General features: G+C 39.3%; 1 pseudogene; it reads right to left on the bottom strand.

The window, feature by feature from the left end:
• Window positions 1-22,538: 22,538 nt before the first annotated feature.
• On the bottom strand, window positions 22,539-48,827 carry LOC112868186 (cleavage and polyadenylation specificity factor subunit 5-like; annotated as a pseudogene).
• Window positions 48,828-72,089: the final 23,262 nt, after the last annotated feature.

Genomic DNA, 72,089 nt, shown 5'->3' with positions numbered 1-72,089 from the left:
TGCTTAACATTTCTTTGACTTCTAATTTTGTTTCTGCTTCTATTTTTCAAGTTTTTATTTATTTATTTTGAGATAGAGGCGGGGGGGGGGCAGGGGAAGAGGAACAGAGAGAGAGAGAGAGAGAGAGAGAGAGAGAGAGAGAGAGATTGAGAATCCCAAGCAGGCTCCACACTCAGCCCAGAGCCTGATGTGGGGCTCTATCTCACAACTACGAGATTATGACCTGAGCCAATATCAAGAGTCAGATGCTTAACCTACTGAGCCACCCTAGCACCTCTTTTTTTGCTTCTATTTTTAAGAACTACTTTTGAAAACATAGATTGGTTATTTTTTAAAGTTTGCTTATTTATTTTGAGAGAGAGAGAGAGAGAGAGCATGAGAAGGGGAGGGGCAGAAAGAGAGGGAGAGAGAGAAACCCAAGCAGGCTCCATGCTGTCAGTGATGAACCAGATTCTGGGCTCCATCTCGTGAACCATTAGATCATGACCTGAACCAAAATCAAGAGTTGGATGCTTAACCAACTGAGCCACCCAGATGCCCCTGGTTGGCCAGACTTCTAAACCACAGGTGTTGTGTTTGTTCTGTTAAGGTTCTGTTCAATCTTGTCTCTATTCACGTGCTGTCTCTTTAAGGAAAGGAACACATACCTTAAGTTCCCTTCTGCATTTCTTAGCAGAATTTAACACAGAGTAGGTATACAATTAATGCTTGCTGAAAAGGTATTAAATTTATGTGAGCCTGTGCTTTTCTTGGGGACCATCCAAAGTCAACCGTAGTTCAAATCATTAAATAAGGCAGCTCATTTTGAGTTGCCTTCTTTATTTTTTTTCTCCTCAGTAATTCGGCTACTTGTTCTCCTCAAGTTCTAATCTGACTCTATTAGGACTCACCTTTATGCTACCTTTATATTTGCTTTCCCTAGGCAGCACCCATGACTTCAGACTACTCTTTTCAGGCATGGACTGTATGTCCCATCTCTTCAGGGTCCTGCTATGTCAATGCAGTAATGACTGCTATTGGATTCATGTGAAGCCTTCCTAGAAGTAGTAACATTATACTGGTGTTTTCTGAAGACGAAATGCTTTATATTTTAGTGGTTTTGGAACAATTTTCTAATGGTGAGAACTTTTGACACCATGATAGGCAAATGATAGAGAGGTTTCAAGGCACAAAAGTACTTTTTTAGTTCTCATATATTACACATCACAGGCATTTGCCAAAGTATGAACGCAGCACTACCATCATTCCTGCCTTTTAAAGAAAAATAGGAGGATGTAGAAGAAGAGATTCCCTGTAGCCAAGTTTACCATAGGAAATGTGGCTTTTATATCCAATTGGAATCCTCTATGGAGAAAGACTGCTTCTTTTACTAGGTTGGCTGGAATGTGGGGAGGAGAGTCTTTCTCAGGAGGCAGTAAGAGGGAGTAAGAGGAGATAAGCTTGAGAGCCTGGGGTCTGGCTGTATGACTCTGGATCACTGTTTTGCCCACGTTCTCACAGTTGTAAAGTACACTGTCTTTTTAAGGCTTTTAAGAGTCCCTGTCATTAACATTTTACCTAATCCTTCTAAGGAAATCTTCCCTCAGCTTGGTCCCAGGAGGGGTAGGATTGCTGACCTTTAAGACCTCTTTCAACAATAAACTTATATGTATTTGAAGACGGTTATTAATTGCCTTTCTACTTTCCCTGCCTTTATCATTTGGGGATTAATTGTACAGATTAAAAAAATTTTCTTCGTTTCTTTCTTTAAAATATTTATGAAAATATTTCTAACTGGGTACTTTTCAAGCTATTAATTACTAAACTAAAGATGAAATATTTAGGCCTCTCAAACTTGACAATGTCTCTTTAAATTGCTTTTTCCTCCTGCACAGCTAGATCCACATCTGTAAATGTCTGAGTTGTATTGCCAGCCAATCTTGCCTACAGCTACTTGATTCTGGGAGAGCCTTCCATAAAACTGATTATAGCATTTCCCTGCCACACAGTGAAAAAACAATGTAGTGTGATATGATAAAGCAAGGATTGAATACGGGGAATATGAAAGTGTCTGTCATCAGATTGGAAGGGGCAACAAGAGTGGCTTTCTTCTTTCTCTGGGGTGAGGTGGGGAGGAGGTTTGCATAGATATTCATTGAGATAAACTCCCTGGTCTTTCCTGAGAAATCACTCTGTTATCAGAGCTTTGCCCCCTCTCAGCTATCAGTGGATATTGTCAGCTTCCTAGAAGTGTGTGTGTGTGTGTGTGTGTGTGTGTGTGTGTGTGTGTGTGTATGTGTCTGTGTGTGTGTTATGATAGGGAAGACAAAAAATGAAAGAGGATTAGTGTTTGCTAAGTATTAATTTACTGATTATTTCTGTATATGCTAATTGAGAGCCTAGAGTTTTGGTAAGTGTCTGGCATCTAGTAGGTACTCGATTAAGTTATTTATTGAATGAATAAAAACAGGTTTTTAATTCAATGAGACAAAATTGAAAACAAAAGGAATGTTTCCTTTTCGGGTGAAATGACAATGCAGTGTCTGGGATTGAGTTTCTGTGAATGGAAGGAGAAAGGGGCCTGGTCATTTTCCTCAGGGAGATTACAATCCAATTATATAAAGGGGTTTGTATAAGGTTTAATAACAGTTTGAAAAAATAATTTAAATGACAATGAAAAAGCTGTTTTAAGACAATGAATTGTACATGTTGACTGGGTGGACGTGGCAGGTGGGAATTCAGAGTAGTGGGCTGTTCCTGGAAGGGCAGGGTGGGTGGATGCAGGACTATACACCCAAAGGGGGATATATTTACATAAAAATGTTTATTGATTTTGTAGCTACTAGAGGCCAAGCACTCTGTTAGTTGCTGGGCACACAATAATTAAATTTAGGTCATGGAAAAACTCAGAATTTGGTGATTCTGAAACTTTCACGGACTTAAAATTCATTTGGGATACCTGTGACAATGCAGGCTTCCAGAACCCATCCAAAGAGAAGCATATTCAGGAAGTCCAGAGTGCAACTTTGAAAGTTGCATTTTGATGGTCCTTTAACATGACTGTGTATAGATTATCTGGGAACTGTGCTTTGGGAAACACGGATATAGGACAGTCAGTACTCAAGGCATGGTCCCCAGACCAGTAACAACACCTGAGGATTTGTTAGAAATGCAGATTCTCAGGATTCACCTTAGACCTAGTGAATCAGAATCTACAAGGTGGGCCCAGCAATTTGTGATGTGATGCTTACTGAAGTATGTGAACTAGATCTAGGGGCTGTATTAGGATTGGGGATGAATTCTGCCTCCTTCATTTAAGTCCTCTGGGCACATCAGTGAATAATGTTTATCCCTTGAATACATGTTTGTATTATTCAATTCAATCCAAAAGCACAGTGTGGTGTCAAAAATCCAACAAGTCTGCATGAGATTAAAATATAAAAAAAACTGGCCTAGATTAAAAAAATAAGCTTAACTGAAAAGAACTTCATAATACCAAGTATGTGTTCATCTGTTGGTAAGTAGCAGATCAGATGTTGATTAAAGCACAGGAGAGCTCAGTCAGCAAGGACATTTTCCCCTCAACTGCCTTCCACGTTTGTACTTTTCCTCATGTTGGTATGATTTTCCCCTCACCCCTACCATCAGAGGGAAAGTATGATGGGGGGTGAGCACAGGACTTGAGAGAGAATGCCTGAAGTCCATTGCCTTTACTAGCTCTGTCACCCTTTACAACTAACATAATTTTTCTCCACCCCAGTTTTCTCTTTAATGTATAAATAATGTGTGCCTTATCTATCTCACAGGGTGATTGTAAAGATGATAGTAGGAATTGCTAACATTTACTGAGGGCTTACTCTGTGCCAGACACTGTGCTAAGTACTTTACATGAATTATCTCTTTTAATCTTCCCAAGAACCCGATTATCATTGTTGTACAAATGAGGAAATTGAGGCTTGGCAAGATTAAGCAAATTGCCTGAGGTCGCACAGCTGGAAAGTGGTAGAGCCGGGATTTAAATTTAGACTGTGGCTCAGAGCTCAAGCATATAACAGCCAAACTGGACTATAAAGTTCCAAATGAGATAATATATATAAATTGTAAAGTACAGTTCACACTGAGGAAGAAGAAAGTGTCCATGCACTTTACTCTATTTTTTTCATAATGTCATCCAAAATATTATGCACATAACAGGATCTCAATAAAAAAACAGTTGATAGATCATAATTTTGTGTTCTTTAACTTTTTTTTCCTAACCAGAAGGTCTTATCTGATTGCTTTCAGTGTTATGTAACAGGCTATAATTAGGAATGAAACAGAAAAATCTTAGAACAGTAACATAGGCATGGAGAATGTTCTTTGAAGTTTCTGCCCGGCTCTTGGGTTTTATCTTCAATACATGTCTGGGGCAGAATGGGACATATGTGGTATGGTTCTACCTCCTTATAATAATTAGAGCTTTGTGGGTTAATCATTAGCATCTAGACTTTTATACTTGTTGAATAATTGTCAGTAAATCTGTTAAGCAACACTGAAAGTTTCCATATACCCAGACCTATGCTAAGCCCCATGGGATATGAAAGAAGTTTATGTCTTGGAACTAGGAACTACCCTAGGACTTTATAATCTATTGGGCAGATGAGGTAGAGGATAAGGCATGTAAAATGGAGCTATAATGAATAATGTAGTTTATAATGGTATCTTATAGTGAGAGAATAAAGAGCTAGGGAAACAGTTACCAGAGGCACTGAAAACAATTCTAAGAAAGAGTCTACTTAATAGGAGCTTGATAAATGCTTGCTGAATGAATAAACAGATGGACATCTAAGAATTAGATCTGAACTCTAGTTATGGTTCTTATTGTTATTGGTATCATTTAGAAGTTACTTTGAGGCCTTAGTTTTCTCATTTGCAAAATAGTAAAATGATACCAATCCTAGCTAGCATCTTTTACAAAGTATACGATGATAATTAAATAATATGCAGCAATACTTTGTAACTGGAGAATGAAATACAATTTTCAATTCTTGTTTACAATTTTAAATGTTTATATAAACATTGAAAAATATTTTAGGGGCGCCTGGGTGGCGCAGTCGGTTAAGCGTCCGACTTCAGCCAGGTCATGATCTTGCGGTCCGTGAGTTCGAGCCCCGCGTCAGGCTCTGGGCTGATGGCTCGGAGCCTGGAGCCTGTTTCCGATTCTGTGTCTCCCTCTCTCTCTGCCCCTCCCCCGTTCATGCTCTGTCTCTCTCTGTCCCAAAAATAAATAAAAAACGTTTGAAAAAAAAAAAAATTAAAAAAAAAAAAAAAAGAAAAATATTTTAGATCACTGTTTTAAAATGTGCTACATGTGAAATAATGATAAACAAAAAAATATAAAAATAAAATGAGGTAGAGCTCTGTGATAAATTCAAGCCAATGAGCTTCTTGGTTGAGGATGGGCATAAAGTAGCAGCAATGGTTCCTTGCATAGAACCTCACTTCTGTTGCCTTGCTGCCAATTCAGGGAACCAAGGCTTAGACATGTATCTGTATCAAAACCTAGGAACCATTCTGATATAATCTCAGCATCAGGAGTCCATTATCTTTTGTCCAAAAACTGTTCTTAAAAAGTCACCTTCCAATGCAAAGTAGACAGAAACAATAATCATCTGTCTGATTTCAACTCCTTGTTTTAACTTTAGGAATTTAAAAAAGATAGAAGGTAACATTGATTTCTCTTTTTTCTTTATAAATAATTATATAAGTGGTTTATGAATTTTAATTCTTCTTTTCAAAGAGAAAAATGAGAATGGTAAGATAAAGCTTCTTTGTCCACCATTTTCAATTCTGGTCCTTTGTCCCCCTTACCATTTGGAATCAGTATTGTGAGTGTGATGTGTGTATCTTCAGTTCATTTTAAAAAGAACTTGTTGGTCTGTCTTTAACATCCACATAAATAGCAAACAGTACATATTGTTCTATAATTTTTGTTTCACTCACTGATTTGTTTTTGAATTCTAGTTAGTGGAAATAAAAATAGTTAGCTTATTTTCCTTAACTAGATAATGACCTATTAAAAGTTCATTTTAAAACCATGTCTGATTTCTGTCCCCCACCCTCACCAGCCCAGCCTCCAAACAGGCTCATTGCATTTAAGAAAACACATTTAGCAGAGCTCCAGGACATACTGCATCCCATTTCCAATAGGACAGGCAGAGCCTGACCAAAAAGGTGAAGAACTACTAAGGATGATTCTTAATCAATATCATGAAACAGAATTCAAACAATGGCCTGCTTCTGAGAGCCCCTGTTCAGCTGACCTGAAAATAATCTCTCTGCCACTCCATGCCTGTGTTCTGTTCTCTGCCCCACCATCCCCTCCCCAGAGACTTTGTGTGCTGAATCCAAATGAGTTGAGTTTGAGCTCTAACTGCCCTCTCAAGAGTATTATTATTTTTCCCCCTTTAAACTTAAGGGTGCTAATTAATGTTGGAAAAGTTACATGCCAAGCTTGCTTTGCCTGTGGTTTCCTTAGATTAAAGGCTACTGGCAACTCCAGCTCTGTCAGAAGGGCCAGTGCTGTATTCTTATCCCCTGAAGGAGGCTTCAGCTCTGCTGACTCAAGAAGACTTCAGCTTTTGATTTGGAGTTATTGGATATTGACCCATCACTCACAGCAGAGTTATGGGCCTGCTGCCCTGGATCCAGGGAACTGGGCTCTGGCTTTGCCTACAGCATCCTCCACCCCTCCCTTTTCAGTTTCTGTTGAACCTAAGCCTGCAAATGTCAATTTCATTTTGTAAAGGCCAGGCAGTTGTCAGTTCTTCCAGGGGATTCAGGGAGAAGGAGCTCAGGATGATGCCCTCAGCAACATTTTACAGTGTTTTACAGCAGCTACCAACTACTGCCTCTCTCTTTCTCCTTCCTTCCCTGCCGTAGCCTCACCCAACCCACCACCATATTCCCTCACCTTGGAGACCATTAGTGAACCAGCTTTTCATTTGGCCTGACTGCAGATATAACCAGTTTCAAACTACTCTAATGTGTGGCAAATCTGTTGTGATACAATTTCAACACAAAGCAGGTTTTAATACAAAGAAAACTAAGTTGTTTAGAGACACCTTCTTCCTTGTAAGAGACCACTTTTGATTAAAAAAAAAAAAAAAAAAAAAAAGTCCTAGTTGACCAGACATTGACCAGACAATGAGATTCACCAAGAACGGTAATTCTGATAATCTCAAATAAAAGAAAATCCTTTTAAATTAAACTTTAGCTTCACAACCAATCCACAGCTATTTCTCTTCAATTCTAACTGTGGTAAGATTCCAGCTCAAGATGAGATCCCTACGTGTCTAATGCTTATCAAACAACTAGATTTGAGAATATTCTACCATGAATTTTGTGAAAGCTAAGTGGTCTCTTAGTAGAAAATTGATGTTAGGGGATGAAGAAACCAGGCATTAAAATTTTAACCCATTGGCAAAGCCTTGTGTTTTGAATGATGCTGAGGGTCACAAATAAAAGACAGAAAATGGGGTTCCACCTAAATCTCTGTAACACAGATGGTACAAATCCCCACTAACAGACTTTGACACAGAATGAAATAGAAGTCAGGAAGCCTTATTTCTCTTTCTAGTCCCATTATTTCTTTTTTTTAAAAAATTTTAAAAATGTTTGTTTATTTTTGAGAGAGAGAGAGTGTGTGTGCAAGTGGGGGAGGGGCAGAGAGACAGGGAGACCCAGAATCCGAAGCAGGCTCAAGGCTCTGAGCTGTCAGCACAGAGCCCGACACAGGGCTCAACCTCAGGAGCTGTGAGATCGTGACCCAAGCCAAAGTCAGATGCTTAACCGACTGAGCCACCCAGACGCCCCTATCCCCTTATTTCTATCACCCCCGGGTATCTTGGCTCTTTAATCCATGTACTAGTAAAGGTACTTGGTAGGAAGTGCAGGCAATAGAAGGACAGCTGTAGAGACAATGATCTCTGAACTGTGGCACAGCCTTGTGGAAGGTACTTCTTAGACTTGTCCAAAAGGTACAACAAGGTGAGAACTATAGCAGCAGTGATGGAACCTTCCAGGCAAAGTTGCCTCAGTGCCTAATGGATGTGGTGAGACTCTGCAGAAGGGCTATGTCTTCTAGTGCGGATAGGGAGGCATAGCAGAAGTAGCAGCATTGCCCAGTGTATGCAGATACCAGAGTGAACCAAGTATCAAACCTTATGTGCAATTGTCTACTATGGCACGCAAAGCATGGGAAATGGCCATACCGTTGGCATGGCCTAATAGTGTTGTTTAGGCTATGGGTAGCTCAGTGGAAGACATCACCTAATGGGGCTGGAACAAGAGTGTAGGCCAATGCTGATGACCACCCTCCCATGTGAAGTGGATGCTTTTGGAGCATACAGCTCACAGTATCCTGCTATTCCCCAAATTTTGGTCAATAGTGAGCAGCACATGAACTAGGCCAGACTAGTTAGTCTTCGTTATCTGTGAATTTGCAGTTGGGCTCCAATTGGTGTATTCTTTCCTGATAGCTAGATCTGTGTATTTCACTCTCCAAGGCTGTCAGTTTTCAGGTGGACTGAGGAAGCAAAGGGGCCCACTACAGAAAAACCAAGCAATGAGAAAGAGACATGGATGGAGAGAAGCTCAGCATAATTCAAGCCTTGGATTCTGTGAGGCAATCCTGTGTTCTAGTGTATTCTTCTAATTTTTATTTCATAAGGTAGATTGAGTTGGCTTTTGTTATTTGCAAACAGAAGAATCTTAAATCCTGGAAGATTTGAGGTCAAGTAGGGAGTAGAAAGGTGTCCTGTGAATGGAGATGAAAGCTCCCAGGACATCAGTGAGGAAGGGGCCAAGAACCAAGAACAAGGCAGAATCCCCCAGAACTTTATCTAACTAAGTATCTAGATACTTTAGATACTCCTAAAATATCTAGGAGACTGGGAATTTATGCCCAAGGAAGGCTAGCAGAAGGTTGAGTGTGCAACTAGAAGTGCTTGGTTACTACCTTTCTCAAGTCCAGATGGTTCTGGGAACTAGGGGCAGGAATGGCAGAGTGTATGGAAAGGAAGGGTGGAGAAGGTCAAGAGGCCAGCATTGAAGTGAGGAGGAAGGCCAAGACTGACTGGCAAACCATGAATAGTTGAAATCTGACAGTTAGTGAGTGTCTGTGTTTCACATGTTTACATGCAAGGCTTTCACCTACCTACCTACAATACAGTAAAATTTCCAAGTCCTTATTCATCTTATGTATAGACCAAGCCACCAGGAATCTTTTTTCCCAGCTCTGAAAGCAAACCTATTCTCAAGACACAAGATTATGCCAGCCTTCCCACCATCAGAGCATTGTGGCCTGTATCTATATGTGATTAAAACACATCGTATTTTTAGATGGGTCTAATTAATTGTGGATAATATTTTAAAATGTATAATTTCACGAATTTAGAGATAATAAGAGTAAGCATCAGCATAATAACACCTTATTTCTTGGCAACACTTCTTTTTACATTGTAGAAATTTCTGTTTTAATGAATATTTCATTTAATCCTTATAATAATCTTGCAGGGAAGGCAGCATAGAGGTTTTTCTCTTCCTCATTTTGGAGATGAACTCACAGAGAATTTGAATGACTTGCCACAAGTTTCTTAGCAAGTTAGTGTTAGAGGCAGACTAGATTGTAATCCCCTGAGTGAAGGGAGACATGATCCAACTTCTGTCCTCTATGGAGCACACATCTACATGTGACTTTACTTGGTTCCTACAATAGTGCTGTAAGGCAAGATTTATTATTCCTTTTTGTAGGTGAGGAAACTGTCAATGAGAAAAACAATTTATGATTACTCAACTATTTAGGGTGAAAAGATGAGTTAAATCTATGGGGCACTTGGGTGGTTCAGTCAGTTGAACATCCAACTCTTGGTTTCTGCTCAGGTCATGATCTCATGGTTTATGAGTTTGAGTCCCACACTGGGCTCCATGCTAACAGAGTGGATCCTACTTAGGATTCTCTCTCTCCCTCTCTTTTTGCCCCTCCTCCGCCCCCTCTCTAGCTCTCAAAATAAATAAACTTAAAAAAAAAAAGAGAAGTTAAATCTATGTTGATCTTTCTAGCTTGAAAGCTGCCCTCTTTTTCCTGTCCCAGAATTTCTCTGTTCTCTTGGTTTTCAGCTGTCCCCAATGTGGAGTGAGGAAACATTCATGTATTATAGCTCTAACACTGTAGAGGATTCCCTTGAAGGGTCTCAGATGCTGGTGAAGCAGAACTGGAAATCAGTGGAGCAGAGCTGTCTATAAAAAATACCAATAGATTTTAAGTTTGTAGGGGAAGCTGGCAGGAGCAGGGATGTAAAGCATGGTTTGTGAACAAATTTAGGAGCTGAGGGGATGTGGGGGCACCCCTGAGATGGTGACCTCAGACCATGCCTGGATGGGGACAGAAGGGTTGTTAGCACTAAGCACTTACCCAGTTGCACAATTCAGAGCCTGGAAAAGTTCCCTACTGATCTAGGATCGGCTTAAGCCCCGAAGCATGAAATGTGAATACCTTTTGCTCAGCATCCATTAAATAAATGTTATTCTTCTTCCTGGCAGAAAACACAAATTTCTCTGTTCAGAGCCACGGTGTAGCAGAAGGAACAGAATTTACAATATCCCTCTTTACGATAATGGCTCTCACCTTCCAAGGAAATGAGCTTGGAGGAAAGGAGCACCATTGAGTGCCCAGTGACAAGCTGGCTGGGCTTGCTGCTGCTGCTAATTATCTGGCAGGGAGGAAAGGCTGTGTCCCTGGAATACGGAGAAGGGTCTGTGAACTTTGGAGAATGGGCAAGGTACTTTGGTGTCTGTGTCATGCGAACTGGAGAATGGCCCCCACAGGGTCGTGTCTGACCTTTACCTCTGTTTCACTACTGAGCAGACATTTTTGCCAATTATGATCCCAAACACACTGAAAAGTACCCTTGGCCACTGACAGTTTGCAAGGGAGAAGCAATGCCTCTAGAATAATACCATGCCCAGGACAAAGAGGAAGGGTAAACAAAGCATTACTTTGTGTTGCAAATAGATGGCTTTGTTAAATACTGGAGAAATCCCCTCGGTGTCCACCTTATATGGCTCTGATAAAAATGCATTTGCAATACGCTCAGTGTCAAGAAATCACATCTTACTGGGCCAGGGAGGTTAAGAGCATCTCCCCATCTACAGAATAAAACTCATTAAAAGAGTCTTTCCAGCAGGAGAAGGCCCAGTTTGCTGCCTTCTCTATACCCTCCGCTTTTTTCTTTTCAACTAATGTATTGCAGAAATAGATACATGATCAAAATAGTATAATCCACATTTGTATTAAAAATAATAAGCTTGATAACAATGGGAAAAATAATGGTAAACAGCATCAGAAAACACAGCAGATTCAGAAGTTAACTTAACAGAACATACTTGACCGGCAGGTAACACATTAAAATGCTATTTCGGCAGCAGAATTGATAGCAGACTAGCTGAAAGAAAATCCGCTTGGAAAAGTCGACAAATACAATCCTAATCCCCTTTTTTTTCCTGCCACATGCTGCAGATGAGTGAAACCCAGAGGGGGAATTCTTATTACGGCAAATAGGTGTGAGTCCAGAGGAAAAATTAAGTCAAGTTGACAATTTACAAATTTCCTTTCAAGCATGAAGGGGAACTGAAAACGACGGTATTTATTTATTTTTTTAAATCCCAAGCCCAGTGTTTGGTACCTGTTAATATGGCTGCTGAGAATAGGGGCATAGGAATCTCTCATAAATAAAGCCAGAATGAAATAACCTTTGTTAGACAAGTGATATTAGAAAATCTAATGTTGGGAAGAGACATTTTTCTGCTGCCTGGTGGGTATTGACATACTGGCTGCTTGGGTTTAGTTAAGGCACCACTTATGGGAATCAGAGGGGCAAAGCACAGAGTCTCTGGATAGGACTGTCAGAGTCATGCAACAACCTCAAGAACATTTGTCTTCAGGTGGGGATGTTCCTAACGATCTGGGTATGGTTTCTGATATTCACATGGGCTTCTGTTGATCCTGCATAGCAGATATCTTTGCTTATGCAAAGGAAAGTCACCTTCAACTGTTAGTGAATTTTCTGAGTCAATAGAATGTTACAGATGTGATGGAGTCTGAGTCCCAAAATGGGCCAGCTAGAAAATGGAGATAGGAAAAAGTAGAAGAGAAAGGTACATATTCCTAGCTTGTTTCTGAGAAATAAGGGTGAACATGGACTCAAAGTGAAATGAATTTGAATCACACAGGCTGTGACATGGGTCAATGAAAAAGTCTGGAAGCTGAAGTTCTAGTCCCATTCTTTGATATTTCTAATCTCTGTCTCTAAAATATTAACTTTATTTGTGATGTAGACAATTCCTTTGAATAGGATGAACATATTCTTGTATGTGCTGGTTTCTGCCTAATGTAACTATTAAGGATCCCCCTTTTACTCTCATTTTGGATGAAAATTATATGATCACTCTACTTATAAGCTGTTTGGGGCTTGGTTACCATATTTGAAAATAAAGATATTCTAGAAAATTCTACCTTCACACATACACAGGCATTGCTTGTGTTCCACTGTTTATGTATGCTCTTAATCAGTACAGTTGACCAGGGTCGACAAAGAAGCTGCCGTGGATTAGGATAATGGCCCAATGAAGGATATTTACCTTTTAATAGGGGACCTTTTGAAAATAAAGTTCTTATAACTCAAAATACTGAATCTTTTAAAAAAATTTTTTAACGTTTATTTTTGAGAGACAGAGACAGAGCATGAAAGGGGGAGGGGCAGAGAGAGAGGGAGACACAGAATCCAAAGCAGGCTCCAGGCTTTGAGCTGTCAGCACAGAGCCTGACGTGGGGCTCAAACTCGTGAACCATGAGATCATGACCTGAGCTGAAGTCAGACGCTTAACCAACTGAGCTACCAAGGCACCCCAAAATACTGAATCTTTAATGGTGAAATTACAGGCAAACTCAGCTCATCATATTAGCTCTTTTGTCTTCTTTGAGAATCACAAAACACTGAGCTGCTGATTGGTGGATGGTTTAGGAGATCCAAAAACCAGTCCTGGGCAGGCTGTATCTAAATACCCTGGTTGTAAAACCAGGTTATAAAAACATGTTCGTGGGCCCTAACCTTTTAGCAAAGCCCCCAGTTTGGATTTTTAAAAGCTCCCTAGGTATTTCAGGTGCACAGCTGACTTTGGGGACATAATTCTATCTTCATTTTATAGATTGAGGGACTGACACCCAGAAGGCAGAGCAACAACAATGGCTATTTGTTTGGTTTCTTTTGTTTATCAAGTGCATCAGTGAACAGTATTTCACTTAATCCTTATGGGGTTTGAAATATTAGCCCCATTTTATAAGGAACAAAATAAAAGCATGTGCTCAAAGTCACACAGCTAGTTAGTGGCAGAATCAGAATTAGTGCTCATATTTCCTGATTCCTATTCTGGATATATTTCTATTATCCCATAGCAACTCAGGTAGTTTAGGAAAAGCTTGCCTCTCCTTGACTAAAGTGCTCAGTTTACTTTCTTTCTTTTCTTGTTTTCCAGAGAGATGCACAATTAGGAGGTTGTTATTTTCTTCCTGGTCTTTTTTCCTTTATTTTTTTTTTTTCTGTTTTGTTTTTGGATGAACATTTAATTCTGCTCTCCCCTCTCTCTGTGTGTATAGTGGGCTTCCTGGCAGAGATGGCAGGAGATGTTTTCATGTGCAATCAAGGGCATAGATGCATTGGCTGCCAGCCTCAGGCAGGGACACAGACTTGTCTCCCACCAGCAGAGCGATGATGCGTTTCCCCAAAATGTTCCAAGAATGGCCTGGAATGTGACTAGACAAGGTCCATGCGGCCCCATGAATGGCTTCACACTGCACCAGCTAGAAAACAAACACAACAGTAATTCTTGGATTAGCATGAAAACACTTCCAAAGGGGGCTAAAAGACAGCCTTTTGTCCCTTTCATAAAAGAGAAGAGATGAGGTGTGACAAATGGTCTGTTGGATGGCTTTCTGTGCCAGGCAGAGGTCATCTTGGAAGGGCACCACAGACACAATCGGTTTAATAGAGAAGAAACGGACGCACAGATAAAGGACAAAGAACATTTCAGAAGAGACAAGGTGGCGTCTACAGAAGACAGTTTAAATTAAAATAGGAAAAGGAGATAGCATGGCTCACATTTTTTTTTTTTTTAATTTTTTTTTCAACGTTTATTTATTTTTGGGACAGAGAGAGACAGAGCATGAACGGGGGAGGGGCAGAGAGAGAGGGAGACACAGAATCGGAAACAGGCTCCAGGCTCCGAGCCATCAGCCCAGAGCCTGCCGCGGGGCTCGAACTCACGGACCGCGAGATCGTGACCTGGCTGAAGTCGGACGCTTAACCGACTGCGCCACCCAGGCGCCCGACACATTTTTTTTTTTTTTAACCCACTGTCTTTTGACACGTGCACTGAGACAGCACATATAGCGCCAGCAACATGGGAGCTTGTCATCAGGAGATGTAGGTATTCCAACCTTAGTCTAGGTGGCTAAGATACTCTGAAGTTCTGGACTTCAGTTTTCGCATCTGTATAGTAAGGCTAATATTATGTACATTGCCTGGTCGCTGTAAGGATGACATAAGATTGGCGGTAGGAAGTCAGGAGGATGTGGCTTGCTGACAAGATGGATGCTGGGACACGGATGACTTAGGCTGGGAACCTTGTTTTGCAGGGACTATGTCATACAGGTCGGGTCCAGTCAATCATTTTGTCTGAATGGCTCTCAGATATTTCAAAGGTTTTTTTGGTGTGTCTTTGGAACCAGAATTTCACATGTTGATTCTTAAGTAAAATCCCAACACATTAAAACAGATGCGTGGAGCTGCCTGTTTGAAGCACTGGTGGGTTGGTCGAGTCCTCTCCACACCCAGTCTTCTTCTCTCTCTTCCTGTGACAATGCCTGAAACAGCTCTTCCATTTCCCTGCTCTAGGAATTGGCTGCTGCAGGCCTCTGCTGCCTTTCTGGATCTTTCCAGCATGAATTGGGAAGTAATTCAAAGCCTCTCACTAAATCTTCTGAAACTTCAGTGGAGTGGCCAAATTTCCTCATCACTGATGATTGTAAAAACAAATGGAAAAAGCAGATTCAGGTAAATGAATAGCTAGATGGCAGAGTTAACTGCCTCTGATTGACTTAGCACTGCTTCTCAGAACACAGGATTTAAAAAGCGCCTCCAGATTCACAGACACAAGATCATTGTCATTGTCCAAAATGCTTATTTATTTATTTTTAGTAGAAAGAGGAGTAAGAATCTGAGTGTAAATATCATAGCTAAGGAATCACTTTGAATGTCAGAGGACCTAAATGGCTGTGTAAACAATGAATCCCAATCTGAAGTCAATAGTGCCATGTAGAAACTAAATGCAGTTTTCAGCCTTTCATTTTCATAGCCTGGTCTGTCACATGTTGCCCTTCTGTTATTTTACACTGATGTGTGCATGTGCATGCATGTGTTTGCATGCTCACACATGCACATACACACCCACTGCAGTAGCAAGCCCTCTATCAGGATCAGGGGCACCAAGCCAGAGTTTCATGAAATTTGAATGAACCTGTCAGAAGTTCTCACAACAACATCACGTCACTTCAAAAGCATCTTCTTTGTGTCTGTCTTTAGGATTTATCTATGTCTTTATGGAGATTAGATAAACCTTCAAAGCTTTGAAGACAGAGAAGGAGAATTATATATTTGGAGCCATTACAAGAAAAATAAAGGGCCCCTAGTCTTTGCATCATATTAAATAAATGTCTTAATCCTATGTCATGAGCCCTGGTTCTACCATTCTTTTACTGTGTATGTAATACTGGGTAATCATTTTGAACCCGTGGCTCAGTTTTCTCATCTATAAAATGGGGACAAACGATGCCTTGTGAGGATAAATGAGACAATATGTATTAGGATTTTAAAAAAAAAATTTAATTGAAGTGTAGTTGGCCTACAATATTAGTGTCAGGTGTACAACATAGTGATTCAGTGTTTATGTACATTGGGAAGGGATCAACATGGTAAATTTGCTGCCATGTGCCACTATACAAAGTTATTAAAATAGCACTTACTGTATTCCCAATGCTGTACATTACATCCCCATGTTTTATTTTAAAACTTGAAGTTTGTACCTTTTAATCTCTTTCCCCTATTTCACCCATTCCCTCTTTCCCCTCCCTTTTCTTGCAACCATCAGATTGTTCTCCGTATCTATAAGTCTATTTGTTTTGTTTTGTTTGTTCATTTGTTTTGTTTTTTAGATTCCACATATAAGTGAAGTCACATGGTATTTGTCTTTCTCCGTTATGCTAGGTTTTGAAAAGTATAAAACTGCTATTCAAGTATGATCTTTAAGTTAAAAATATAAAATATTGTTATTACTTGGGTAATATTTTTTTTAAGTAAAGATATGAAGGGAGACCTGTTCTTCCTTCTGATAATAACTTGAGCAGCATAAACTCATAACTAGTAATAAACGGAGTCATTGATTTTCAGCACATGTGGGATTTCATTTAAGATTAGGGTGTTTACCCCAAGTGGTTTGGAATGTAAGCACAATGTTCTGTTGTGGTTTGGCAGAGTTCTCTGAGACCTCTCTCGTTATTTCCCAGTTGGATCCAGGGGACTTTGAATTAGTCAGCTGGAGTTATGTCCTGCAGCGGTGCCCTGTGATGTCTGGTGGGAAGTCTTGGGCCTCTCTAGTCATGAGCTCTCCCAAGCCTCTTGGGCGATAAAATGATAGCCACTTCTTAGTGTCAGCTTCAAACAAACAAACAAAAAGGTGTATATTTGGGATTACTAGTTCCAATCTTACCTTCAGTGTGCCTCTCTTCTCGATGATCCTATTTCTTTTCACTGGGAGGAGAGCAATCTGATAAATTTATTTACTGTGCAGGGTTTGTAGCTAAATGTGAATCTAAAAGGAGGATGCATAGAGCTGACAGCAAGTCCAAATCCACCCAAACCACATGGTTGAGAATAGGAGACACAGTGATGTCTCAAAGGGAATCAGGGTGGTACTAGGAGGCAGAGTGGTTGCTGGGCAGCTTCATAAAACCAAACACCATCTCTGATTTGTTTCATTATGAGAACTTGAGAACTCCCATTTTCTTTTCTTTTTTTGGCTTTGGGGTTTCTGGTGCCAGTGTAAGCTGGGTTTTCTGTCACTGCTCCTGAAAAGGAGAATGACTGTCATAGAGCATTCCACTGAGTCGGGAGGCAGGGACTCTGGTTCTCACTGGTCACTGATGAGCCAAATGACCTTGAGCAGTGTTATTTCACCTCTCTGGCTCTGGCTTTCCCTTTTTGTAAAATGAGTTTGGAAATAGAGATGTTTCAAGGTGCCTTCTGCTCTAAATACTGTAATTACTTTATTTTCTATCTACTGAGTTCTGTAGATGGTGTGCAGCTTAATTGTGATATGTAGGTTACTACCTACAGTAATGGGGACAGGAGAAGTGTTGCCATGGAAGTTGACCACTGTGTGAGTGTCCTTCATCTGTTTTCTTTCACCCCAAACACAGGAGGGCAGGAGTGATATATTCTGTGTGCTGCACAGATGAATATATAGCATCTGATTCTTGATTGTTTTAAGTGATGTTCAGGTCAGGAGCACTAAGGGGAGCACAGGATATAACTGGGAGAGGAACGTTATTGCTCTGGGATCTATCTTCAGTCTTTTTAATTGTGTGAAATGAGAAAACAACTCTACTCTGGAAATGTAAATGGAGGGAGTTGACTCCTTTCCTTCTTAAATGGCTTAGGTGGCAGCCTCAAGCAGAGGATGGAAGGGTTGACCTCTGGGAGTCCTGTCTTAGTCCTTCCATTCTCCAAAATGCTGGCCCTGAAGGAAAAGTGTCACACATCCTCTCACATGTCCTGTCTCACACTGAGTAATGTTGCCCCTCTGCCCCCAGCGGAGCGTTTTAATGATAACGGCTGTCTTCAGGGACAGATTGTGACTTGTCTTTTAAAGGAAGATGAAATCTATTAAGACAGTGAGGACAGAAAGGAAAAGCGATGTCCCTGAGAGGAGAGCTCTAAAGGAGAGCACAGTTGGTTCCTTTCTTGCCCCCTCCCTCCATCTCTTTCTCTCTTTGTTAGAGTGTACCCTTCAACTGCTCTGTTTTGTGTCTGGATTATTGTGGTTGTTGGTGTATAAAATTGCTGCTGGTGTGTATAATTTATAAGCTCTAAAAAATGATAAATAGTCTCAAGTAAGAAGAGTGATTTGTGTTAAAGTCCTCAGGGTACTTTTGTAAAGGAATTTAATTTCTTGGGGGAAATTGTCTATAACTTCATGTGGAATGTTAGTTAACTGGTTCATAGCTGGGATTTATTTTCTGTCATCCTTTTTCTTTTTTTCCCTTCTCATTATTGGTTTGGATAGGTTTACCTGGGCAAATGAGATTATATAGCAAAGTCTTGATGCACTGGGAAGCTTAGGGAAATAGAGAGGCTAGTTCATTTATTTTCTTACTTTTTTTTTTTTTTTTTTTCAAACCTATTGTTAAATCCTTCTGAGTTTTTTGTGTTGTGGTCAAGTGCTTCTCAGCCAGGGGCGATTTGCCAACCAGAGGGTATTTGGAACTATCTGGAGACATTTTTGGGTTTCACAACTAGTGGCATAAAGTAGGTAGAGACCATGGATGCTGCTATACATCCTCTAATGCACAGAACAGCCACTCAACCCAGCCCCAACAAAGAATTATTAGGCCCAAAATGCTAACAGTGTCAAGGTAGAGGAATTCTGATGTTGTCAGTAGGCTCTAGGGAACAGAATTCAGTATTCTGTCACCAAGGAATTTCTACAGAATCCCACTGTTTTTTTTTTTTTTTTCTTGACTGGGATTCTCATCACCAAGGATGGAGATAGGTAACAAGATGCTGGACCTGGGCCAAATGTAATGAGTCCCACAGTATATAGAGTCCAGGGCTTTTTCTTTTTTTAAAGAAACATATGACTACATAAAGTATACTATTATTGTTCTGCATTTCCTTAATATTTAAGTTCAATTGCTTGATTGCAATGAAAAAAATAATGGCCAATTGATGTAACCAGTGAAATGGATTTCAGTTACTTGAAGTATTACCATGATAGACTTCTTGCAAATACTTGTCAACAAAAAAATGGTCAATCATTGTGACCTGTGACCTTAACCTTGCAGTGCATGTGTACAAATATGGTGATTCAGATCAAAGGTTGGGCAAGGGGTGTTTGATAATGGGGTAGGACCTCAGGTGGAAAGATCACAAGGCCAAACACCTTTGGTAATTGGCCCAGTGTTAAGCCTAGTGGTTCTTGTTGAGATTAATGGATTGACTTAAAAAGCTATGTACCACTTATATGTTAGTATCAACTATGCAAATATGAATAGTCTTAAATTCCTTAGGCTGATATTCAAGACTCTTTACCATCTGATCTCCGCTTACTTTTTTTTTGTTTTTAAGTAGGCTTCATGTCCAATGTGGAGTCTAACGTGGAGCTTGAACTCATGATCCTGAGATCAAGACCTTGAGATCAAGACCTGATCTGAGATCAAGAGTTGGACACTTAACCAACAGAGCCACCCAGGTGCCCCTGATCTCCACTTACTTCTTACTAACGTTCCTACTTAAGTCTCCTGCACTAGTTATATTTTTGTACCCAATGCCTCATAAACTCAACTTGCATATCCATAGATGATCATATACCCACACTGTTGCTTATACCAATTCCTTCTCCTAATGGTCATTAACATTTCAGCTATCTTTCAAGAGTGAGATAAAATTCTATATCCTTTGTGAACCAACAGGCCAGAAATACTATTCCCTCCTTCCATGAAAAAATAACACTTATTGTTGGTGATTGGTGCAAGTTTTGTTTTGTTTTTCATTTTTCTGTACTAAAAAAAAAGTGTGCAGTGAGTTAGGGAACCCCCAGTTCCAAACTCACACTGACAAAACTTGTGTAACCCATAACAAATCACTTAACCTCTATGACACTCGAGGTTTTTTTTTTATTTATAAAATAGAATAGTATTTATTCTACTTTTCCTGCAAGGTAGTTTTGGATAAAATGAGATAAGGAACACAAAAAGCCCTTTGAAAAATAAAAAGAACTACATGAATGCAACACATATTATTGTCATCAATATACAAAACCACAATGAAACCCACAAAGTGCTAATGCTGTATACATTCTGCAAAGCACTTAGCTATAGTCTGCACTTAATAAATGAGAACTCACACAAGTGAATTGTTCCACAGTTAAGACAGACTGGCAGGAATAGCAGTTAGAGACAAGAGGCTGGTTAAGAGGTTACTACCTGTATTGATAGAGAAGCTATTAAAAGCAGAATGTGATTTTTAACATCTCCAGGACCATGATAGAAATGAATAAAATTTTGTGCGCTTTATCATTTGTGACCCAGAAAAGAGAACCCTGAAGGCATGAAAAGTCTTAAAATAAATTATTTGTGTGCAAAAGGAGGCAACATATTCCACTGATTTGACAATTTCAGTTTCTCCATTAAGGGTACAAATGGGAGATGAGGTCACTTAAGCAAAATGCTCCCTGATTTGTTAAAGCCTTTCCTGCCTGCAAATTAATAAGCCTGAATTCATTTTTGTGGCTTACAGCTGGCTCAGTGTCTGAACTTTCCCTCTTGATTGGTGGGGGAGGGCAAAATTTGCCTGGATGGGTCTGGGAGTGTGGTCTGGGAAGTGGCCAGAGCTGGTCTTCAACGCTCATCATGGAGCCAAGGGAAGAAATTCAGAGACAGTGGAAGGTCCATGGTGGCAAGTATAGAGACAGGAGTAGGGGAAAAAGAATAGATGATGGCTAGTGGGTAGTGAGCTACCTAGAGGTCTGGCAATTTAACTAGTAGACATGCCCTGAGGCCAAGTAGGGAGTACTTCTATAAATCGCCTATATCTCACCCTTTCCCAATAGTTGGGAGAGAGCTCTTAAGGATTTCCAGTTGTAAGGACACCAAATGAATAACAGATTAATCTACTGCCTTAGAACCAAATGTGGTTATGTTTTTGCTAAGTAGAGTAAGAAAAAGTAGGACAGTGAATGTGAAGAGTTTAGACTGTAAGCTAGAGTGTTTGTGTTCAGTTCCTATCTCTGTCATGGATTAGCTAGTTGATGTGACCTTGAACAAGTTATTCAGCTTCTCCAAGCCTCAGTTTTCTCATCTGTAAAACAGAAATAATAATTCCTACTTCACAGGGTCATTGTAAAGCCTAAATGAAATAATGAATTCAGTGCAAACTGCACAATGCTTGGCAAAAAAAGAGAGTCTTCAGGAATTGTTAACCATAATTATTGGATGGTCAGCAAATAGAAGCAGGCAGACTCCTCTTGTATTTCTTGCCTCCCCAGCTATGTCCAGCTATTGAAAGAAATGCTTAGAATTGAAGCATTATAAGGGTTTTTTTTTTTTTAATTCTTCTGGTTTTATTGAGATAAAATTGATGTGTAACATTATGTAAGTTTAAGGTATACAATGTAATGACTTGATACATGCATATATTGTGACACAGCTACCAAAATGTTAGTTAACATATCCTTTACCTTGCATAATTACCATTTTGTTGTTATAGTGGGAACATTAAAGCTCTACTCTTATAACAACTTTCAAGTGTATAATACAGTATTGTTAACTATAGTCATCATGATATAAAGGATTTTTAAGAACTAGTGCTTGTTACTCAAAGTATGGTCCATAGACCAGCAACACTGCTTGGGAGTTTACTAGAAATGCAGAAATTTAGCATCACCAGGATTTCAGACCTACTGAAATCAGAAGCTGCATTTTAACAAGGGCCCCTGGTGATTTCTGTAATTGATTGAAGTTTATAAAGCACCACCCTAATGACATAAACAGGATTTTTTGGAAGAAAGAGGGGAGGGGAGGGGAGAGGAAAGGAGGAAGGAAGAAAGGGAGAGAAAGAAAGAAAGAACAAAAGAAAGAAAGGAAGAAAGAAAAGGAAAAGAATGGAGGAAAGGAAGGAAGGAGGAAAGGAAGGAAGGGAGGAAGGAAGGAAAGGAAGAAAGAAGAAGGAAAGAAAAGAAAGAGAAGCCACATACTGTTGAGCATTTTGAGATTGCTGATTGGTCCTAATATATCAGAATAAAATACCAGAGTAAAAGGCTAGCATAAGGATGAGATGTAGCACAAGCACAGTCATGACTATAGTGTATTTATCATAAGATTTGGTTAAGGTTTATATAATACATTGATACCTAAAGAGGATATGGTATGCTAGAAAAAAAAATTTTTGGAGTCCACTTTCTTTAATATACAAAAAATACAGAACAAAAAGTTAAATATTTTCACATCTGGTTACACCACTGTCTAGTTTTTTATATTAACTTTACTATTCAAACAGTGGATAGTAGCTGGCATTTTAGGGATTGGGAAAAAGATGAAACAAAACAAAAACCCAAAACACTTCTTCTACCATGTTTATTCTATACTGTGTACAGCTGTGCTCACAGAGCAACTTTCTCCATCATTCAGAAATTCAGTTGTATATAAAATTGAACCTGCCCCAAAGCCAAGGGAGACTAGAAATGATGGGTCTTTATCCCAGGGCATCATCATACAGTTCAAACAATGGTGCAGCTACCAGCTGCAGTTTTAGGGACAGCATATAAGGTTTCTTCTTGAAGCTGAACCAAAAACAAATTCTTACGCTCCTTAGGTTGTGTAATATGTGCAGAAAGGTCTGGATATTGATGAGATTCAAAATTTGGTTTCTGCCAGTTACCAATGCAGTCATCAATGACCTACAGGGCTTGGTATCTCTGCCATTAAGCATTTTAGTCTTTCAACCTCTTCTCCTGGGTTAAGTTTAACACTTCATTTGGTAATTTGAAGAAAGTTGTTCCTAGCTGTAGCAGTAATGCATGGGCCAGCCAATACTCATGCATAATCAGAACCCCTTCTATGACCCTCCTCTTTCTAAGTTTATCAAATTCCTTGCCCATGCAATGAAACCTAGCTACAACAAAGCTATCGTTCTCATAGAGGTACTCTTTTATACCAAAAGTATAATTAGTAAGAGGGTCCAGGTGGATGGGGCACCCCAGGGGGAGGGGCTTGGTTGGCTAGATGTACTTGTTGCCAAACTGGTTGACACCCCACCCCTTTTTGCCCGCTCCTCTCCTTTTGTAGCCAGCAGTCTGCAGTTAGGTATCACCATGAACATGCTGGTAATCTCAAGCTGGTGGTGAGCTGAAAGGGAGAGGCCCAGAAACTTTCCCTGTGCTGGCAGTGGTATTCTGCATTCTGCTCAGCAGTGCCACCACCATTAACCCTAGAGCATCAATAATCTTTGATTATAGTAGATGCTCATTAAATATTTATTGATTTATTGATGGACCTTTGCCTGACCCAGTAACAGTGTCAAAATATTGAATTAAATAGCTACTAAGTTGGCATGAGCAATACATTTTTTTCTGCTGATCTGAAAATATTTTTTTTCCTGATAATCTTTCCTTTTTTTTTCAGAGACACAGTGAAATCTCTATACTGTGGTATATGCTATTTACTCCCTTTGGCATTTAATGACATTTGTTTGTATTAAAGAATATTATGTGGTGTGTATGGCAAATTTTTAGAAGGTGGAAAAATTACGTTTTTGGTAGTTCCTTTAACATCTACATAATACAATTGAGTTCAAATATTTGTAAAAATGAATGAATATACATCTAAAAGAAAATAATTTTACATTGGAGTGGCTTATGATAGGAACTCCTATTTATAGAAATAAAGATTTCAGTTTATTGAATATTTACTGTGTGTTAGGTACTGTGCTAAGTGTATTACCTATGAGGTCTCGTAATTCTCTTAATGACATTATGAAGTAGCTGCCTTCATTCTTACTTTACAGATGGTAATACTGGAGCTCAGACAAGTCAGATGACTTTCTCAGGGTCACACCATTAGACATGTCAGAAGTGAGTTCAAAGACATGTGACAACTATGCTATTCCTCTTGTCACATAAGAAGCAAGTGGGATTCTAAGTTTGCATTCTTTATATTTCCTATGTTGAGAATTCATAGGAAAGACACTACTAGCATTAGACCCTAGCTGAAAAGATTAAAGAAAACTAGAACTCTCCTGGGAGATCCTTTGAAGAAATTTTATTTTCTTCAGTTTTTTTAAAATTTGGGTTACATATGACCAGTCCCTATGGGCTTTGGGTATCTTCACAAAACCTTTGAAGCCAACACACAGCTTACCAAATGACATTGCGTTAACATTATAACGAAGTGGTCATATTTTACATTAGCAAGGGAGATCAGGTCAAAGCTTAGGCTTTGAACTCTACTTTTTCTAAAATCCTTTCCTGACTCTCTGCCTGCTTTTATTTCTACTTTCTCTCTAGCACGTTCTGGTATTTATTACATATTTGACACAGACATATGGTAGCCTCATGTGACTAGTTACATGGAGAACCCAGATGTCAGCTTTGGTCTCCTTTCTTAAAATCTAGGTTGGCCTGTATTCCTGTTCCCTGCCTTTCTCAAGATTTTCAGCCTTTTGAAGGCAGGTTCTATCATCAAGGTCAGTATCTGGCTCCAGCTTCTTGCCTTCTCTGAATTCCAGATTTACCATCTTTTATGTTTTCTCTTTGTTTGTTTCCACTGTGGCCTCTATCTAAGCATGGGTCTTATTCCATTTTTCTCATTTACACAAAAATACCAGTTTTTTGTTTGCTTTTGTTTTTTGCATTTTGCAGACTTTACTGAAAGTTTGAGGAGAGAAATGGAGTCTATATCCTGGCAAAGCAAAATCTTATAATCAAATATTACAGTGTCTCTCATTAAAAGTCCTTCTCCCACTTGTGTAAATTGCTGGACGATTCTCTCTTTTTTTCCTTCTCCTTCATTCTCTACCCCCATCCCAACAAAATCCAGTATCTTCCCTCATTTTCTTATGCAAAAAAATTCAGCTGTTGTCTGTTCCTGTTTCTAAATTCAGGTCTTGGCCCTTCTTTGTAAAGCTAGACACTCTGTAGAACTTCTTAATTATCAAATTCTTTTGGAAGAATCAAGGACTTATATTTTCAGTTACTTATTTTTTAGTTACTTATTAATACAAATATAAATTTTCACTCCCCATCTACAGGCAAATTTCCTTAAGCATAAAGACAGAATCCTGCATCTTTGCTACTCCTATAGGAAATTTAAAAGTTGGTTCATTCATACTTGTCTGGCTGAATAGATAAATAAGAAAGAAAAATAGGTATAGACATGAAGTGGGGAAGGAAATAGAGAAACAAGATGGTCTCTTCACTTAACCTGTTGCTTGGGTGAGCCCAGAAATACCGTAGAGTTGGAGGCCCTGTCCATTGGTCCTTTGTGTTTGGGTGAGGGTTGATAGACAGTAGCTAAATTCCTTTTCTGTCTCAAAATACTTCTTGCCGTCTACCTTTCTTATTGGATTCCTACCTTTCCAGGTTAGTTTCTGTCATCTTTCCTGCTAACTGCATTGCCCTTTAGATATGCATTTCTCTTCTTTTTTAAAATAATAAAAAATAATAACAATTATTATAATTGGGCTCCAAGCAATTTTTAGAACAACTGTTGCTTTTCATAGGTTTGTTTTGTTTTGGTTTGGTTATGAGCAGGACGAAGGGCATTTATGTTCTAGCTGAAAGGGTAGGATAGATATTGGTCACTCTTTTGAAGACTCTAGACAGAAAAATGTTTATTAAAAGCAAAATATGACCTAGAAGTTATGTGAGATTTTTGCTCTCTTTTTAACTTTTTAACACGCAAAATTATGCACACTTTTTCTCTTTTCTGATCACTAGAGGAGACTTGTCTTTTGTTCTCTCATGAAATAATCTTCTCAAAGCTTCCTTTACTCATGAACTTTGCTTTCAGACAACAAATGTATTCAGATTTGCAGCTTTGGATAGTCCTCAGTATATGAAAAGTGTACATGGTCTTCTGTGCTATTTCGTTTATTGTGACATTGCAGGTCCTATCTGGGTGTAGTGTTCACAAAGAGAAATATTGGGATCATGGGAAGTTGTTTCACAGGTCAGCCAAGCCATAGCATAGTAGTGCTTATGAACTACTCTACTGATGCCTTATTATGAGCTACTGACATAGAATAAAAGGAGAGATTCTTTTAATAAAGATGAAATGCATGGTTCATTGAAGGGAGCAGAAATGTCACCTGCTACTTCAAAATTGAACCATTTGTTTGAACATTTGTGTTGCTTTATTTGCTGCTTATCAAAAGATTTAGATAGGTCTTGCAAAGTCCTTATTGAATTTGGGAGTGTAACCATAGAAAAATAAAGTAAAAACAAACAAGAGTACAGTAAAATTTAAGAGGCAAATTCATATACAGAAGTCTTTGTGATTTCACAAGGAATGATCAAGCAGGCCACGTAGTTGGTGGGGGAACCAAGTAAACCTGGACTAAGAGACAAAGAAGAGCTGATTGCACAGAACCCCAAGTTGTAAAGCTGATATTCAAGCTTTACAATCTTTAGGTACTATTCTCTGGTTTCCTCCAAGTGGTTTGTTAATGCCTAATCAGGAAGCTTTGGACTTAAGTATTTCTTGTATGCATTCAAGAGGCTATTGGTAAAATAATTGCACTTTCCCCCCTATTTTTCCTAGAAACAAAAGAAATGGACTTATATTCATATGAGTGAATTAGGTTTACTAGATGCTAAACTTCTTAAGATAAGGATTTGGGCTTTATTTATTTTTTAAAATTCCCCTCACACTTAGCCCAGTGATGGGCACCAGATAGATAATAATATATATTTTGTGTTTGTTTTCATTTGTTGTTGTTAAACATAAAGAGAACTGACTGACAGTTTGATTAACATGAACGGAGAGCTACCGAAAAGTAGGCAGATTCTCATTAGTCTGAGATTGTTTAGGTAGGTGCTATATGAAATCTGTGGAAACAGCCAAATGACCATTCAAACTCTTTTCGCATCTAAAGAATCTGCTAGTCAATCTAAATACTTATGATAAACTGTGTAATAGGAGGAAACAATCATAAAATGACCCTTTTCCAATTGCTTCAGAGACAAGCAAATTAACACTTTGTCACAGACCCATTTATTTTAATTGTTCTCTCCTAGGTAATATCAAAAAGTCAACATGGGTAGAGGAAACAGAAAAACAAAACAAAACAAAACAATTTGTTCCTCATTAAATGTTAGAAAAGTCCAAGATAAACCTATTTAAAATTGATCTGATAAGCCCTGAGAACTGTGATGCACTGATGTGTTTTCCTCCGCTAATGGTCTTCAGCTAATATTTATCCATTGCTTTGAGTAACCATTAATCTCTTGTGTTGAGAAACTCCACAAATGCAATTTCTAGGACATTTAACCTTTCCACGTTTGCTGTCTCTTGAGTTTGGGTGACTCGGTTGTGGTGTATACTCAATTTCATTTAGTTTTCTTGGGTCCCAATTGCCAAGATAATAGCACCAACTCCATTTAAAATTAGTCTTTCTTCTTCCACAACACAGTGATATGTTCCCGAGGTATAATGAAGTTAAATTCATTTTGCCTTCCCATACTTACATTCTTATCCATTACTACCTTCTCTTCCCTGCAATGCATTCCCTGCTATTTTTCTCTTCTATAATTTGACATCAGGAATGGCCACACAGGAAACAGCTGAGCAGTGTAAATGCCTTTCTAATGATCTCAAAGCTTCATCACAAGCTTAATAATATTAATGTCCTTGGTTCAATCTTCAGTAGTTTTATTTTTATTCTTTTTTTTTTTTTTGTAGTTTGTTGCTGCTGAAAAATTCTCATAAGTTTAAATATGCAGTGAACTTAAGTTCACTTTTTAACCTAAGGATGTCAGATCCACCTTTTCTCTCCTCCCTCTTCTCTTTTCTGTTTCTAGTTACCCCAGTCTGGGCCTGACAAGTAAAGCTTTTGAAAAAATGACCACGGTTCTGAACAAAGCCTGTTGTTGCAGGTAATTGTTGAAATATCAAGGGTATTGCGTCCTCCATTACTTAAGCTCTCATTTGTGGTTTTCATGGTTTTGAGGAATGTTTATGGCTGACAGTCCTTTCTTTACAGCTCTATCCTTCAAGCTCCGGCTGATACTGCTGAGAATGACCGCTTGAGTGACTGATAAAATGTCAAGATGCCATTATTTCCAAGAGAGTGTTTGGGAGCAATAAGATCTGTTTCAATTTATCTCATACACCTGAATTTAAGTCTTCAGATTTAACTTCATTGGCTGCTACAACCAAATTGTCTCCGGGTTTTTGAGAGAGGAGCCATCATGGAATGCAAAGAGGGTTATAATGATGGTCACGCCATGACATTTGTGTTGTATTTCACTGTGCACATTGGTGCAATATTTTGGACTTAATTAATACTCTCCAGGAACCTCAGTTTATGGATGGCAATAACCATATTTTAGACCATGTGAAATACTGCAACAAAAATTCAATTCATAAGGCAGATGGCAAAGCCTAGTTTGAAGAACAACAAAACAGGAAGATTTACAGTGAGTTTCAGAACTCTTCAACTGGAATCCAGCCACTGCCAAAGCTCTGTTATTTCACTGGAGGGTAACAATCTGTGAGGGTCATTAGTGTCCTCATAAAAACTGAGATTAAAAAGTAGTCAAATGAAATGAATAAATAGTTGAGGCCTTTTCTGTGAAACAGAAGTGGAGTTGTTTAAAAAGCAAGGTTTCCAAATGTTTAGAAAAATCATTCTGTAGTCATTTGTTTTCAACCTGGAATGTACTAAAGTAGTAATTTTTAATGGAATGACAAGGATCTTGTTACATTCTCAAGCATGCAGTATACAAGAAAACATTTCATAAGCAGGTGTATTTTCTCCCTGTCTCTTTCAGAGCTAAGAACTCATTGTGGAAACAGTTATGATGGAGAAGAAGGGCTAATGAACAGAATGCTAGTAACACCACTGCCCAGTTACCTTGGTGTTTTTGATTTTGGCACTGCCGCAAGCGCCATATAAAATAATAAAGAATGGTTCATATAGGTTTTAATCAGATGAAGCACAAAGTTCATAAATAGTTTAGATGCCCTTTAAGGTTTCTGAGACTAGCTAGGGAAGGCTACTGAGGTGGAGATTCGACAACCCACAGACCCAGGAAGCAGCCTGCCTCTGCCTAAGTGCTAAAGAAAATGGTACATTGAAATGAATTTTTAAAAATTAAAGTGAGAGCCATGCAACATCATAGGATTTTAATTGTTTCAGAATAGACTTCCATCAGTGCTTGCGTGCGTGCATGTGTGCATGTGTGTGTGCCCATGCATGTATGGAACTTGTAGCAGTTATTCACATTAATATTTCTTCTATTCTAAAAATCACAACTCTGTTTAGTTACTATAAACCTTATTGAGTGGGGAGGGAAGAGTGGGATAGAGCAATGATTTACATTTCCATTTTCTAAGACCAGAGATCTTGGAAGGATCTGAAAAGTAGAGACATTAAGTATATGTAAGATAGCTAGAAATTTCTTACAACCATGATTTGTATCACGTCAACTCTAGTGTGGACCATCCTACTTCTAACCATTGCCCCTGGCCAATTGGCCAAGACAATACAAGTACCTTATGGAGAATTAGAAATTCAGATGTTACTCTTATAAATCTGCTGTTTGAGCATATGTACTCTAGACCAGAGCTCCCCCTTGATGTGTACCTTAGCAACCTGAAGTACTGTGAATGGGTTATAGATGTGCTGAGATAATGATCCCGTAGCCTTCTTGGTGGCCAAGCAGACCTGAGGTGCCCCCAGATGGTTGCCTTTAGCTATGATTGGCCTTTACAGATAATCCTATTGTTGCATAAAAACGTGTCCACTTTCTCTGTTGTCATCATATGTACATAGTTGCAAAGAACTGCTCCAGACCTCAATTTCCTATGAAATGAGGGAGATTGGACAAATTGATTCTCATGGTCCATTCCATCGCTGTAATTCTGTGAGCATATATCAGCCTGTGTTAAAATACCCAGCACACCCTGTTCCTTTAGCCATAGTTCCTTCAGCCACAGAGGCCCATAAAAATTGAATTAAAAAACATGGAAAAATGTAGTAGAGTATATTTCATGTACTGGAAATCTACTACCTGATTTTTATTGGACTCTGTGCACAAGAGGCAATCCTTGTTTTCGTGGTAGCAAAGGAGCCCATGGAACTATAACATGATCTATTATTTAAAAATATTGTTATATTGGGGTGCCTGGGTGGCGCAGTCGGTTAGGCGTCCGACTTCAGCCAGGTCACGATCTCGCGGTCCGTGAGTTTGAGCCCCGCGTCGGGCTCTGGGCTGATGGCTCAGAGCCTGGAGCCTGTTTCCGATTCTGTGTCCCCCTCTCTCTCTGCCCCTTGCCCGTTCATGCTCTGTCTCTCTCTGTCCCAAAAATAAATAAACGTTGGAAAAAAAAATTAAAAATATTGTTATATTAAAAGACCTATGACATACCTCTGTGATCTATCCAGTCTTCTGCCTCTTCTATCTTATTTGTTGGTTTTGGCCATCCCCAGTGGTTAGCTAGATGAGCTCCCACTCTATGCAGAGAAGAACTTGCAAGGGGAAAAATAATTATTGGCTCATTTTGTTAGTCACCATGAGTGAGTATGTGAGGAAAAGGAGGAAGACAATGGAACTGGCTGACTCCTACATGTTCTATAGCAGTCCCTTTATAAGAAATCAAAATTAATTTATTTGCTGAAAATGATGCAATGATTTTCTTCTAGATTCAGGGTACTGGAGAAAATCATCTTTGTCTTCATTTTACTTTTAGTTACATTTCAGAATTCTACATGAGTTTTTTTTTTTTTAACGTTTTTTATTTATTTTTTGGGGGGGGGACAGAGAGAGACAGAGCATGAACAGGGGAGGGGCAGAGAGAGGGCGACACAGAATCGGAAACAGGCTCCAGGCTCTGAGCCATCAGCCCAGAGCCTGACGCGGGGCTCGAACTCACGGACCGCGAGATCGTGACCTGGCTGAAGTCGGACGCTTAACCGACTGCGCCACCCAGGCGCCCCATCTACATGAGGTTTGCAATCATCTTCTGACATCTTCAAGATCCTGTGTATTCCCTTGGAGAGACATCGTTCTTTATAGATCTCATAGACAAAGACCAAGTAAAATAACATCATTTCACTCTACAAAACTTCATGTTAGCACACAATTACTTCTGAAGTCTGCCTTGACTGATTAGAATAAAGTTGGTAATTCAATCCTTTATATATAGCTCCAATATGTTTTAATTACTGTGTTCCTTAATATATATTTTTCTAAGGTAAAGGACATAATGCTTATGAAACAGCTTAGACAAAAGACTTTATTATCATTTAGTTAACTAGACTATAAGTACAAGAAAATACTATATTAACTTATTCAATATTTTTTCCTCATTTTGCCATCATGCCTATTTCCTTTAAATGCTATTTTATAATTATTTAATGTGTCTTTGTTTATAAATATAGTAAGGGCAAGGGCAAGCTCAAGACTCCTATAAACTGCCTGGTCAAGTATTTATAACTATGTTCTGTTTCCTTACCATATGCAATGAAAAGGAGAAGCAAGTGTGTTCACTGCCCTGAGAAAACAAGGTCAACATTTATAAAACAATCTTAGAAAAATATGAGAAATAATTGATAAAGTTCTAAAGTACTCTAAATGTTTGGTATCATGGAAGCTTGAGAAGACATGATTACTTGCAGATAGCTGTGAGTTTGGGGGATCAGGGGAGACCTCTCTGAAGTTGGTGCTAAGCTGGTCTTTAGCAGAGGAATAGGATTCATATTTACAGAAGGGGAAAGCGTGCATGAGTAAATACTTTTCTTAAAAATACCATTACATGGGATGCCTGGGTGGCTCAGTCAGTGGAGCACCCGAATCTTGATTTTGGCTCAGGTCATGAACCCGGGGTCATGGGATCAAGCATGGAGTCATACTCCGTGCTGAGCAGGGAGCCTGCTTAAGATTTTCTCCCCAGACCCTCTACCTCTGCTCCTCTCCCCTGCTAATGCTCTCTCTCTCTCAAATAAAAAAAAAAAATACCATGACACATTGTTGCTACCCAAATTTCCGCTCTTTATATCAGAACAATGTCTTTACAACTTGCTACACATTCATAACTTTTTTTTGAAAAGAATATTAATAACAGTAGTATGGTATACATGAATATACTACGCCACCAGAATGTGAATTAAGCATCAGTTAAAGTCAGCAAATACTTTCAAGCACTCCCTATATATAAGGGTCAGCACTACATGTTATGAAAAATATAAAGATATAAATATAAAAATGGAGTACTTGATCACTTTATTAAAGAGAAAATAATCTAGGAGGTTGGAAATATCATTTTAATATAATGGAGAAAGTGAGGAATCAGTTAACTTGAATTTAATGTCAACATTTCCCGATTTGTTGTTAGAACATAGGGGAAACCTCTTGCCCTTCCGAGGTTTTAGTTTTTTTTCCTTCTTACAAGTGCAGGAGCTGGATTAGACTAATTCTCTTTCCCATGATCACGGCCACTGCCCTTGGGCAATTTCTTGCCATCTCTAGGATGTACTATTACCACAGATTCTTAATTGAACTCTGTTTCCAGACTTGCTCTCCTCTTGTCTTACCCTCCATATATATGCCAAGAAAATAAATTATAGCTCTGATCTGACCCTGGCATTCACCTTGCCACTCTTAAGGCTCTCTTTAGGGTCTTTGTGGGGGCAAAATCCCAGTTCTTTACCATGGTACAGGAGGCTGTCTGTAATCTGTCTCTAATATATGCCCTTTTTCTTCAGTCTTCTAGCCACTCTAAAATTTCTGGTTTGCATCTAGGTAATACCGAAGCACTGGTAGCTTCCCAGAAGTACCATATTGCCTCTCACGACTGGGAAGTTTGTTTGTGTATGTGGTCCTTTTTATAGGGAACATCCTTCCTTTTCTCTTCAAGCGGAGCTCATGTATTTTCTAACTCCTTGCCTTCCTGCCATCCGTTCTCAGTGTTTCTATGAAGCTCCACAATCACCGAGCCTCCATTTTGTCTATATCTGTCACCCCTTCAGTCATTAATTTCTTTTAAGTTGGGCACTGCATTGCATTCACTTTTTCCTGGAACATAGGAGACACTCAATAAATACTCTGGAATGAATGAATCCATGAATGAAGAGTGTGTATTCTATATCCTATGATAGTGGAAACTCATAGAATACAGATATGGAAAAATTATTATGAGCCTAGAATGGAAAGAGAAGTTAGTGTTAGGTAGAGGGAGTGAATTAGCCAACTTTTGATGAGTGGGATTTTTATTTATTTTTCATTTTTTATTTTATTTTTATTAAAAACATTTAACATTTATTCATTTTTGAGAGACAGAGTATGAGTGGGGGAAGAGGCAGGAAGCAAGGGAGACACATAATCTGAAGCAGGCTCCAGGCTCTGAGCTGTCAGCACAGAGCCTGACATAGCACTTGAACCAGGAACTGTGAGATCATGACCTGAGCCGAAGTCAGATGCTGAACCGACTGAGTCACCCAGGCACCCCATGAGTGAAATTTTTAAAAGGCAAAAATAAGGAGGAATAAAATTCCAAGCAGTTGGTGGTGTGCTTGGGTGGCTCAGTTGGTTGAGCATCCAACTCTTGATTTTGGCTCAGGTCATCATCCCAGGGGTGTTGTATTTAGCTTCACATCGGTCCCATGCTCAGTGTGGAGCTTGCTTGGGTCTCTCTCTCTCTCTCTCTCTCTCTCTCTGTCTCTCTCTCTGTCTCTCCCTGCTCTTGCTCTCTATCTCTTAAAAAAAAAAAGAATTTCAAGCATTTGGAACAGATATGAGAGAAAGGATATTTAGGGAGTTTGACTTATTCTGAAGCATTCCCAAACTTAGTGGTTTAAAAAACAACTTCTTGTTTTCTGTCGTGGTTCTGTGGGGTAACCAGGCTCTCCTAAGGAGTTTTTGTTAGGGTATCTAAAGCAGTTGTCTTCAGAGAATAGCTGGACCAGATCATCTGAAGGCTCAATTGAACTGGAAGTCCAAAAGGCTGGCATTTGTGTCTCAGTACCCTCCAAGAGCCTATCTATCAGAGTAGCATAGACTTCTTACAGAAGCTGCAAGAGGCAGGAGTTGGAACTTGATGGCTCAGTTAAGGATTATGACAAGAAGAATCACGACATCACTTTGACCTATTCTATCAATCAAAACTTTCAAAGGGTTCATCCAGATTCAAGGGGGGTGGAGAATAGACTTCACCTTTCAGGGGCAAGAAGAATACATTCTGCAGAAAAACACATGAGATAGGAGACATTGCTGCAGCCCTCTTGGAAAATACACTCTCCAACAGGCATTTTTCCCTGAGAATAGTAAGGGGTGTGTGTAGGTTACAGAGAGGGGAATATGGGCTCTTACACAGTAAGGAAAGGTAGCTTGAGTCCAGAGAGCTTTGAGTGCACAATCTCATTAAAGTTTTAATAAAAGGTGTGCCGTTCTATCAGTAGGTAGTTCATGGGGTTTCTCTTTCTGCTGGAGTAGTTGCTCTCTTTCAACCCTCCGGAAACTTTTTGTTTTAATATGGCTTTGTTCTACATTGACCTATTTTGCTGAAATTGTATACCTTATGATGGGATATCAAGATGTCTCTTTATTTCTTATTTTTAACACAGTCATTCATCTTGAGACAAAATGGAAGCTGAGCAAACTTATCAAAGAGGAATATCTTCTGTATATTTGATAGATTTTGGTGAAATTTAGTACACATGTAGGGGTTGTAGAAATAACAGATTGCATTGGGGGATGGCTACAGTTCACTGAACTGCTAGGGTAGCTGCCTTTGAATACTTTCCAAAAAATCGCTTGCAGTAATTGATGCCCTGGGAGAAGCTAATGTATTGGCAGAGGGAATAGAAATTTAAAAAAACTATGTAGTGATTTGGTCGATGACATAGCCAGACTATATAAATTTAGACACAACTGCCATTTTAGTGAAAACAGGTTTTTGGGTTTTTTCTCCCCCCCCCCCCCCCGCCAAAGTTTCTAAATAATTATATCTTTACTTCAGGGTGCTTAGATAGGTACAGCTTCTGGGTCCAAGAAATCTTAGGAAGATTTTCAAAAAGCCAGAGCACTCTAAGTAACAGCCCATCTGTCCCCTAATTTTAGAGTATTTTTTTTAAAAAGAAAGATCTCTTTAATTTTTATTGCCCACCTCTAAAATATAATGCAAATGACTCAGCAGGCTACCCTGGTAGATGATAAACAAATGTTACTTGCTAATTTCCTGTTCTATTGCTTAACTTATCTACACAAGTAATGGCAGTACCACAGAAAATGCTATCACTGTGTTGAACTTTAGTGTCATGTCAATGAGCACACTGAGAGGCTTTCTAGGAAATAGTCTTATGAAAACCATTAATGCTTTCATAATGTGAATGTGTTTTTTAAAAAAGATGTTCGCTGCATGACAGGGTTTTTCTGTGAGGACTCTGTTCTTAGTACCAGAAGAATCAATTTCTTCCGTGAACCTGGCTTGGGTTTTATCTTCCAAACATTAAGTGATGTAACTGCTAGCTTCCCCCCCCCCCCTTTTTTTTATTGTAGTTCTCTTGGAAGCTTGGAGACAAATTTGTGTTCCATTTCCAGTATGTGCTCTGTATTATACTATGTACACTTTTGAATTCTACTTTAAATCCTTTAGGGACAACCAGGTACAAAACAAATAATCAATCACATAGTGAATATATCTCAAGTTGATTGATCCAGGATTCATTTGCTGTAACAGTTGATTAACCCTACATATGGACATCAACCTCACAGAGTTTTGGGAAATTAAGAAGTTGCAATCCCCTTTTTTGATTCATGCAAGTTAATTCATCTTTCAAGTGAAGTAAAATAGAAATGTTTGGCTAGACTTCACCCTAAATAATGTGTGGTGATGGTGATGGTTTAGGAAACAGCCAATAGTTTAAAAAATTGTTTGGGGATGTACTTAGAGTTTCTGGCTTCTCCACATGGGGACTTTACTTCCAAATTGACTTTAGTTGGCAAATATTATAGAAAGCTTAATTATAACAGGGGCTCTGAATTACTTGTCTGTTCATTGACAGAATGTCTACACCAGCCCTACATTTTTTATGGATTGTCTCACATATCTCTCCTGTTGAGGCTGTCAGAGAAATCTGTGAGATGTGAGGCCAAGAACGGTGTCCTCTGCTAAATATGTGCAAAGGGAAGGGGGTGAGTTTTGATGGCACATATATTTATTTTTTGCTCCATTGGCTGATATAAATGAGGAAAAAGTCTAGATTAAAGAGAATAGGCCCTCTTAATAAAATACTGAAACTTGGACACCAAAACATAGTACTCTTTCCAGAGTGTTCACGTCTTTGTTTGTAAAATGTATAAAGTATTCCCGTTGTTTAGCCTATGGTTTTATGTACATTGTAAAAGCAACAAATAACAATTTATGATGGAAATAAACCACGTTTGTGGTTCACTACCACCCAAACTGTGATGACACTGACTCTCAATCTCTTTGACTTTGGATTCAGAACACAGTGACAAATGCTACCCAGCTGTCTGTCAGAAATAAATTTCTGGATTAAATCAACAGAGCTTCAACTCAATCCGGACAAAATTGTGGCAATGTTGACAGTATAAGGGCATGACTCTGAGGAACTCATCTGAAATGAATCCTATCAGAAACTCATGCAGTAACATTTCAGAGAACCAAGAAAGTGCAAGTGAGTTTGGGTTCGTTTTCTGGATAAGCAAGTGAAGACACTCCCCCCCCCCCCCCCCCCACTTCAAACCTGTGTTCCATAATAGGGAACATGTATCGTTCTTTGTGGCAATCCTTTGTGTACAGGACATGAGTAGAACTTTGAATCAATTAATTACTCAAACAATGACTAAGCTGTAAGTGCCTATCAGTGCATAATAATTATCTCAGTGACAGATGCAAATATGCAGAAGACACTATTCTTCCCTTTGACAAGCTTAACATCTACTTGGGAAGATGGTCTATGGGCATAAAATAGAAGCAAATTAAAATGGTTTGGGGAGGAAGTTTCACAGAAGTTTAAAAACAGGAGAGGAAAAACCTGATAAGGCAAATTTATGCCTCACAGAAGAGAAAGTGGATTTTTCACACCCTTGCCCTCTCTCCTTTGGTTCACCGGTGGTGAGTGACTATTTACCTCTGAACTTCTTGTGAAATAAGCAATAAATAGTACCCTTAAAATCTGAGTCACTTTTAGTTGGGTATCCTGTTATTTGCAGATGAAAGTGTCCTGCCATGAAAACCAGCTATCCTGGATTTAAACTCATGAAAGTTCTGATGTATTCTGGCTTGTGTAAAATCATCTAAAACATTCCCTTGGGATGTTGCCATTTTTCAAATACTTTGTTCTTTGACCCAGTTAGAGCATATATTTACTAATTCATAAAATACACTTTTATTGAATTATCTTCCATGAGATAGGCCCCATGCTGGGCACTAGAAATTTAAAGATTAGTGAGATGTCCTTCCATTTACAGAGCTCACAAGCTACTGGGTGGCTGGGTGGAGAGGTGAGGGGGGTGGTGAGAGGAGACACAGAAACAACTAATTTTAATGAATTGCCCTAAGTTCTGATATAATTATAAGGTGCTTTGTGGAATGAAAGAGAGAGAAGTGGAATGGAAGGAAAATAGTGGGAATGACTTCCTAAGAGAAAGTTTCTCCAGGATATTTTAGGAAGTCTTTTTAATGATGGGAATTGTAGACACCATGGCAGGATGGAGCCATCATTTGACAGCCATCCTTTTCTCTGAGACCAGAGAAATTATGAGCTATGAGCTACAAGGATCTGGTCCCATCTCTGCCATTCACTTACTCTGTAACTGTGGTAGTCACTCCTGTTCTTGAGCTCTTCTTCCATCCCTTCTAAAGGGAAGGTCATTAAGCCATCATTTGGGTACAGGTGTGAGGCTAGCCTGAAGAAAAGGAGGGATGCCTAAAAGGGTGTTCCTAGTGACAGAAAGAGGGCAACTGGGTGTGGAGTATGAGCAGTAGGCTCAGGAAAATTGCAAGGAGAAGAAATAAGCCAACTGAAACAATAATGAGAAAGGCCAAGAGAGTTTGCCATGTGCCAGGCCTAAACTTTTTACTTCTATTAACAAATCTTGTCTTCACAATAATCTTTTATGATACACTGTTCATATCCTCGTATGAATGAGACCCAGGGATATTAAATATCTTACCCCAAGTCACACATTAATTATTATAACCTAAGCAAATGGGCTGCATTGTAACCTAAGTGCTTGTAACACTTTTCTGCATTATGAGCTCTGGTTGATTTATACCATGAAGGAAATGAGACTGTGAATGAAACAAAAGATAAATTCCAATTGCAAAATTAAGGATGGCAGAGGGAAAAAGACACTGTTGTGATGTTCTTGAGCATCTAGCCTCATTTGTAATCTCTAAGCAATCTGAAGATCAAGGTAAAGTAACTACATAGAACTGAAACATGTTTAGGCTAATGAAAATAATTTGACTATGAGAATAAAGTAATGAATCATTTCAGATTTCATTCTACTATACCTTCTAAGGGTAGGGGTGGAATGAAGGAAATAGTCTAGGTGAAGAAAGATGGTAAACTGAATTAATGTATTTGCAGTGGAGATAGAGAGAAGTGAATGGGTTTGGGTTACAGAGGAAGGAAAAACACAGGATTTGGTGATTGAAGTGGGAGGAGGGTAAAAGGAAAAAAAAGGAGAAAAGTGGGGATGACTACCAGGTTTCTGCCTCAGGTAAGTGGATAGATGATCTTATCTTTTATGGAGATAAATTATGAATACGGAAGAGGTGCATATTTGGGGAAGTGGAATAATGAGTTCATTTTTTTGACATGTTGAATTTGAAGTGCCTCTAGGATGTTCAAATGGAAGTGTTCACTATATGATTCTGGAGCTCAGGAGAAGGATATGGCTGGACTGTGAAAATCATCAGCACACAGGAACTTCTGGAGTCATAGGAATAGATGAATTCTCCCAGGAAGACAAAGTAAAATGAGAAGGGAAATGAAAACACAACCCAAATATTTAAAGTGCAGTAAAAGAATGTAAGTCGTTGAAGAAATGGCTAGAGAGGTAAAACAAAAAAACAAAGAATGGGGTTTCCAAAGAAGCCAAGGAGAGTGGGCACAAGGGTTTCAGTAGAATGGAAACAATGTTCGCCACTGCAGAGAGGCCGGGTACTGTATCTACTGACCTTTGGAAGAATAGATTTACTGGAGCAGTGGGGTAAGGAGGGGCTGGAAGGGGAGAGGAAGTGAAGACAATGGTTGTGGGCAACACTTTAAAGTACTGACTGGCGAAGTAAGAGAGAGGGAGATGTCTGGATGGAACAGATTTTAGGCATATTTAATGTTGACTAGAAGGAGCCAGTAGCAAGGGAACTTTTAAAGACAGAGAACACAGGGGGAGTATTCTGAATAATGAGAAAACAGTTGTGAAATAAACAACATCGACAAGTAAAGAAACAAGTTATTTTTATATATGCCTCTGTATCCAGACACCAACAGGGACTTCTGTCTAGAACTGCTTTCCTGGGTACCCCCGAAGGACTTGTAGGAATGGTGTATCAGTATGCTTAGGAAACATAGTTTCTCTCTCTGAAGAAGATCAGAGAGCCAATATGCTCCCCAGTATATTTAAGGTCTTCACTGTGGGAGTGAAGGGGTTGGGAGAAACCTTCTACAAAGATGAGCACAGGTAAGAAATAAATCAATATGAGCAAAGGTGGTTTATTAGCAATTATGACTAAAACAATAAGCACTATCAGATTTAATGAGTCTGGTCAGGCAAACCTTGGGTCTGTGAAGTAAACTGTAGTTTTTTTTTGGCAACAAGAAGATAGCCCAGTGGGCTGTGTATGTAAAGATGGCTTGGGGGGGGGGGGAAACAAACAAAAAGAAGAAAAACAACAACAACCCAGCCAACTGGTCCTGGGATGGAACACTAATTCCTGAGTGGCTATAGTATCTATTTTTAAGAGAAGAATGCTAACTACTCCTTTTCTCTCATTTGTTCATTCAAGCCAACATTTAATTTGGCCCGTCTGTATGCCAAGCACTGTATTGGGTTCTGAAGGACTCAAAAATTAATAAAGCCCCATTCTTATTTTCACGGGGTCACAGTTTCCTGGGAAAGTTAGACATAAAGATAGTCCTTGTGGAATGTGGTAATTGCTATCTGTAAAAAAAAAAAAAAAAGTATGTAGAAGGAACCATGGGTGCCTAATCCTTCCTCGGCTAAAGGAAAACTTGAAATGAGAGTCAAAAGATCTCCCCTTGTTTTGAAACTACAGAAATAAATGAGTCTATTTCAGCCATCCTTTTTCATAAAGGCATTTTTTCCATACTTAAAATACTTACATATCTTTTATCTTGATGAGAAGCTCCTTACCCCATTTATACTTGCTAAGCATGTTGGCATGAATGTATTTAAAGCTTATTTATTTATTCTGACAGAGAAAGAGAGAGCAGGGGAAGGGCAGAGAGAGAGGGAGAGAGAATCCCAAGCAGGCTCTGCACTGTCAGCACAGAGCCTGATGTGGGGCCTGAACCCATAAACTGTGAGATCATGACCTGAGCTGAAACGAAGAGTCAGACACTTAACCAACTGAGCCACCCAGGTGCCCTGGCATGAATGTATTTATAAAAGGATCACAGAATTCCATTGCTGGATGAGACTTGAGCAATCATTCTAACTACCATACTGTCAATTGAAGAGTCCACCATTATTCAAGCTGTTATCCATATAAATCACTCATTACCACTCTAAAATGGTTATTCTCACTTGTTGTGTAGTGTTTTTTTACTTATACACATATGTATTTGTATAGTTACTGAAGTAAAAATACAATATTTTTCTACTACTATTTAGCATTAAATTAGATTTTTTTCCATCTTATTACAGTTTATGTACTTTTGATTTGAATGGCTGCATGATAGCTTGTTGTCTCGATCTACCTTAAGATACTAGATAATTCCTGTAATTTTGGGCATGCACAACCACTCCACTTTATAGATAAAGAAACTGAGGCCAGTTAAGGTAACTTCCTGCTTTGGGTCTCTGCCAATACTTTCTTTATGCCATGTTGTCACTTTTATATGGAAGATGAGAGTTTTAGCTGATTGAAAATTGTTGTCAAAAAGTCCTGTGAGCTTGGTTTCTTTAATGCTGGTGTATCATTTGGTATTTGTAAAATATCAAATCATAATGAAAAGCAGGTGCCTGCTGAAAATTGAGGAGACTGGTCAACAGACAAGGGAATATGGGTCACTTTTTCCTCTGATCTGACAGGAGCTGCTTTTGCCATGTTGGACAGATTACGAAGAGATCCTGTATTCTCATCCATGCATGTTAATGGACAACATGAGCTTGCTTCATGCCTCAGGTATTTAAAGCAGTAGCAGGTTTCTAAAGAGCTGGGATAAATGTGGGTAAGACTAACATAGGTGGAAGCCAGTAGAATAGGTCACCCATTGGAAGTTGTTTTAGGAGGGCATGTCTTGGAGAAAGAGAACACTACCATGGGGGAAAGGAGGGTCTTGGAAACTTAGATATGGAGCTATTTAAGGGAGGTAGGAGAGGCCCATCAGACCTCTCAAATACTAGAGTGTTGGTCCCGGAAGGGATATTAGAGACCATTTTAATTCATCAAATACCTAATTAGATAACGGGTTGAACTAAAACTCAAATATCATAATGTCAAATTGAACGCGTTGTCCATCAGAGGATGAATAATACCGGTGACAAATTTTTTCCTCCTTCAATTATTAAGCATTTTCACATACAATTTCAACTTCCTTTTTAAAAACTCTAGTCACTTTAAAATACGTGTTTTAAAGTATAGTCCAGTTAAATAGACTAGCAGTATCTTCATTCAGTAACACCTGTCTACACCCTACTTCTAAAAATGCTGATCTAATTGGGTCAGGGTTGAAGGAACATAACAGATAAAAGTTAGAAGCAGGAGGAAAAGGACTGGTAAATGTGTTCCCCTTCTAGCATCCCAAAGGATGTGTGCAAGTAAAATGACAGAATCATAGAATTTTAGTTTTCTAATTACTGTCAGAAAGCATGTTATTTACCATTTTTATTTTATAGATTGAAAAACTGAATCTTAGCTTGTTCAGGTTTTTCAAGAGCTTATTAATGGCAACATGAGTTCATGCTTTCTTTTTGGCTTTAATCTAATGCTTTCTGTCAACTAATGAAATAATTATTGTTACTATTGTTGCCACGAAGTAGGATGAATATCACGGTGTACAAAAGAAGTAGGAAACATGTTACTATCCTTAAGACTTTACCAATTTGGATTGCATAGACAGAAATACAGTATAGACTCAAGAACTTGATCCTGCATTCATTGGTGAATCTGAGAGAAGCTCATAGAAGGTTGATTTGGAAGAAGTGGACCTTGAGGAGGTGGGACCTGATCTAGCCCCTAAAGGATTCAATTTGAACTGGCAGGTGGTAGTTGAGGGAGAGTGTGCATTTCAGGCAATATTAGCATGCCACAGGAAGACCCAGGGACTGCAAAGACATTCATTGCATTCTTTATAATAGTTTTAATATTCTCATTTTAATCCATGTGAATAACTTTGGGCAAGTTACTTAGTCACTCTTGTCCTCTTTTTCTTTAGCAGCAAGGAGGGAATAACAAAGCAGGGCTGCATTACAGGGAAACCAGGAGGCATCGTGAATACGAAGCATTATAAAGAGTTTTATTCACATAAAGGGGAAGGAGAATATGCTCCACAAAATTCTACAGCCAGAATTTCAAAGCATCATTGTTGCCTAATGACGGTTTTAGCTTTGCCCTCAGTGAATATATAGTTGGAGTTTTGCAACTGAAAAATATCTTTGTTATGTTTTGCCGGGATCAAAGCACACATAAAGCCTGATCAAATGGAAAAAAAGGCACAAGATACAGGCGAGCACCTCAGCATGACAAAGAGCAGCCCTTAGGTTTTTGCTAATGCCCTACCCGGTTCAAATGTTCTGAAACCTTTGTAAGCAGAGACTGAAAATCCAACAAAATTACCATATATGTATTTTATCCAAAACAGTTGCTCATGCCTTACTGGAGATCAGAGTTACCACAGATAGAAAGACCTGAGCCATTCTCTCCAACAGGGTGTGAGTCCAGGCTGCCAGGGAAGAAATATTTGTTTGAAAAAAAGTGAAACTGGAAAAACTGAGAAGATTTTAAGAGAGGGTGAAGATGAGGAAATCAGTTAAAGTAAGAATGAGTCAGTGTAAGGAAATCCAGATTTTTCAATCTTAGGTATACAATGGACTCCTTAAGAAAAGGATGCTTTATAAACAGAAAGAAGTATCTTATGAGTAATTTATCAATTGTTTGCCTATAAATGAGAGTTGTAATGAGAAGCAAAGAAAGTTTTCTTAGAATGAGTGAGATTGGTGTTTTAACACTGGATAGAGGGACAGCCTGTTCTCCTAGGCTGCAGTTTCTAAGGGCACCCATACACACTGAAGTTACCTTTTGTCATGATTCGAGACAGAAGTGAAAGCAGAAGCTGTTACCATTCATTCTGTACATTCCTACCAAACCTGGAGAATCATATTGTGATGCATACTTCTAGCATTATTGGCATCTTATCTTCTTCTTTAAAGAACTAATTAATGTCTGGTTCTTATCTTTGACTTCCTGAACTTTCTCTTGTTTTTTTTTTCAACAATTCACTTAAGATCTTCTAGGGTCATCATGTATTTTTTTCCTGCTTAAAGGACAATTCTTTGGGGTCTTGAAGTCCTTTTGCTACACATATGGGCTATATACAATAGGACAGATGGAAAAGTAGGAAATTCAGTTCAGAAAGGATAAGTGGTTCTTGAGCTCAAAACAAAAAAATGAAACAAAACCCACCTAATTTGATTGTCTATTTTTTTTCTCACTGGAATGACTATTTTTGTAACAGGATTCAACTGTATTGTAAACTTCTAAGGCAAATTTTTTTATGCTTTCATTTTATTTCTTATCCCCACCTCAATATTTAGGATAAAGTCTTATCCTTAGAAAATGTTCAATAAATATAAATTAATTGAATGATTATTTGCTTATCAAATTGATGGGTTAGTCAATATGCCATTGACATTGCTTGACTTCTGAGAACATTTGGGGGTTTTCAATGGAGACACAGGGAGGCCTTCAGCGGCCATGCCATATTTATCTTCATCTCCCTTATACGGGTTAACCTCATGCTCTGCTCAGTGATTCCTGTAGGTAGACGCTCCATTTCTGTTTATTGAATAAAAAATAGTTTCTATTGTAGAGCAATAGCTCCTCAATTAAGTTTTGTTATGAGAACTTGTACCACCAGATTAAATTTAAAAACAACACCAAATTGTTGCTATATGACCTGGCCTTTCAGAACTGAGAACCTAATATAATAATAAAAGGTTATTTCCTTCAGGGTGTATTATCTCTCTAGCCAGATGCTCATTGTTACATGCATGACAAGCTCCTTAGAGCTAAAACATTCTCCCTTATGTGGATGGAGGAAAAAAATGAAAACCACTTACCTGGTCAACATTATTTCATAGGGTGCTGAGGAATAAATCAGGCTTGGCATGACCTTCATTGAAATTTCAGATTTATTTACAGAGGTTTGTGCTGATCGCTTTATCTACTGGAGGCTCGGTTTCCCCTTGGTGACTCATAAGTAATGTGGTCCACGCAAACCCGTGTAAATAGAGCTAATATTTCAAGGGAGGTCATGCTATATACTCTTCCCCTGAGAATAGATGATGGCTGACTGCTGGGCTGATGCAAAATTTATCTTCGTGAAGGAGGAGAGGGAGTGTGTGGTCTAGAGGGCAGTATCCAGGGTTTGTGAACCCAAAGAGGGGCTGAGATACACTGGGTCCAAGCGTTTGTGTTGTGTGTTTCTACTTATGGGCAAAGATTAGTAAAGGACAACAAAATAACTCACTCAAGTCAAGGCTTCAGTAGTCTACAAAGTCATCATTGATTTTTCTCACTTTATTTATATTCATCTTTTGCCTCTGAACCACTAAATCCAGTGGTCTCCAAAGAAGAGTTTGGACTCACCAGTGAATAGATCTGTAGCCTGGTTGCCTCTATCATTTCCATTTCTTTTCCTTTATTCTACTTTCAGTCTCTTACCATGTCTCTTTTTCCCTGCCTTCTAATGTTTTCCGCTGGGATTTGTTGCACATAGTAGCTTCTATACCCTAATTCTACATAGACCTCTACAATCAACAGCCTCCTAATTTACCATCCAGAGACTTCTCCATACATATGGAGAGATACCCACCCAGCTATTTGCAAGTATGAGGTGAATGCAAGGCTTTTGGAAAATGAAGACAAGCTTCTTCCCATAAAATGTGTAAAATACAAAATCCTGTGCTCTAGGATTTCTTACATCTGCTTTATAACATATGATTGTATTAAACCTTCTAAATGTTATTAAGATGTCTAGTAATAAGTCAGATAATTGTATAAGAGATAATCAAGAAATACACATTAAGGGTACTCTATGACCTTAGTGTGAGATAAGGATCTTATCCTCATGTAGGTTACAATGAATGTGTTTGGGTAAACAAGACTAACACTCTGGGGCGGGGGGATACTGAAAAAACACAAGTCTGTATAGAATTTTCTGTGTGGTATGGGCTTAAGTGACATTCTATATACATATGTGGTCATGCCACTCTTCTTAAAATCATCCTGAGGGATAAAATCCACACCCCCTTTACAGTTCTTGGATCTATAAGAGCTTTGCAACCTGGCCCCAGTTCATCCAACCATGTCTCCATGCCAAGAAACTGTGTTCCAGCTTCACTAAACACATCTAAACTACTATTATATTTATTCAGGGATGAAAAAGCTAACGATAAATAACTTGTATAAGATCATAAGGCATATTAGTTATAGTCACTTGACATGTAAGGTCCTTTCCAAATGTATTACCTTATTACCTTTATCTTCTTTCAGCTTGGGATGTCTTCCACTACTGTGTCTGACTGGCAAATATCAGTGTCTCAAATCGTCCCAGAGCTGAATGAGTTATTTCTTGTTCTGAGCTCATACAGCACTTGCTTCTACTTCGCTGCATTTTAAGTCATCTCTTTAACACTCTCCCCCACAAGACCATGAGCTTTTTGAGGGCAAATGCTGTGTTTTATTCACTGTGGATTCCCCAGTGCCTAGCACCAGAATGTTTTATGGGTGTTTTAAAGGTGAGTAAATTCTCAGAAAGTGGCAGCATGATCTGCTAAATGAGTAGAGAATGCAGCCACCTCATGAGATCTAAGAGCTACTAAATAGAACCTTCACATTAAAATATCCCCCCTCATCCTGCCTCTGTCACAAGAGAATCCACACATACCTCTTGGGGCTGAGGTTGCTATGGTCCTGATCCCGTGACCTGGGGCAAATTACTTACCCTTATGTTTATTGTAGTATCTTGTATTGTCTTTATCTGCATCATTTTCAGCAATAGCAGCAACAAGGCACATGTCTATAGGGTCTAATGCCAGGTATTGTGGGTACAGACAGTCATAAAACCTGTCTTTGCCTTGGAGAATCTAATATAATAGTAGAAAATAGAAACAAATGTCATATAATAGCACAGACCTTTCCATGTAATACACCCATCTCAGAACACTTTAAAAATGAGGAGTGCTATGGATAAAAGGTGCTATATCCACTTTTTGGAGATTTTTCATGTGCAGTAACAGGATAGAAGCTTTTTGAAGTTTTGTGATAAAAATATCTATTTAATATTTTTAATATCTTTGTACTATCTCTTTTATTGAGATATAATTACATATAGCAACATATACACTTTTTAGATACAGAGTTTAAGTTTTGACCAGTGGATACTCTCCTGCAACCGAAACCCTAACGATCTAGAATATTTCTGTTATGCCCAGAATTCATGATCCCCAAAGACCACCAGGGAGCTGAGTCCGATGCAAAAGCAAAGAGCCTTTATTCAAGCTACCTCCAGCTCAATCCCCTACCTGCACCGACGCAGCGGTGAGATACCGGAGAAAGAGGGAGTTTCAAAAGCACAATGGTTTTATAGGGATCATGGTCTTAGCCGATTGGCTGGGGAAGGATCGTGGACTCAGCCGATTGGCTGCCAAAGTGTGGTCCCAGATCAGCAATTATCAGTGTCACCTGGAACTTGTTAAAAATGCAAATGTTGGGGGCGCCTGGGTGGCGCAGTCGGTTAAGCGTCGGACTTCAGCCAGGTCACGATCTCGCGGTCCGTGAGTTCGAGCCCCGCGTCAGGCTCTGGGCTGATGGCTCGGAGCCTGGAGCCTGTTTCCGATGCTGTGTCTCCCTCTCTCTCTGCCCCTCCCCCGTTCATGCTCTGTTTCTCTCTGTCCCAAAAATAAATAAAAAAAACGTTGAAAAAAAAATTAAAAAAAAATAAAAAGCTTAAGTCTTTTAAAAAAAAAAAAAAAAATGCAAATGTTGGGCCTGGTGGTCACAGACCTACTGAATCAGAAACTCCCGGGGTGGGGCTCAGCAATCTGTGTTTGAACAAGTCTTCCAAGAGATTCTGATGCACCTGAAGTTTAAGAACCACTGTGTCTGAGGATCTGTAACATGTTTGGCCTCAGTGTATACAGAACGTTTCTCACTGGTCACCTATTAACCATTAGCTGTCAGCCTTGCTGTGCTATATAAATACCTAGCACCAAACACCATCCCCAGAGACTCTGATTAATTGGTTTGGGGAGGGGTAAAATGCTCCCAGGTCATTCTAAGCCTGGACAGGGTTGAGGGCTCCTGCCTCTGGCCCCTACCTGAGAGAAGCCCTCCCTCTCCTACTCACACTTTCCACGCCTCTCACACTCCCCTTCCTCCCACCTCAGACTTCGGAAGAATGCATCAATCGGTAGCCTGTTTTCTTAGAAAACGTAAGTTACTCAAGGGGAGGAGGCGTGTTCTGAGGTTTGAGCAGCAGCTTCTTTCTGTGGCCATGTTGGGGACATAGTCACTAGTCAGCCGGCCTACGTCTGCTCTTTCAATTTGTATCGCTCTAGAAAGCTTTCTCATGATTCTTGCCACTGAATCCTCTTCCTCCTAACCTGCCCTGCCCCCAGGAAACCACTATTCTGATTTCTACCCTCATGCACAGTGGTTTTGCTTGTTCTTCACACTCACTAGGCAACCCTTATTAAATGTAATATTTATTAATATTATACATTTATTATATTGTGAAACATGCTTTGAAAATGCTAGGTCATCCCTTTTTAGTTTTAATGGATTTTCATATCCATTATCTGATTTAATTCAAAATAATAAGCATACTGTAGGCGTCAAATGAATGATTCAAAAGGTGGTTGCTATAGGAATTGAGATGAAAACATGTCACTTAGGGTTTAAGTTGGGACAGCTTCCCAGTGGTTATTAGCCAAACTTCACCTGGACCTTCCTGATGGTAGGATGTAGACAGGTGGAGAAAAATGGCAAAGGAGTTCCAGGACTTAGGAACAGGGTGGCAAAGACTTAAAGGAAGGCCACATATGTTTTAGATTAGAAGAGCAGCTGCAGAATAAAGCCCTGGGAATAATGCTGCAGTTCACACATCCTAGATCCTGCTCTGAAGCCCTGAGGGCACTGCACTCTGTGACCTGGAGAGGGAGGGACTGCTGCTGGATCTGGGTAAGGTTGGCTCCCGGCATTGGTTTTCTGAGAAGTGTTTCCTCAGCAGGGCTGACGTTACCATAACCTTCTTGTAGGGACTCATGTTGGATTTGAGTTCTGTTTTTCTCTTCGTACTCAGGGACAATGTATAGCTATTGTTGGAAGAGGTTGTGAGACGACGTGACAGCGGATTGAGAGGAGAGGTAGACCCCTGAAAGCGGGGTGCTCCCTACCCTTTCACCCCTCCACGACCTCAGCACGAACGTTCTGCCACACCGGTCCTCAGCCAAGCGGTTCTCCAGCGCGCAACTGCGAGTGAGTGAGCACGTGGTGCGCAGACCTTCTGGACGCATGCGCGCTGGCACCCAGTTCCTCCCTGGTGTGAGAGCCTCAGACCCTGCAGTGGGGAGGTGCGCGGCTCTGAGGCCCCTGGACACGCAAGCCTCCTGGGTGAGTTCCCTGTTCCGAAACATGCCACCTGCTCCCGGTGGGAGGGGCTGGCCTCTCGACTCCCTCGGCGCCATGCACTACGCCAGTTTCCAACTGCACCCTGGAACTCCAGGGATGTGAAGCACCAGCTACCAACAAAACTTTCCTGATGTTCATTGCTCTTTTAGTAAGCGGGGGAGGGAAGCTGCTCGCAGATTTGTACCTAAATTTTATCGTAGGGGAGATGTTTGCAAAGATTGCTCATGTCTTGGAAGTGTGAGGAGTCCAGATTTTCCTAGGGCAGTTTCTTTAAGGTTTTTTTTTTTTTTTTTTAATTCATTTTTGACAGAGACAGAGTGTGAACGTAAGCTGGGGAGGGGCAGAGAGAGAGAGAGGGAGATACAGAATCCGAAGCAGGCTCCAGGCTCCAAGCTGTCAGCACAGAGCCTGACGTGGGGCTCGAACTTACTAACTGTGAGATCATGACCTGGGCCGAAGTCAGATGCTTAACGGACTGAGCCACCCGGCAGTTTCTTTAAAGACCACTGTCTTCTCTAGCCACAGGGCTGTCCTCCCAGGGGTGTGCTTATCTCCCTTCTCTGGGCTGTCCCTTACTCAGACCTCCTTGGGCTTTCAGAGGAAGGAGGTGTTAGGGAGAAAGGGCTGTGGACTGAGAAAATGTACTCTCTACTGGTAGCTTTCTTGGTTCATACCACCTACTTCCCAGAGAATTCCTCTCCAATAGGTGAGTGGATTTTTTTTGTAAGTAATTCATACAGTGGGATCACATCGTTTATGCTTAATCGCCGACTCTCACAATTTTGTACAGTGCCTTATATTTGTTTTCCATAATTAAAAATAGTAATAAGAAAAGAGAAATACGTACAGACAATACAATGTGGTCAACATTGCATGGAAGAGGTGCTGTCTTAAATAGCAGCAAAGAGGAAAATGGATACATTGTAGGGTTAATTCTTTTTTTTTTTTAATATATGAAATTTATTGTCAAATTGGTTTCCATACAACACCCAGTGCTCATCCCAAAAGGTGCCCTCCTCAATACCCATCACCCACTGTCCCCTCCCTCCCACCCCCCCATCAACCCTCAGTTTGTTCTCAGTTTGAGTCTCTTATGCTTTGGCTCTCTCCCACTCTAACCTGTTTTTTTTTTTTTTTTTTCCTTCCCCTCCCCCATGGGTTTCTGTTAAGTTTCTCAGGATCCACATAAGAGTGAAAACATATGGTATCTGTCTTTCTCTGTATGGCTTATTTCACTTAGCATCACACTCTCCAGTTCCATCCATGTTGCTACAAAGGGCCATATTTCATTCTTTCTCATTGCCATGTAGTACTCCATTGTGTACATAAACCACATTTTTTTTTATCCATTCATCAGTGGATGGACATTTAGGCTCTTTCCATAATTTGGCTATTGTTGAGAGTGCTGCTATAAACATTGGGGTACAAGTGCTGTAGGGTTAATTCTTGATAGAGTAAATATTAGTTGCATTTTTGGCAACTTTCTGCTTTCTACACCCTGTCCATCTGAGCCTTTGTGCCCTTTTATTACTTTCCAAAGTTGTCTGCACCACATTGGTCCTATCCTGTGGTAAGAGCAACAGAGAGAAGACTGTGAGAAGATAGGATGGGTGGTCCTTTCAGATGAAGTTCATGCCCCTCCTTTATCTATTATAGACATGAAAAATAAACATAAAATGATAAAATATTAGAGACTTTTCATATCATGTATCCTTCTACCCTCATTTCACAGACAAGGGAATAGGCATTAAAAAAAAGGAAGTGCCTTGTTAAGTTCTCAGTGAGTTATCTGTAGGACCAGAGTTAGCTCTCGGCTTCCTGGCTCCTTCTTTATAGCCCTTTACCCTGCACCCTGGTGACTTATGAAACAGAGAGGCAGTGGCTGTGTGCATCGTCTTCTACTAGGGGAACATACTGTTCCCTCCCTCTGGAACTCCATCTCTCCAGCCTCTACCTAGCTGCCTCCTCCTCCTTTCCTGTCTAAAGTAAAATATGACTTCTTCATAGAAAGTGTTCCTTTTAGTTCCAGGCTGCCTTCCACACTCTTCAGAAGAGGGCTGGCTTTCTTGCTACATGTTATACATCGAATTACCTGTTAACTCTTCTCCCTGCCCTACTGTGAGCTGAACATGGACATAGTGCCTGACACATAGTTTATGTTCAGTGGATATTTGTTGCTTGAATGAATGAATGTGGATTGAGCCCTTAGGTAGACCTGTAGGTTTCAGACACTTTCACAGAAACACATTGTGTATAGCAGATAGGCATATGATTGTTAGTTTTTTTTTTTTTAATTTGGTTTTTCTTGTTGTTCAGACAACTCTGATTAACTGAAGCAAACATGAAATTTAATGGAAGGATACAGCTAACTCACAGAGAAGGCTGAGGACCAGGCTTGGAAGAAGACAGGAACTGAGCCAGCTCTGGAAGAGCAGAAACGGTAATGACTGAAACAGTCTCTTAGCAGGGAGAGCTGGGTCAGGGGCCGTGGCTATAATCAGTGAATTCCTGCTATTTAAAATCTCTACTGTCTCTGAGCAAGTTTCATGTGTCAGAGAAGGAGTGCACAATTAGCATAAGGTTGAGTCTGCTTTTTGGCCCGTTGGGGAAAGAGTAGATTTCTCAAAGAAGATCCTGTTAGGAAAGAGGAATGAATGCTGAGTGGCTGAGAAGGAAAAGCAAAATAAGACACATGTCCACTCCATATATACATAGATGGACTGTCTCAAGTCTTTCTGTGCTTTCACAGCCTGGGCGAGGTGTCCCCCAGCACACTGGACACCTCTCACATGGGGGTGCAATTCTGCCAAGATCTCTTCCCCATGAGTGTGTGAGCCCCTGAGGCCTGGCATATAGTTGGTATATGATAAACATGTGCTGAATGAATGAAAGGATGAATTTTAAATAGGTGAGATGGTGATCATCAGAGAGAGGTCTCAGAGAGGATGCCAGAGACAGAGATAGTAATGAAGATATAGGCAGTAATAAACATTTGACTTCAGGTGTATATTTAGTTCTTAATTATATCTCATAACAACCTTCTAAAATAGGAAGGACAGTTATATTCCTTGTGTTACTGATAAAGAAATTAGAGTAAATGAATTTACTCAGAGTCACAAAGCTAATTACTTACAAAGCTGGGATCAGAATACAGGTTGCCTGTCTCCTACCCCAATGCTTGATATAATGGGTTGAATAATTATTTTTAATGTTTTTATTCAAATGTTTGGTGATGGGTGATACATCAGATGAATATGGGGTTTTGTAATGGAACAAAAGAAGCTTGAAGACATTTGAAAATAATGAGCAGTCTTGGAAATGAAACTATTGAGAAGTACCATGTTGATGTGTGTATAGGGTATGAGAGCAGAGAGGGTATTGTTTGTGTGTGTGCAAAGTGGAAGATCTAGGGTAGAGATTATCACGGAAAAAGGACTCTGGGATAGGGAGTAAAGAAATAAGAATGTTCTGAAGTCTTTAAATTTTTTTTTTTTTCAACGTTTATTTATTTTTGGGACAGAGAGAGACAGAGCATGAACGGGGGAGGGGCAGAGAGAGAGGGAGACACAGAATCGGAAACAGGCTCCAGGCTCTGAGCCATCAGCCCAGAGCCCAATGCGGGGCTCGAACTCACGGACCGCGAGATCGTGACCTGGCTGAAGTCGGACGCTTAACCGACTGCGCCACCCAGGCACCCCAAGAAATAAGAATGTTGTGAAGTCTTTAAAAGTTCCATGTCATTGCTCCTATTCCTGAATATTTAGGTTTTTTTTATTGTTGTTGCCATTGCTGTTGAATTATTATATCATAAGGAATTATTGAAATAAATGCCTTTGGTTTTGTATTATACAATGTATACCCCAGCAACAACAGAAGATGAGAAACAATTATTAAAAAGAGAAACTTGTGTTCTTGGAGAAACAGTTTATGAAAAGAGTAGACTCATTAAACACACATTCAAGATATTTTAGATTGAGTAGTCCTGTGCTACACAATTATTGCTGTGGGATGAAAAGCCCTTTAGAGAATACTTATGAATACCCTGAATATGGACACTGGACTTTAGAAGGGGGGGCCAGGAAAGTTTCTTATATACCCGCAGCACAGTTCAGGATCCTACAACTCTCCTGGATTGGGGAAAAGTGGATCTTTGCTGTACTAGCTCATGTGGGTGGGTTACTTCACCAACTTTTGTTGTTAGATGCTGTTGTGGAGGCATAATGTTATGTAAACCCTGCCATCTCTCAGCTTTGGTAGGAGAAACAGGAAGCATTTCAGTTCAAAAGTTTATTTTCCAGTCAACTCATTCTCAACTCCTTGTTTTAGGTTACACTTGTCATCTTCAAGAATTATTTACAAATCTAGATTCTTAGGTTATCTGTGAGGATTAATCTAAGATGGAGAAGCTTTTTCTAATCTCCATTAGTGACTCCAACATGCATATCCATGTTGGTGTATTGACTTCTGTATGTGAGAGAGGAAGGGAAATTACTGGAAAGAAACAAGAACAATGACTATGGTTAGCCCTAATTCTCCAGGATCTTAGGACAATAGTATAGAGGTTTTTCAAAAAATTAAAAATACAGCTACCAAAAAAAAAAAAAAAATAGAGCTACCATTTGATCCTGCAGCTCCACTTCTGGGTATATATCCAGAGGAAATAAAGACAGTATCTTGAAGAGACATCTGCACTTCCATGTTCACTGTAACATTATTCACAATGGCCATGATATACAAACAACCTAAGTGTCTGTTGAGGGATGAATGGATAAAGAAAATGTGAAACACACACACACATACACACACACACTGAAATATTATTCAGCCTTAAAAAAAGAAGGAAATCCTGCTATTTATGAAAACATTGATAAATCTTGAGAATGTTATGCTCAGCAAACTAAGCCAGACACAGAAAGACAGTTATTGCATAGTCTCACTTATATGTAGAATCTAAAAAAGTCATACTCATAAAAACGGAGAGTAGAATGGGCTGGGATATTGGGAGAGAATAGGTCAAAGTATACAAAGGTTAAGTTATGTTAGATGAATAAGTTCTGGAGATCTAATGTACAGCGTGATGACTATAGCTACGAATTCTGCATTATATATTTGAAATTTGCTAAGACAGTTGATAGGAGATGTTCTGACCATGCACACACAAAAATCATAACTATATGAGGTGGTGGATATTTTAATTAGCTTAATTGTGACACTTCACAGTGTTTGCATTTATCAAAATGTCACATCTATGTAAGTGTATATAATTTTTATTTGTCAAGTATACCTGAATAAAGCTAGAAAGAAAAAAAAAAAGATTGGAGCAAACTAATTCTCGGTTAAATATTCCTGCAAGTGAAAAGGTCAAGGGAAAGGCAAGAAAGAAAGAAAACCAGGGGCATATGGGGACCTCAGCACGAGGTGGACATGACCTGTAGCCAGTAGCCTTGGATGGAAAAGGGGCCCCAAAGAAATCTTCTGCTAGAACAGGAAAAGAAAATGATCATACCTCAGTCTCATTGGATCCTTGAGAAACTCACCTTCCCTTTAAGGAAGGGGAGATGGGAGAAGTAGGAGGGGGAGAAGAGAAAATGTTAGAATTCATTGTTGGCAGCATTTTTGATAATGAGAAAGATGATTCTATTCAGAGGTTCAACTTCAAAAAAAAATAAAATGGTGTTCTGTCTTTTGGCAGTAGGGAAGTTTAGTAACTGGTATAAAGAAGGAAAAATCAACACCTAAACGTGATGTTTTACCTTCTCACCTCAGTTCTTTCAGACCTAGTTTTTCTGAGACAGAAGAGGAAAGTCCCATTTCCCCTAAAATTCTTGCAGACTGTAAATGTAATAGGAAAGGATTCCTGAGATGTATATTTTGCCTTTCTATAGAGAGCAAAAATTAGCATTCAGCCTCCTTGTTACAAGTCCCATTTTGATCTTTTTTTAATTGCCAGTGAAAAAGTAATGAAGAGCAATTCTAATTTAGCCACAAAAATCCTACAAATGATAAAAAAAAAAAAAAGGTTGAGCTGACAGGTGTGCTGAAAATGGTCATGTCGTTCCTCTCACTTTGAGTCTAACTGCAGCTAATAATGGTCCAGAGTCATCCTTTGAACTGCTCATGGTATCTTTCATCTGGAGAGTTCAAAGCCCTTTACAAACAATAAATAATTAGATCTCACAAAAGTCCTCAAAGTAGGAACATGGGAATTACCCTGTACCCATTTTACAGTTGAATAATGGATCACCCTAGGCCCAGAGTTGGCCATGGAACCACAGTCTTCTCTGAGTCCTCTCCCCTTGATTTCTTTCTTATGCTGGGGGCCTCTCAGCCCCCTGGGAAAAACTGCCTCCACATTCTCATCTTTACCCTGTGCCAAGCCCACTGATTTAAACACCTTTCCATTCCATCTTCCACTTCTTATTGTCCCTCTCTTTTGCTTGCTTCTTGAATAATCATTGTCTCCGTGCTTTGTGAGAATTTTTATGTCTCTGGTGTACCTTGCACTTAATGAATTAGAATAGGACTTCTACTCCTTCCTTGAAAACAGTTAATGAATAGATGTTTCCTGGTTACCTCCTATGTCTGCTTAGCGGTGGCCCAAGGACTGCAGGTGCTACAGCATAAAACACAGACCGTCCTTGTGGAAACTGCAGGCAGGTGAAGGAACAGGACTGAGACCCAGGGTACAGCAAGGAGCCAGGCCATGCATCAAAGGCTTCATCATGTGTTATCAAGTCCTAGGGATCCAGGAATTCAGAAGGAAGGGCTGGGGGTCAGATAGGCTTCTTGGAAGATCTTGGGTTTGGTGACAGTTTTGAAGACTAGGTAAGTAGATTTAGGAGAGGCTTTCCACTCCCAGGGCCAAAAGGTACCCTGAGATGCCAGGGAGATGGGTTGTTAGGAGATGATAACAGAAAAATTAAAGATTTTCTGTAGCATGCAGCCTAGGCCCCTGAGCATTTGAGCTACTCAAGAAAAGGGAGTGTTTAACTGAACATGTAGTAGTGGGTACAGAGCTCAGCACAGCCCTCTGTTCACAGTGATTGGAAACTTAATCTAGTAACCTGCAAAGAGGAGATTTGCTTCCTGTCATGCAAACTAAAGGTAACATTCTTTTAATGCAATTGTTTATTCTCATTTTGTTTTAACTTCACTCCAATGCTTGGGATCTTGAAGCTTGCTTCATGTATGTCAAAAGGGAGGGCTCTGCTATATATCAGTATCTCTAAATATAAGGCAGTCTAAGCCAGGGTTCATATATAAATGAGTATTCAAGCAAGAGAATTTTTTTTTTTTCAGGGGTCTTTGTTCAGTGCTGGCTTTAGGAGGAGATAAAATATGAGCTGAACTTGGGTTTGAATCAAAAGAGAGCAGGGCTTGGGAGGAATTCATTCCTGGGAGGAATGAAATGAGGATGTGCAATGTGGCAATAGGAGGTGATTATCTGTAGGAATATGTAGCACTTTGCGGTTTTCAGAAGCTTTTTTTTTTTTTCTATCTACGGTATTTCACTTGATCCTATGACATCTTTGGAAAGTTAGGCATGACAGGTTTTATTACCCCATTCTATAGATGAGGAACGTGAGAATGGAGAGTTTAGGTTTTCCTTAAAGATGATATAGCTGTCTAGCAGCAGTGTAGGTCTAGAATCTGACTTTTTCTCTCTTATTCTGGGGCTCTTCCTCTGCTAGTGAGCTGTGGAGCAGTGTGGGGCAGTGAAAAGTTCCTGTACCCGTCAGGTGTCAGATGATGTTTGTCTTCCTGACTCTAGGAAGAGGGAAGCAGCCTAAGAATCCAGGAGGCAAAGTTGGTCCAGGCTCTGTGGACTGGGACCTCTGCCTGAGCTGGTATTTTAACAATGTTTCCCTGTTAGACAGCAAACTTAGTGCAGGGCCACGCACACAGTAGGTGTTCCATAAACATTTGTTGATGCTGTAGACTCAGTACAACTGGCTCACAGCAGGCCCACCGTACCTAATCGCCTCAGAAAGGAGTGGGAAGAGATTGAAAATAAAAATCTCATCAATAATAGAATCTGTTGTTTTCCCTCCTCTGCCCAGGGAGACTTTGGTTCCTCAGTTGCATTTCCAGTATTTTAAGATGGGAATAATTTTCACAGTGGCAGGTTCAGCTGGTGAGATGCTGTTTTAATACGAAGGAAAATGCTAGAATAGAATTTAAGAATATTAAGAAGGGATTTGGTTTCTGACAGAAATATTAGCTGTAAAGGCCGGTATGAAGATTTTAGAGAAATTTAATTAAAATTTAATCTTCTTTCTAATTAAAGTTTCCTTTAATTAAACTTAAAATTAAATTTACTTTAATTGGAGGAATTTAAAGGGTATTACCTTTTGAGTGTCAATCATTTTGAAAGAAAAAATTTATGCTGCTTTGTCTAGTTTAAAATGAGGATTGGTGTCAGATTTCTAGAAAAGTAATAAAAATATTGTATTTAAATACAAATCAGCTCTCCTTGGTATTTGGTTCCCCATTTGCCTGGTTCAAAAACATTGTCTTGAGTTGTGGTTTTCCTTTATGTTGGACATCTCTGGAGAAGGTCAGGTTTAGACCATCAAGGGCTACAGTATGACAGTTCTACATTTATTTCTCCATTACTCAGGCTCCCAAGGGAGCTGCCTTCCCTTCTGGCTATATTGGTCTAAGACTCCCTCATGCTTTTAAAGGAGAACCTACTCAACCCATAAGTCTGGGGAAATGCTTGCCTCCTGTCTTTCTCGGGGCTCCAAGCCCCTTTCGTGCTCATTCCTTCCCCCAAACCTTTTCTGTGTGATATATTAGAATCTTTTCAAGCCCAAATGCCCTCCCTTCAAAAACTGAGGCTGAAAGTGAGTTAATTTCTTCTTCTAGGTTGGCTCCCACTTATTAATTCACCATTTACAACAGTAGCATCCTCATCATTTGATAAATCCTTCATGGTAGCCAATGCAGCCATAACTTCAGTAGGCCCTGATCTCCTTTCTAGATTGGTGAGAGCAATAGCCTCTAATGGCCCTGTTCCCCATTCTCTTCCCCATCTATCCTGCATGCTATTCCCAAATCATTGGTCTAAAAATATCTCTCTTTGTCTCCTGAAAACTCCAGACTTCTAACCCTGGCATTCAACAACTCTAACAGTTTGGCTTCAGTTTACCTCTTACACATTCATCTCCCTTGACTTTGTACTTAGTCTTCTCCCACCATGCTAGTTACTCATCTAAACATACCTCAAGCTTTTTTCCATACTGTTGTTCCGGCCTAAGATGTTTCCTGTTTCTTTAAGATCCTGATGAAATTTTAAATCATTCACAAAGCAACCCCTTATCAATCTGGCCTGGCATGATGACTCATTGTTCTGTACCCTTGTGATGTATATTGTGCATACTAATGTTTGTATCCTTTATTCATATGTATTCTATGTTTGACAATTTCTGAAGCTTGAAATATGTTATCTTCCCATTTGATCACTTGAGCCATATGTGCAGTGTGTCACAGAAATACTAGTATTCATATTTCATATCTGACCAATATGAAGCTCCAAAAGGTTTTGGCTTCCTTAGGATCTTACAGCCTATGAGTAACAGAGTGAAGATTAGAACTCAGGTTCTCTCTATCCATACAGTTTCCAGCAAAACTCTGGATTTTGGCTTCAAATCTTCAAATAGTTTAAATACTTAAGAAGAGAGGACAAAAAGGCTTTTAAGGATTCAGATTTGAGAGCTGTTGGGACTTGCTGAGCTAGTTATATAGATAATCTTTTGCTATTATATTCAAAGTAAGTACGACACAAATAAAGATCTTCAAAGGAGAATAAATGACTGACTTGCAATCACTAATGGAGAGATATACTCTCAAGAGCATTTCTGTTTCCTTCCTTCCTTCCTTCCTTCCTTCCTTCCTTCCTTCCTTCCTTCCTTCCTTCCTCCCTTCCTCCCGCCCTCCCTCTGTCCCCTTTCCTCCCTCTGTCCCCTTTCTTCCCTCTGTCCTCTTTCCTCCCTCCTCCCTTTCTTCCTTCTTTTGGAAAAGAACAAAAGTAACTGCAGTAAAAGACAGAATGCTGCAGGAAAGATAAGTGATTAAAGTGGTAGATAAAATGGACCAGGCTTTAAGGACAGTTCTTGTGTAGTTGCTGGGCACCTCAGAAACTACTCACTTGCTTTTGTCTGGAACAAGGAATGGTCTCCGTCAAGGGCAGCCATGGACAGGCTGGATAAACAGGAGGCTAACCACTGTACTTCATGGAATAAGGCACTAATCCAACCAAATAGTTTCTCTTAGAGGAATGAATGCTATAAGCACACGGGGCTGGTGGCTTGCCTGAGGTCATGGTGAGGCCTGGGGTAGATGAACTGCTTTCCTTGGAAGTTGGAAGCCCCAGGACTCAGAATGGCTTTACTGCTCCTGAGGCAGTTGCCTTGCTGTCCTGCTTCCCTTTTTGACCTTACAAAAATGATCATTACAGAAGACATCTGAATATGTCTTATATCTTAAAAACTCAGGATCCTGATTATTTCACTTTGTGTCTCAAAATCTTTAAGAATTTTGGATCCAGTACCTTTCAAATGTGATTGATCAGACTGTTTTTAAGACTGCCTGTCATATACATACTCTTCTAAACATTCCTCTATTACTTCTGTAAATGAGGAGCCAGTAAGTTTTTTTCTGTAAAAGGCAAGTTAGTAAATAATTTGGGCTTTTTAGGCCCCATAGTCTATACTGTAACCATTCAATTCTGTAAGTGGCTACTTACAGATAACTTTGCACAATAGAGACAGTACAAAATGAATAAGTATGACTGTGTTCCACTAAAACTTTATTAATGGACACTGAAATTTTATTCAAAGTTTATATATTTCATGTCATTTTCACTTATTCTGAAATGTTATTTGAAAAATTTTTTTTTTTCATCCACTTACAAATGTAAAAACCATTCTTCAGCCACTGGCTGTACAAAAACATGTGGTAGATCAGATTTGGCCTCCAGGGCCTAACTTTACGGGCCCCACTGTCTCCATAGATATTGTGCTCTTTTCTCACTGGGTCATTTTTATCCCTGGGGATACCTCCTGTTTTCTCACTTCCACATCTTAGTTGATGTTGGTTTCTCAAACTGAAAAATCTTATCCTCAGCCTGGGTTTGTTGAAATTCTGCCTGTGTTCAAAATCTAGCTCAAATATAGAATTCAGATTATATTCCAGATTTCCTATTCTTGAGGCATACTAGGAATAGGAAGTGGTTAAGACTTTGAAATCACACTACCTGGATCTGAATCCTGGTCTCACTGCTTACTAACTCCATCATCTTGGGCAGCCTAATATTATTAAACCTCATCTGAAAAATGGAGATAATAACAGTACTCAATTCACAGTTCAGAGGGCTATTGTAAGGATAAAATATTATAAGCAAGTAAAGAGCTTAGCACAGTACCTGACCAGGATGAAGTAATTTGTTCATGTTAGCAGTTGTCAGCTCTTGTGTCCTGGGTCCTGTGCTTAATGGTATACTGCCCTTCTGCAGTTTATAGAAGAAACAGTTTTGCGGTGAGAACAAACTCAATGCAATATTCTCTGTTTTAGCAAGTGTCTTCATTCCTATGTCTAATTTCTTTCACTTGGTTTAGAAATAACTTAAAAGAACAAATGTGTTTTTCCCTCCCTTCTCTATGTTCACCTCCACAAAGGAAATGTTGTAATTTTCTCCTTTCTATGTTTCTTTTTTTTTTTAATTTTAGGTTTGTTATATGTGGTGATAGAATTAATGTAGTTTCTTCTTTTAACAAAAATTTATGCTCTCAGAGTCTTATCCGACCACCACATCTTGGTTTGGGCACTAGAACCATCAATTTATATCAACCCAGTTCCAGGAATAATGTTGGTTTATTAATTCTTTCTGTGGAGTGTAGAAGCAGGGCCAGGAAACCGCAGAAAGAATTTATTTCCTTTCACTTGCCTTTTGATAAAGTGTAAAGAACATCAGGTAATTAGGAGTAGGAGGGTAAGACTTTTTTTTTAATTTAAATTTACTTTAAACCATGTCAGATACAAGTTGGAAACCAGTTTAAACTTTTTGAATTCAAGTGTAGTTTTTCATAATCAAGGATCTTTGCTTTCTATGGTTACTTCATCTATCATTTCACTCATTCAGGGCATTTAATGAACACTTAGAGTTCACCTTAGCTAGGTTGTCTAGGGGAAAGAAGATAAATGAGGGATAGTCATAATTAACTCTAGTAGCTTCCAGGCCGTGAGAGTACAGAACCATACAAACAATGAACTATAACATCAGTCAGAGTGAAATGCCCTGGGTTGGGCACACAGCCACTGTGTGTAGGAAGGAATAGCTAATAGTGGTAGTCCAAGGGGAAAAAGCTCAAGGGAAGTTGGATGTGTCTGAAGATTCGTGAAAGGGCTCCCCCAGCTAATGGAACAGCATACTGTGAAGATGTATGGCAATTTCAGGAACAACCACAACAACAACAACGACAGTAGCTTGTTTGAAAAGAGCAAATAATCTGCAGAGGGATATGAGAGAGGAGACTGAGAAATCCACACCCACCACTGAAAAGCCTATCATATCCTTCTTGGAAGAAGGCAAGGACACCCAACTGAAGATGATAATTATCTTTTTAATTCAGAAAATTTACAGAAAACGTTATTTATAGAACCAGATATTGACATACGAACATTCCTGATTGTTCAATGGTAATCTATAGGAATTGTGATCACCAAAAGGAATTTCTAAGAATGAAGCATACACCTTTTATTAAAAATTTTTTTTTTCAACGTTTATTTATTTTTGGAACAGAGAGAGACAGAGCATGAACAGGGGAGGGGCAGAGAGAGAGAGGGAGACACAGAATCGGAAACAGGCTCCAGGCTCTGAGCCATCAGCCCAGAGCCCGACGCGGGGCTCGAACTCCCGGACCGCGAGATCGTGACCTGGCTGAAGTCGGACGCTTAACCGACTGCGCCACCCAGGCGCCCCGTTTTTGTTTTTTTTTTTTTTTTAATTTTTAAAAATTTTTTTTTTATTTTTAAATTTTTTTTTGAAGCATACACCTTTTAAAAAGCATTGTCAAGTTCTCCCTCTCTGCTTCAAGCCAAAGAATTATAGAAGCTTACAATAGTGGGTTGCCTGGCTAGTTCAAGTTGATAGCATGCAACTCTTAATTTTAGGGTCTTGAGTTCAAGCCCCATTTTGGGTGTAGAGATTAATTTTTAAAAACTTGGAATAGACTCCCTCTCTCTGTGCCCCTCCCCCGTTCATGCTCTGTCTCTCTCTGTCCCAAAAATAAATAAACGTTGAAAAAAAAGAGTTTTATAAAAAAAAAAAAATTAAAAGGGGCGCCTGGGTGGCGCAGTCGGTTAAGCGTCCGACTTCAGCCAGGTCACGATCTCGCGGTCCGTGAGTTCGAACCCCGCGTCGGGCTCTGGGCTGATGGCTCAGAGCCTGGAGCCTGTTTCCGATTCTGTGTCTCCCTCTCTCTGTGCCCCTCCCCCGTTCATGCTCTGTCTCTCTCTGTCCCAAAAATAAATAAACGTTGAAAAAAAAAGAGTTTTATATAAAAACTTGGAATAGAAAGCAACCATAAATTTCCTCTGATCCAATATATCTAGACATTTTTTTAAAAAAATTAATGTTTACTTATTTTTGAGAGAGAGAGAGAAAGTGCATGTGCAAGCGAGCAAGTGGGGGAGGGGCAGAGAGAGAGGGAGACATAGGATCCAAAGCAGGCTCCAGGCTCTGAGCTGTCAGCATAGAACCCGACGTGGGACTCGAACCCATGAACTGTAAGACCATGACCTAAGCCAAAGTCGATGCTCAACCAACTGAGCCACCTAGGCGCCCCTAAATTGTTAACAATACAAAAGGGAGTATATGTCATACAAAAGATGGTACAAAACAAGATCTGTTTAACTTCATTGTCTGATGAATTAAAATAAAGCAAAGACCCAGCAGAGACCTGTGATTATAAAATAAATGAAGACTATCATAGAAATGTATTTTTAGAAGATGGCAGCAAGCCAGATTTTACCCCTCACAAGTTTCAGAGACTCTTCATCTTGGACATTCTTTATAAGCACTATATTATTATAAGTGGAAAATGCAATGTCTTAAATAAAACTGTATTTAAAATTGGCACCAAAAAATGTACAAAAAATGAATAGCAGATTTCCCCCTGCTCAAAGTCTGAGAATGACAGATGTCCAAATGGGGAAATCTGCTATTACCACGTGCTGACCAGATTGGGCGCTGACCAAATTGAGCCCTTTGAATAGAATGTTACTTCGAGTTTATTTCCGGCACTTTGGGGGTTCATCTTCAGTGACCCTGCTGCTGCAGTTCTTACCATTTCCCACAGAAGCCATCCTGCTGTCTCATTGACTCTTGGTTAGGAGCTCTTCCCTTGCAGTAGAGCGTATATTTACCTTCCTTCAATCTCATGTCGTTGTTCTAACTAACACCCTCTTGGGTGAAATAGAACTATTTTTCACCTCTTTTGGGACTTGTGATCTTTCAATATTTGCCCACAGTTCCCTCTCCAGCATTACCACCCCATCTAGATAACTTAGCTCTAATATTAGTATAAATGTTCCCAATTTAAATGCTAAATCAGTAGGTTATTTTTAAAGACTGTGTGCTGGGATAAGTGAGGAGGGAACAAGAAAAGGCTGTCGATTTAGAGGAGTGGATTGCAAGCCTGCAGAGGTGAACGACTGTGTGTGTCTTGGTGAACTACCTGCCATGTTCCTTGGCTGGTGAAGAGGGGAGAAGTGGCAGGAGTCAACAAGAGACCAATTAAAGTCTGACCTCTTCATCGGCACGGATCCCGGCTGTGGGTGTCTGGGCCAGGGGGTGGCCTCTAACTACCTCTTAACCTATGCAACTGGTTTAGAAGCTTCTCTTCTGAGATTAGATGGAGGTGGGGGTAGAGGGGCATGCTGGAAAGACACTGTGGCTTGAGAATGGTTTTCAATAACATGGTCCCCTTTGGAAGCAGACGGTGAAGCTGAGTAAAACCTTCAGGGAGAAAAGCAAGCAGAAGGTACTAGGAGGAAGAAGTGCAAGGGAGCAAAGTAGGCATTGCCAATTTGTTTTAGAGAACACGAGGGAAGAATTTTCAAGGACAAAGAGTGAGAAGCAAAAGGGGAAAGAAATACACACCCTGAAAACACACCACACCACACCACATCACACACACACACACACACACACACACACACACACACACACACACACACACACAGGGTTCTCTGGTATTCTGTGCAGCAGGATTGACAGGTTCTTGTCTGCAGGCTCCCTTTGTCATCCAGAATCTATCAAACCGGCAGTTGAGAGAAGGCACTTTTCTGGGATGACAGTGTTAATGATTAAGGACTTTCTTGTTGAGTTTAGCTCTCCTGACAAACTGGTGTTATCATAATTAAATTCACATACCTCCCTCCTACCCTTCAAATTACCATTACATGAGGGTATTTATTTATTTATTTATTTATGTTTGTTTCAGTTGCTCTTGGCACTTCTCCCCTTGAACTCCTTCCTCTGAGAAAAATTTCTGCGGGATTCAGGATTTTATTTTATTTTTCCCTGAGAAACTACCTTGTTTTCTTAGTCTGGCTGAATAGAAGTTGGATCGTTGAATATTTCCAACACTATCATGCCAGAGATTTCTTAGGTTGGCCTGGGCACTAGTGTCAAAGGTGAACATTGTGTAAGGCCACTACCAAATTTTCTGGAATAATATGCCTTGACTCTAAGAGCTTCAACCTCATCATTAATTAGTTCTGTGTTTTGACCCTATTGAATAGGCATGTTATAGCATAAATTAGTAAGAATGATTGATGTTATAACTTTAAAACAAGGATCTTACCTTCTATCTATTCCACTCTTCAGATTTATTTGCAAATACTTTCCAGCATGTTCCTTTTGATATAATGAGGATAGTTTCTGTGAAGTCGAAACCTTTTGGGCTCCTAGTTGTGCTCATTGATTTTCTCTGCTTTCACTAAGTTTATCCCACTTCTACTCCCTCTCAAGTTCCAAATCAAGGTCTACCTCTTCTAAGAAGCTTTCTATGACTCTGCCTATTTTTGACAAGTCATTCTAGATGACCTTCTCTATGTATGTATATATGTACGTATGTATGTATGTATCACCTGTCTCTTTACCAATTAAATAGACTGTTTTTTTAGAGCACTTTTAGGTTCATAGCAAAATTGAGTGGAAGGTACAGAGAATTCCCATACACCCTTGCCTTCACACATGTACACCATTTATTTTTCATTCATTCAGAACATTCTTAAATTTTTATAGTTTTGGTGTGTGTTCAATTTTTTTAAAGTTTTATTTATGTACTTTGGGAGAGAGAGAGTGAGGGAGTGCATGCTGGGGCGGGGCAGAGAGAGAGGGAGAGAGAGAGAATCCCAAGCAGACTCCACACTGCCAGCACAGAGCCCCATGTAGGGCTGAAACCCACAAACTGTGAGATTATGACTGAGCCTAAATTCAGAGTCAGACGCTTAACTGACTGAGCCACGCAGGCGTCCTGTGTGTGTTAAATTTTTATCTTTTCATTAGGGAGGGCAGGAGTGTTGTCTTCTCTCAGAGTGTCCTGGGGGATGCTAGTGCTCAAAAATGTCATGTTGGTTGATAATGCCATAATTTTTACTTAGTCGTGAAAAAGGTAAAAATTGGTGGTACATTTCTTCTCTTGTCTTCCTTTTTAATGGTTGTATTGTTGTTTTTATAATATGTTAGAAATAATAAGCACATGGCTAAACATTCATAATGTACAATATCTCTATCCAGATTTAGTCTTGGGGATACACCAACCTGGCTAATCATTTGAAATAAAAGGCTGTTTGTAACAACTGCACTTAGTACACAAGAAACTGTGTAGTTGGTTTTCTTCAGATCCACCCATCCTTTCCCATCTTCTGGAAAAGGAACTTCAACTGATCTTCCACTCATGTTAGAGGGATGCCTTTGTATACCAATGATTATGCCAAATGAAATGAAAAGTTTTAGAAAGTCTCCTTGATCTCTGCTTCCTCACCTGAACAGATCGCTTTAATCTATTTATGCCCAGAGTAGAGGAAAACTCACTCATCTGGGAACCTTATGACTAAGGGTATTGAAAGGAAACTTCAATAATATGATGCCCTCACAAGGGTAGGATCAGAAATGAACTAATTTTGAATCTTATGCTCCTAATGGGGTAAAAAAAAGAAATTCTCTATCCAGACAGCGCTGTTTTTTTCCGAGCAGGAGTTCGTGAAGTAAGTCCTTAAAATCACATCTGTTCACCTTATGTGACGGGAAGGAGAGGCGACTTCTGAAACAGGGTGATTGAAATGGAAATACATTCAAATAAATGGACTCTGGAGCTCCACTTTGTTCTAAATAACCTCTACTGTAAGTGATCAGCTTATTTGAAAGTATGATGGGTGGGCTATCGGGGCAAGGCTGTATCTGATTTTTTTTTTTTTTAATCATTAGTCTATCTTCCTTTTTATTCAACCTTTTGGAATAAGGTCTTACACTCAGGGCACAATACAGGGTGGGGGAGCTGAGCCTTCAAAGGACACTCTGCACGTGTTTCTAATGGGTTTTCAAGTGCATTCTTCTCCCCTTGGACTATGCCTCTTTCAGAACCCCTAGATTTGAAATTTGCTGTATTATCGCTAGGTGGTCAGAAACCAAGGATATGCCATAAGTAGTCCTCTGTATATGAGGAGAAGAAATTAGATTTTATTTTTTGATCAAGAAAGCCATGTGCTCAATATCCTACAGCAGTAACAATTGCACCTTGCCATAGCACAACTGACTTCCATGGTTAAAGGTATCTGAGTTGCATGGGAATGGAGGGTCAGTTACAATGATTTTTACATATTTGCATATGATTAGCTCAGGTTTTTTCTTTATAACCTCTGACTTCACCTTAAAGTAGCCTCAAGTTTTATGTAGCTTGATCTCTACATTGTCCCTGTTAACTGAGTTGCCTCTTCTATATTTTTGCTCACTTGAGTGAGTGCCCTTTTTTCCATTCTTTGAAGAAGAAAGATGAAGAAAAATTTCCCCTTTATTTAAAACATGGTATCTTTCAGGCATTTATATTTGGGGCTTTACATTCTGCATCTTATTTTATCCTTTTAGCAACCCTAAAAAAATAAAATATTACCCTCAGTTTATAGTCAGGAAATTTGAGGCTTAGAAAGGATTGAATTGTCCAAAATTACACAACTTATAAGTGGTGATATCAGGATGCCAATTCTCAGTCAAGGTTCAGCCTTGTCTTCCTTTCTCCCCTAAATCTGATCTATACTTTATTTATTCATGGACTCAGCTAGATTTTCAGTTCCTGGACAAAGCTGTTTATCTATTCTTCCTCCTTTCATGCTTTCTTCCCTTCCTTCTCCCTCTTCCCTTTAAATAATAGGCTGGTGGCACAAAATTCAAACAGTCTAGAAATCTAGAGAGCAAGTTTCGTGTCTCTTTATCTTCTTGTTCCATTCTTTCTCCCATCTCTTGAGGTAACATTTGCAACATACTGTGTGTCTTTCTGGATAGTTGTCTGTATTCTTAGGCATATACAAAAACACATGCATACATATGTATATATATAGTAACACATATATACTTCTATATTCACACCTACATTTATAGTTTGGATTGATATTTTTCCATAAGTGGGATTATACTACATATATTGTCATGAGACTTGGTATCTTTCATATAAAGTATCTGTTCTAGTTATTTGGTTCCATAATAAATTATCCCAGAATTTAGTGGCATAAAATGATCATTTATTATGTTCATGGATTCTATGGGTCAGAAATGTAGAGAGAACATGGTATGGAAGGTATGTCTCCACTTACCAATGTCTGGGGCTTAGAGGACTTGAGAGATGGAAGCTGGAATCATCTGAAGGTTTATTCAGTCATGTGTCTGAAGGTTGATGTGGCTATTGGTTGGAGGTCTCAGTCCCCCTCCATGTGAGCGTCTCTGTCTCATCTCTCTGTGTGGGATAGTTTAGGCTCCCCCCCAGAATGGTGTTGGCTTCTGCCAGAGTAAGTGTACCCCAAAACAGAGAGAGCCAGGAGGATGCTGTATCTTCTTTTATGACCTTGCGTGGGAGGTCACACAGCGTCACTTCCACTCAGCACTGTGCTCATAATTCCACCCAAATTCAAAGAGAGGGAACATGGTCCCATTTCTAGGTAGGAAGAAAGTCAACGTTACATTGTGAGAAAAGCTTGTGGGGATGGGAGATTTTCTTGTCTCCATGTAGGAAAACAACAAAACAAACCATCTGCTACAGTAGCTTAGATGTATTTCCAAATCAGTCTGGAGTCTTGTATAGTGTCCTGTGTTAAACATGTACTAAAATTTATTTGACCTTCTGCTTCTTAGTGGACATTCAGATGGCCTCCTTTTTTTTTCTTAATATAAAAAATGCAGGAACAAATATCTTTGCTAATGTAATTTTGGGCATCTGTGTGTTTTTTGTAGATTTGTATCCTAGAAATAGAAATTTGGGGCTAAAAAGTATACATATCAGATAGTGCAAAATTGCCCTCCTTAAAAAGCTGTTCTAAACTTTGCCCCACAGGGTATAGATAGATGGCCTGTATCATTACATCCTTATGAGGACAAATAGTTTTGATTTTTGTATATATGCAGTGCAAAACAGATTCTATTGGTTGTTTTTAATTTGCATTTGCCTGCTAACTAGAGAGATTGAGTATTTTCCTCTGAGTTTGTGCTTCTTTTGTTTTTTTTTAAATTTTTTAAGTGCTTTTTTAAATTTATTTTTGAGAGAGAGAGAGAGAGAGAGACAGAGACAGAGAGAGAGAGAGAGAGAGAGAGAGAGAGAGACAGAGAGTGAGTGGGGGAGGGGCAGACAGAGAGGAACCCGGAATCTGAAATAGGTATGCTTATTGTCTCTTAATATAATTTGGCCATTTTTTTTAATTATAGATTGAAATAATTGTTATATATTACATATATTAATCTTTTCCTGGTTATATGTGTTGTAGTTGACTCTAACTCTGTTACTTTCTGTTACTTGTCTTCTAAATTAGTTTGTATATCTTTGTCTTAAGAGAGTTTATAAGTTGTATGATGTAGTCATATGCAGTCACATGAGTTGTGATGTTCTCCTCTGTGCCTTCTCAGTTATTCTTACAAAGGAAAATCTGTCCTACCCCAATATTCTTCTGTACATTCTTCCAATATTATTTATGGCTTAGTTTATATATGTGTGTATACACACACACTACACATATACACACATATGTATATTTTTAAATGTTCATTTATTTTGAGAGAGAGAGCATGAGTGTGGTAGAGGGGCAGAGAGAGGGAGAGGGAATCCCAAGCAGGCTCCGTGCTCAGCTCAGAGCCTGTGTGGAGCTCAATCCCATGACAATGAGATCATGATCTGAGCCAAAATCAAGAGTCAAATGCTTAACCAACTGAGCCACCCAGGCATTTTTATATTTGTTCTTTAATCCATTTGCATCATATATAAGTGGGAAAATGTGCAAAAGACCTAAAGTTTGTACCTATTGGTGCATGTTTTCTCTCAAGTCTTAAATGTTTAAAAGCTTCATACCTTGGCCAGCTAAGTTCATGCCATTTAATACCTATTTTTATTTTCTTCTCAGAAATTGAATTTAGTGGTTAGAATGGGAAATGCTTTTGTTGATGTTTTTAAAGGTTAGGGATATTGGCATTTTTATTTAGAACATGCAGATCTTTATTTTTTATTTTTTAAAAGTTTTTGTTTAAATTCCAGTTAGTTAACATACAGTGTGATTTTAGTTTCAAGTGTTCACTGTAGTGATTCAGCACATCCATACATCATCCAGTGCTCATCATGACAAGAGCACTCCTTAATCTGCATCATCTATTCCTTCCTTCCTTTCTTTTTTTTTACTTTCTATAATTTATTTACTTTTTATAATTTACATCCAAGTTAGTTAGCACATGGTGCAACAATGATTTCAGGAGTAGATTCCTTAAGCCCCTTACCCATTTAGCCCATCCCCCCTCCCACAACCCCTCCAGCAACCCCATTTGTTCTCTATATTTAAGATTCCCTCATGTTTTGTTCCCCTCCTTATTTTTATATTATTTTTGCTTCCCTTCCCTTATGTTCATCTGTTTTGTATCTTAAAAGCCCTCATATGAGTGAAGTCATATGATATTTGTCTTTCTCTGACTAAATTTCGCTTAGCATAATGCCCTCTGGTTCCATCCACATAGTTGGAAATGGCAAGATTTCATTCTTTCTGATTGCCGAGTAATACTCCATTGTATATATATACCACATCTTTATCCATTCATCAACCAATGGACATTTGGGCTCTTTCCATACTTTGGCTATTGTTGGTAGTGCTGCTAGAAACATTGGGGTGCACATGCCCCTTCGAAACAGCACCCTGTATCCCTTGGATAAATACCTAGTAGTGCAATTGCTGAGTCATAGGGTAGTTCTATTTTTAATTTTGTGGAACTTCCATACTGATTTCCAGAGTGGCTGCACCAGTTTTCATTCCCACAAGCAGTGCAAAAGAGATCCTCTTTCTCCGCATCCTCGCCAACATCTGTTGTTGCCTGAATTGTTAGTGTTAGCCATTCTGACAGGTGTGAGGTGGTTTCTCATTGTGGTTTTGATTTGTATTTCCTGGATGATGAGTGATGTTGAGCATTTTTGCATCATCTATTTAACCCATCCCCCCACCCTCATGCCTTTGGTAACCATCAGTTGGTAGAACATGCAGATGTTTATAAGAAGCTGGCTGGAAGAGGACATGGTGTTCAAGTAAAGAAGGTACTTACTAGCACAACAGTAAGACCTCCACCCATCAACCATATGCTTTAGGTCTGGGTTATCTTTTACCTAGTTTGTGCGAGAAATAGGGTGTCCTTATTTCTATTCTGTAGTCTACATTTCACTGTTCTGAATTATCCTTTCAGTTTTTTTGTTGAATCAATGGGCCCTTGAGAGAATCACACACACACACACACACAAAAATCTCTGATCAGGGGTAAAAGCTATTTATAGTAGGACCTTTAAAATTGTTTTCAGTCAGAGAAACAAGAACTCTATTTTGTTGAATGTCAGTGTCCTTTTAACAAATATTTTCTGAACAACGTTGTCCTTGCATCCTAGGAAAGATGGCTCCACCTTCATAAGCCATACTTATTCCATAGTGAAGCTCAGACTGCTTCTCCTGAGGGAGGGAAGAAGGCTAAGCTATGGATCTTTTAGTAGATACTTAGTACCTGCCTGGTGTTTCACATATACTTCCACTACCTTTATAAAGTTGCCATTAATATTCTCAATTTCAGTTCTAGCAACCAAGACTCAGAAGGTTAAGTAATGTGACCTAAGTCATGTAGCTAGAAAACACCAGAGGTAAAACTCTGAGTCAAATCTGACTCCAAAGCCCATTGTGTTATATATTGCCTGTCCTACTCAAGGACTTGGAAATTGTTATCTCATATTTATAAAAATAAAAACAATATGTAATACGTACTGAACATTTAAGCTTTTTACATTACAATAACTCATTTAATTTTTACAAGATAACCAAGTGAGAATGTTATTTTCTCCATCTGCAGATGCAAAATCAGAAATTAAGTAGCTAGCCTAAATTTTTCTAGCTAAAAAGTAGTAGAGTGGGGTTCCAAGATAATATTGTCCAAAATTAAAAATGTATTTAATAGAGTGGATTTACTCATGAATTATAGCTCTGTAAACTGTTATTACAGGGGTGTTGATCTTGAGGCTATATTGTTACGCTGTGTAACTGTTACACTTACTGCTCCTCCAAATGCCCCACAGTGCTGCTCTTGGAGGCAGAGTTCTGGCCTGGATGGATCCAGTAT

This window comes from Puma concolor, chromosome D3 (assembly GCF_028749965.1).
Source record: "Puma concolor isolate L17-30 chromosome D3, mPumCon1.1.hap2, whole genome shotgun sequence".
NCBI lineage: Eukaryota > Metazoa > Chordata > Mammalia > Carnivora > Felidae > Puma > Puma concolor.
The sequence above is the reverse complement of the archived record's forward strand: the minus strand, read 5'-3'. Positions and strand labels throughout refer to the sequence as shown.